This window comes from Pinus tabuliformis, chromosome J (genome assembly GCF_031772625.1).
Source record: "Pinus tabuliformis cultivar Carrire ecotype Pingquan chromosome J, CPIR1, whole genome shotgun sequence".
In the NCBI taxonomy this organism is placed as follows: domain Eukaryota; kingdom Viridiplantae; phylum Streptophyta; class Pinopsida; order Pinales; family Pinaceae; genus Pinus; species Pinus tabuliformis.
In genome coordinates, this window is record NC_142295.1 from 1,078,792,107 (window position 1) to 1,078,864,195 (window position 72,089).

At 34.0% G+C, this 72,089-nt stretch overlaps 2 protein-coding genes and 4 pseudogenes across 2 annotated transcripts; 4 read left to right on the top strand and 2 right to left on the bottom strand.

Moving 5' to 3' along the window:
* The first annotated feature begins 3,638 nt into the window (after window positions 1–3,638).
* On the top strand, window positions 3,639–4,290 carry LOC149230698 (xanthohumol 4-O-methyltransferase pseudogene; annotated as a pseudogene).
* A 7,713-nt stretch (window positions 4,291–12,003) lies between these two features.
* Window positions 12,004–14,740, top strand: LOC149230699 (subtilisin-like protease SBT1.7 pseudogene; annotated as a pseudogene).
* A 16,164-nt stretch (window positions 14,741–30,904) lies between these two features.
* LOC149230700 (uncharacterized) lies at window positions 30,905–31,933 on the bottom strand. The gene is made up of 2 exons (XM_089381393.1): window positions 31,496–31,933; window positions 30,905–31,192 (listed from the first exon to the last, which is right to left on the bottom strand). Exons 1-2 carry the CDS (start codon window positions 31,931–31,933, stop codon window positions 30,905–30,907), a joined length of 726 nt encoding a protein of 241 aa, XP_089237519.1.
* Window positions 31,934–41,635: 9,702 nt separating this feature from the next.
* LOC149230701 (xanthohumol 4-O-methyltransferase pseudogene) lies at window positions 41,636–42,287 on the top strand (annotated as a pseudogene).
* Window positions 42,288–50,079: 7,792 nt separating this feature from the next.
* Window positions 50,080–52,784, top strand: LOC149230702 (subtilisin-like protease SBT1.7 pseudogene; annotated as a pseudogene).
* Window positions 52,785–54,397: 1,613 nt separating this feature from the next.
* On the bottom strand, window positions 54,398–55,952 carry LOC149230703 (uncharacterized). The gene is made up of 2 exons (XM_089381394.1): window positions 54,619–55,952; window positions 54,398–54,485 (listed from the first exon to the last, which is right to left on the bottom strand). Exons 1-2 carry the CDS (start codon window positions 55,950–55,952, stop codon window positions 54,398–54,400), a joined length of 1,422 nt encoding a protein of 473 aa, XP_089237520.1.
* Window positions 55,953–72,089: the final 16,137 nt, after the last annotated feature.

A 72,089-nucleotide genomic window follows, 5' to 3' on the forward strand; every position in this document is an offset into this window, starting at 1 on the left:
TCCACTGATTGAAAGCCACCGCCGTTAGAATAAAAGCAAGCATGAGAGTTTCTGGAATTGTAAGAGAAAATGGCTATAACGATGATGGCTCCAGTAATCTTATATCGGATGAAGCCTTCAGATTATGCAATGTTAAAGAAACTCGGAAATCTTCATGGCGCCACCTACTTGTGAACGATTCAATCGGAGACGAAGAATCCGAGCTTATTGCTTTGGTATTGGCTGATAATCCCGTCGAAACGTCACCCACAAATCCTCTCTCTCCTATGTCGAGTTTAGCTAACCAGCAGTCTCCTCATTACGATCAGTTTGGGGAAGATGCAGCTACTTTAGCCGAGAGTCAATTGTATTTGAACGAGAAGTCGTCTCAAGACTATAATCTTCTCCCTTCTCTGTCCGACTGTTCAACAGGTTTTACATCAGAAGAAGTGTACAGAGAAATGGTAGAACTCTACAATAACGTAGAACCCGAAGATTGGATTCATGAATTCGGTTATTTAGAGAAGTGAAACCTGTTACGATCAAATGACGCATGGGTGGAGGGAGATTTACACTAAGTTGAGTTGCAACATCGTGCGGAAGGAATGAGCTGTAGACAAATTCTTGCTGGAACACAGTGAATAAATCCGGTGATAGGGAATGCAGTCAATAAAATTTTACAAAGGTTTTCTAAATTGTTCACACATTGTAGGTCTATTGCAATCATATTAAATCCCGTGATAGGGAATGCAGCATATAAATTTTAGGAATGTTGTCTAAATCGTGCACACCTTGTAATTCTTTCGTATTAATGAAAGTTTTCATCAAAGTGGTATTCAAGCGCTTTGTTTATTATTAGTAGAATCATATTAGTATACGTGGGTGACAAAAATAAATTAGTTTCATTTTTCTTTTTTGAAATTAATACAAAAGAGCCCGTAAAATTATTCTAATATAGAGAAAATCTATCAACGTAATTACTCTTAATACCATTTCATAATCATTCCATTAGCTTGAATCGTTCTGCCCTGCTATCCCCATTAATTTTATACGGTCTTTGCTGATGAGTTGATGACGGCCATGTGATCGACCGAGTGGAGAATCATATAATTAAATATTTTAGAAACGTCATATACTCTAGCCGAAGTTTCTAAAATCCTTGTTCATATTACTTTATTACAGTTTGGTAGGGAAAGTGGGAATTGAAGTGACATTGGGAGGCATTTTTAGGCCTATAGGCCTTCCTATGCATCAACAATCGTCAACACTTTTATTCTGATCTGTTGGATTAGGTAAGACACTTTCAACCCGTTGATTTGAAGTGTGACTGCTTTTTTCAAATATTGGTTGAATGGCTTTATTGATTTTTCCAATTCTTTTATGTAACTCTTGAAAATATTTTTAGTGCATTTTTCCTGCCAATTGTTGTTGTTGTTCTTCTTCTTCCCTGGCTTTTGGCATTTATGGCTTTTAGCATTTATGAAAGGCGAAGAAACCGATAATAGCCGCTGCAATATTCGCAGACATTGTATTTAGACATTGTATTTTAATTTGCAAAGGCTCGAAACGTGCACGAACGGCAAGGGATTTCTTAGGTTTGAGCTAATTTGCCAGATGTATGACCTGATCCAAACACATTTCGAATAACCACGGATACCCTGCAAATTTCAGATATTTTCAGAAAAGAAGAGGTGAAAGAAAATAGTATTTTCCTTAAAAGGACTGAATTGTGTAATTTTGCTGGTTCCCTGGTACGAAGAACGTAAATGTTCCTTCGGTTTCACAATTTTCATGGTATTGCAGAAATTTTAACCGGCTTTACACAAAGGAAATTTGCAAATGACGAGATTGGTAGAAGGTGAAATCGTTAGTCTGTCAACTAAAGGTTAATTGCATTGTTTTGATTTGGGAGATTTTTTTGAATACTTTAATTTCAATTCATTATTACCTTCTTCTTTTAGCTTTTTAATTCAAGCAAGTACGATATTTGACTTTGGACGGATCTATATTGAGTTTGTTGCATTAAAGTTAAATTTCTTAGCTTAGAAGTAGTCTTTAACATTGCATTTTGTTATTATTTTTGTTATTTTATTTTCTGGAAAGGCATTCGTTATGGTTAATTAAATATTCTCTTCATCATTTTCTTTAATACTCGGCATTGCATTGGTTTGCTTTGTTTTTTGTTTAAGTTTATTTTTTTGTTGCATGGCCATGCATTTTGGATTTTACAGTGTTTTATTTTCGTTGTGTTTTTCTCTGTTTTAAATTTAATTTATGTTTTTTTTTAAAGAGTGTTTGCATGGTTTATCTTGGCTATTCTATTTTGTTGCTGTTATGTTGAGCAGAAGAATCGATAGAGATGCAATTTTTGATCCATTGGAATGAAATTCTCGAAATTTTTTATGGATAGAAGCACGTATGCTTTTGGTTTTCAATATCTATGGGTTTTATTAATAAATTTGTACAGGGAAAAGTAGAGTGGTAGATAATGGCTATGCATGGAAGCCAATTTTTTCAACAATTTCAATCCATTATTTCTTTATAATGGTGAAGCTGTGGAAAAATCGCAAGGGCTTTAAGAGTAGAGGTAGTGCTTTTATTTTATTTGGCAGTTTTTGCTGAATGGTTTTGCCCTACCTATTAATTTTGCAACAAGGGAAGAGAAGAGTTCGCCATGGAGGGATAATATAAGACGAGAAGCTTCTATTTCTGAATCTGTTTTCTTTTCTCTCGCTTGTTTCTTATTTCTTTATCCATCAAAATCTGCCATAGATGCGGATTTTGTCTCTCAAGTCTTTCTAACACGGTATTTGAATGGCCTACCGTGAATCTGGACAGGTGAAGCAATACGCAAGCCAATAATACGTGTGCAAAAGGATGTTTGTACACCACTTTGCGGCATTCATTTTATTAGGTAAGGTGAGTAGCAATTCTTCTTTTCTCAAAGAGAGAAATCATTCGGTCATTTTCGGTTCGCTCTCTGCAAATTCTATCAACTCAATCATTTCTTGTTTAATTACTTGTTATTTTGCTCAATACCATCAGTTGAATGTCCAAAACCTATATTTATGGAGATGACCCATGTAAATAGGTAGATGAGAATGCCGAAGTAAACAGTTAAGCCGGTAAAGATAAGGGTTAACATTAATTGATTAATTTGGTCAGTATTGTCCTGTATATATGCACCATGGCATTTTTACCTTATTTTGTTGCAGGGAGCTGTAGCTGTTTTGCCTTATTCTTGATATAGCAGGGAAGGTTAAACCGTTTTTGTTTATTATTTCACATAGTTTTAAGTTTTTTGCATAGGGCAGCGATAATTGTCCAATGGGTGATATCGACAAATCACATGGAAGGCACAAGTGTCAAAAGGAAATATGAATTATTAATTTGCAATTTAAAAGCATGGTGAAAAACAAATATGCCAGGGATCTTAGGGTTATGTTGGTAGTCAATCTTCAACCAAACTTGAAAAAAAATGTCATATTTAAAATCACAAGGTTGTGTGGCCTTGTTTAACATTTCAAACATCAAATCATCATGCTAATTTCTTGTTTTTTTTTATGCTAATTTAATAATCCTATCGGCTTTTCGAAATTTGACTTCCATTCTCTGATTTGCCTCGAGAGGCTGGGCTTGCAGAGGAGACAATCGAGGCAATGCTACAGCATTATCCTTCCATCAGAGGCATCAACTACGACCTCCCTCATGTCGTGGCCACTTCTCCCCATCTCCCAGGTTACTAACAACACCTTTGCTTCATCAATGGTATATATGCATAACAATCTTATACCTATAAATGTATGTAAATAGGTGTGGAGCACATGGGCAGAGACATGTTTGAAACCGTGCCCTCTCCGGACGCCATATTCATGAAGGTAAGTCTTGAACTTGCTGAGCTATCATGTAATTCAATTAGAATGAGTTGAGAGCACGTTTTGACTATACAATTTGTTTGTGCGATGTTATCAGTGGATCATGCATGACTGGGGCGATGAGGACTATATCAAGATACTAAAGAGCTGCAGAAAGGTGATCCCAGAGACGAGGAAGCTCATTATTGTTGACGTAGTGGTGCTGGACTCTAATCACAAAGGCGATGATAATAATAATGGTGGCCAGAAAGAGAAGCCGATTCTGGATCCTAATTTACTTCTAGTATTTGATCTGGTAATGGTGGCGCACTACTCTGGTGGGAAGGAAAGAACAAAGAAAGAATGGAAGAAGATTTTATTAGAAGGTGGATTTGGTCGTTATAAAATAATCACCATTCCTGATTTCCAGTCTGTGATTGAACTGTTTCCTTCTTGATTATCTGCTCTTTATGGGCTCATTTTTAGTATTTACAATGTTAAAATGCAATCAAATTATTGTATTTACAAAATAAACGAAGATTTATCAAGATCTTATGGAGACATGAAACATCGGTAGCTAGTGATTTTCTTTAGTCTTACCTTGCACTCTTGAGAAGACAATGCGTCAATGGGTCACGGGACACTCCTCATCTCCTTCGAAGACATGGAGGATCCGTAGATAGTGCTGTCCTTTCGTCTTACCTTTCTCTGAGTAGATAATGTATTAACGGGTCAGGGGTTTTTGTTTTTTGTGGTTCTGTTATGGCTCATGAATGGATGTGTTTATGGATTGAAATTTAAGGAAAATATGGGTTTACTATAGCATATGAATGGGATGTATCTAAGCATTGAAATTTCAGAAGTTGGGTTTATTGTGCATATGAAATGGCATGTGTTCATGCTTTTGAAATTTTACTCAGAGAAAAGAAAAGATGGATTTGGTATTGCATATGAATGCAATGTATTCTTCGTATATGCTTGGCCATCTATAGAGGTTTCTTGATTTTGGGTAATTAACTTAACCTCTTGATTTTGGGTAATTAACTTACTCTAAAATGAAATAAGACATTCAATGTGTTCCTTGTAATATAGATATAAACAAAACATCTAAAGAAAAGTAATTGCACAATGATCCAGTCCAAAAAAACAAGGTTTTCCACAAACCAATTAACTCTTCTAGAAAAATTCAACAATTTCAATTTAATAATCCTATCGGCCTCTCTTTGTACCTTTTGGGACAATTGCTAGTAATAAAACCTATAAATATTATTATAACATAAAATTTTCCCGAATTAGAACCGGCATTTAGAACCCTGTCCCCTCGCACGCGAAAAGATTGTAATCATTCATAACGTGAAATTTTACCAGCAAAAAGATCGCAATCATTCATTCAATTCAATTTAATCTTTTAGGCAGCCCACTATGGAGCTAAATATTCCACACCCTCTCTTTCTGTAAACGCTGGACTGAAATAACCATATCGTGTTTAAGACCGTGTGAACATAAAATTTAAAAATAATAAAATTGATCAAATTTAATTAATTTTTTATTACATTGCAATATTAGACACTCACTTTCTCATTCTCGATGGTGATTAAGCCACGTAGTTTGGTTCGTTGACGAGGAGAACCGTGACGAATGTTGGAGGAACACCGTGTGTATATGAAAGGGCGGTTGAGAACGTAAATATAACCATGGAGGTGAGTAGTGTTCAAATTCGAACACATCACAGCTCTTCGGAAGCGCTCTAGCACGTCACATAAGTGTTCAACAAAATTTACTAGTTAAAAGAAATTTAAATTTTGATTTTTACAAGTTCAAAAAAAATTAAAATAATATTATAAAATGCTCAATGAAGCCTTGCCTGTCTGTAGGACATTTCAAAAAATTCCAGTTCTCTGACTAATGTAACACTCTAAACTCTGCAAGAGGTTCTGACAACACTCAAGAAAGTGCAATGGGACGTAATGGAGGTTGTTCATCCATTCTCAGGGCATCACTCATAATGGAAGCACTGATAGAGTTAGCAGTGATGATATGAGGCTTATGTTCACATTCGTTAATAACAGAAGTTTCTTTTCGCAGATAGCATATGAGAAGTAGCTATGTATTGATATCCGTGAACATGCATATTTGATAGCATATGAGAAGTAGCTATGTATTGATATCCGTGAACATGCATATTTTGAAGGTATCGGAGATTTAAAAGAAACAAATGACAAAAGACAGAATTAAGGATGATTCTGAGCTTGTGAATCTTGCCTGCATTGATTTTTCCAATCCCAACCTTACTGTGAGTGCAGCACAAGTTCGCAAGGTATTTTAACTCTCAATTATAATTTTCAACTTTCAGTTCATTGATTTAGGAAAAACCCATTAAAATTATTATGTATGGAATGGTTGATTGATTTTTATATAGTCATGTGTAGAACAAGTTTGCAATGTATTTTAACTCTCAGTTTTAATTTTCAACTTTCAGTTCATTGATTTAGGAAAAACCCATTAAAATTATTATGTATGGAATGGTTGATTGATTTTTATATAGTCTATGTAGACTCTGTATTTTTTTATATCATTATTATGTATGGAATGGTTGATTGATCTTTATATAGTCTGTGTAGAATCTGTATTTTTTTATATCGTCCATCATGTCATCAATGAAGATTTTTTTGGTCTAAGTCTTTGAGCAAAGTCGAGGGCTTTTTGCCCTTCCTAAGGAGGAAATGATAAAATTGTTGCGGAATGAGAACCATCAAGGTTATACTCCGTATCAAGCAGAGTCTCTTAATCTTTCCGTTCAACTGGAAGGTTTGATGTGGATTTTTGTCTCCTTATATTTACTTCTGCTTGTAATTACATATTGCTCTACTCAACTCTGAAAAATCAATCCATTGAAGTATTTCAGTTCATATTTTTTCATATATTGAAGGGGAGTTATGAAGCTTCTGAAGCGTGGACGAAGGAAAGCGATTTCACGGTCCCAATCAATGGCCTTCAACAGGTATGCAGTTCAAATTTTGAAACGATATTTTTTATACTTGTCCAGTGCTTAAAAATAGATTAAAGTGACATTATTGACATTTTTACATCATAACCACAAACTATGTGGTATCTCCATTTTCTTTAATTTGTAAAATTTTATTCTTTCTTGTCAACTCATCATTAACACAAGATTGTTCAATTATGAGATTACCTCATTAGACTTATTGATTCACAATTATTTTTTTCATCTTGTAAATAACTATTACCATCTACTACATCTTTGAGGATGTCGAATATATTCGAGTACTACTGATCATCCTACCGCTATGAAAAAAACTTCCATCCTACCTTGATGAGCACATATTCATAACATTACTTTGATGTTCCACGTAGATATCTTGACATAGTATAATAAGGGCGATAGGGTTCCTTACATTTTCCATGAAGACATCATTACTTTGAAATTCTGATGTTCAACATGGAAATCTTGAGATAGCATAATAAGACTGATAGGGTTCTTTATTTAGGGTTTCTTTTTAGCGAAATTCAGTATATAGACAAAGTAATCTATTTATTAATTTGAATTCTTAATTTATAGTAATAAATGAATACATTCTCATTTTATAGTAATAAATGAATAATTTTTCATTTTATAGTAATAAATTAGTTAAAGATGTAATTTTATCGTGTTTAAAAATAGATTAAAGTGATAATATTGACACTTTTACATCATAACCACATTTTTTGTTATATGTTCATTTTCTTTCCTAATTTGCAACAATTTCTTTCTTTCCTGTCAACCAACCATTAAGACAAGATTATTCAATTTTGACAACCATTCAGACAAGATTGTTCAATTATGAAATTACCCCATTAGATGGTGGTAACTACACTTAGTTATTCAAACGTTTTTTTATATTCTTGTAAATAACTACTACCATCTCTTTTCTATTTTTAGATGATTCCGTGACTGACAACCATAATTCTTACAAAAGCCTAGCATTTCTTCCGTTTGAACTTATTGTAATCAAGCTTACTATTAAGCCTAGCATTTGCAAAATCAAACTTCATTTAAAACTGTGTATTTCTTCTCTTATCTTAAAAATCTTTTTTCTTTACTAACTCTCTAGCTTTTGAAAACATAGAAAGTAATGCTATAAAAAAAAATTGAGAAATAATAAGTGTGCTTCCCATAAAATTATGTAGAGCTTTGAACTGGGCAAAAGTGTTAGAATGAAACTCCAGGGCTATTTAATAACCACACAACATAAGATTGGTGTGCCTACACCGCGAGAACTTAATTTTCTTTTTCTGGTTGGTCTTCTCCGGCTTCATTTTCTCAATTTGACATCTAGGAAATTAGTTGTGTGTGTGGGTGTCCATGTAACTACAGCTATGAAGGGTTTTTAAGTTGATGTTGAAATCATAGAAAAATTAAAGGACATTGTTAATGAAAAGAAACCATATTATTAGAAAAAGAAACCGCATTATTAGATAAAGATATCAACAAAACTTGAATTCATTGTAAGGACCAAATTTGAAAACCATTCTTAAACAACAACAAAAACAACCAACCAAACCATACAACAACAACACTGTAGATGTGTATTACATATTACAATATTTCCTCATTAGATGTGAAAAACTTTCCTTTTAATTACATAATTTTTTGAATTTATCTATAGTGGGACGCCCAATCTATGCTCTTGGGCTGCAGCTCAAATATGGCTAGCTATTGAACTAGCGGTGCTGAGATGACTAATCCAGGCCGGTGCTGCTATTGATTGCTTCAACGGGCATACCTTGCTAGATGGGTGCTTCTCCAATATAAGACGGAGAAATAGTTCTCGTGATGGAACGGGCAATCAATGAACCCTTGTTTGTTGGGGCGTTTCCGAGGAACAAAATTGGGTCGTTTGTTCTAGGTTGGTACTATCATCTAAGCTTTTTTTTGTGAGTTAAGAGGTTTAATGGAGATGAAAGCTTATTGATAGTGTTCTTTGATTGAGCAATGTTAAGAGAAAAGTTCAATTCCCTTGGTTGTTGAAGGTATATATTTATTTTTTTGGTTTGCTTTAGATTGTTTCAAGCTTAACAAAAAAGATAGTATAAATTAGAAACAAATGAAATTAAAAAACTTTTTCCATTATGCAAATAGAAATATATTTTCAATGATGTAAACTCAAATATTTTTGAAGATTATCTAATGATTAAAATAAACATATGGTCATTTTTTTCAATAGAAATTGAGAAAATGTTTGCCTATTTACTAAATTCTATTAAAATTTTATAGTGTTTTAATGTAACCACTTTTTAAATTTTAAAGATTCAGGTCACCATTTCATTTTGACATTTTACCATTTCATTTTGACGTTTTTTATAAAGAGTTTATTTAATATACACGTGTTAATAAAAGTATAATTTTTTTTTAATAACTTTTCATCTTTAAAAGATGAGATAAATTTATACCTTTCCAAAACCCTTCAAATTTGATCACTGGAAACCAGATTCACCATCCAAAAGCAAAATGAGAAAGTGACAAGTGACATTTGAAGCAAAATTGCAGCTGACGAAAAACTTAAAGGACGTCAAGCCTTCGGTCAAGTATTGTGGAAATGCGTGAAGGGTGGAACGCAAGTTGTTTGCAGTCCGGTGGCCCATCACGATAATTATCGTGTAGGAGGACTGGCCCGGTCGTTCGTATAGGATGACTACGCCTGTGGCCCTCTAGCTTGAATAAAAGTTGAAGGCATCCATTAAGATGTTGCGCACTTTCTTTGAATAAAAGTGGAATCCATCCATGAAAATGTGAAGACATACATCAGTCGCTTCTGTGGTTCTTCCAACTTCCCATTATTGTGGTCGTTCGTATAGGATGACTACGCCTGTGGCCCTCTAGCTTGAATAAAAGTTGAAGGCATCCATTAAGATGTTGCGCATCCATGAAAATGTGAAGACATACATCAGTCGCTTCTGTGGCTCTTCCAACTTCCCATTATTGTAGACTTAATTCAATTACTAATAGTCCGTCCATGCCGTGACGGCTGGGACTGATAATAAAACATATAGATATTGGTTTAGTGTGAATAGGTGGTGGAATTTTCTCGAACAAAACTGGCCTGTCCCCTCACAACTTCCAATTACTGTAGACTTAATTCCAACTTCCAACTCCCAATTATTGTAGAGTTATTTCAATTATTAATGGTCCGTCCATGCCGTGACGGCTGGGACTAATAATAAAACATATAGATTTTGGTTTGGTGTAAAAAGGTGGTGGAATTTTCTCGGACAAAACTGGCCTGTCCCCTCACACACAAAAGATCGCATTCATTCAAACTCAATTTAATTGTTTTGCGGCCCTCTCTTTGTGTTGACTGCTGGAGCGAAATATTCGAGAACGTTATTGAATATTGGACATGTTATTCCGGATAAAGCGAAATATGCCACACGGTATTTCACTCAAACTCGGGGAGCATAATTCAGCAATTAGGTGGAATATGTTATTTTCTACACAAAATTATACGATTTTTTAGACTTGAATTACTATTATCATATTGATTTAAAGTAAGTCAACAATTAAGAGGCTAAAATTATTATTATGATAGTGATTTAAAGTAAGTCAACAATTACTTGGAATATGTAAGTAGGATTTTTAGATTTGAGTTATTATTAGAATATTAATCTAAAGTAATTGGTTTACAACGGGTTTAATTTAAATTAACTTATGGAATTTCAAATAGTTTTAAGATAAGAATTATATTATAGAAAATAAAAATAATTTAAAATAGTTATTTATATGAGGTTTAGTTTTTATTATATTATTCGTTAAAATTTAATAAAAAATATTTGAGAGTAAAAATCACACATGAAAAATAAAAATTATTTTATGAAGTATCTAAATAATGACACTATTCACTATTTTATAAATGGATGGATTATTTTCCCATTCATATTGAAATCTATTTTAATTTTTTATTTAAAAAAGTCTCATTATATAATAATATTTTCACCATGCATATTAATTTATGGAATATGTTGTTCATCAAATTTAATGAAAAACATTTTTTATAAAATTATTTTTCATTAAATTTTTTATACATAACCAATTTAAAATTATTTTTCGTTAAATTTTTTATACATAACCATATTAAATTTGATTATATAAAATTTGTTATTTATCAAGTTTTATATATTTAAAATAATAAAAATGATATAATAATATTGTTATTAAATTTTTATTGTTAAAAAATATTAGTTTAAATGATTTAGTGAATAATTTATTTTCCTAATTATATACATTCAAGTCTTTAATTCATTTCCCTTTTATATAAACTCAAATCTCTAAACATATTATAGTAAACATAACTACACTAATAATATATGTATAAAAAAAAAAAAAAACTTCATTTAAAATTTAATATTTTATTGTCTCTAAATAAAACATCTCATATAAAAAAATCTAATTAAAAACTCTAAAATTATATTAAATTTAATTTTCACCATCAATTTTAGAAATGATTTTCCAAAAATTACTCCATTTTACTATTTACTTAAATTTACTATCTATTTAAATTACATTAAGCTAGAAATATATTTATATAAATAAAATTTTATATTTTATTAATTTAAAAATAGATTAGTTACGGAAGAAAATACCTATAAGCGAGACATTTCGTATAAATACCGCCACAAATTAAAAAGTCTAAATTGAATTAATAAAATAAATATCTAAAAATTCAAAAATAATAATATCAATAAAAAATTATAATAAAATAAAATAATCCTAAATATTTTGAACTTTTCCCACCTTATCCTTTGCTAAAACATGATCCGAACGCGAGCCCAATTTAATGTCCCACGGCTCTTCCCCTCTTAAGGTCGTGGAAATTTTATTGACTAAAAATGGCATCTAAAACCCCAGTATCCTCGAAGACGACATATTGACTAAAAATGGCATCTAAAACCCTGTATCCATTAAAAACCAATGTAGTTGTTCTTCGACCAAATATTCCACATCATGTTTCTCTCAGTCGAATGCAACTGACAGCGAGATATTCCATCATCTCTTTATGTAAACGCGTTCTCATTTTCTTTTGTCAAGCAGGAAGCATGATTCAACAGCATTTCTCAATTACATGGAATTTACATGGAATATTATACACGCTCTTTCCTATAAATTTTGGACATGCATCGCATGAATTCTCGGCAAGGAATGAGCTCCAGGGATTGAGTCCCTCTTTGTGCGTAATTTCATTGCTGTCATTTTGTATCATATGGAGATTATTAAGGCTTGTAACTGCGCAATTGTTTTGGTGATCATTAGTTTAGTGTTGCCTTCACAGGCGTTGGCTACGTCTAGTGAGGATGAGGAGATCAAATCGTATATTGTTTACATGGATAAATCCATGAAACCCCATCATTTCAGCCTCCACCAACACTGGTACGCTTCAATGATAGACCGGGTTTCAGGATCCAAATCGGATCCCACTGCTATGCTATACATGTACGATACGGTGATGCATGGCTTTTCTGCCAAGCTGACCAGCACAGGCGCTCAAGCTATGCTGAATATGGATGGATGCTTGGCTGTATTGCCGGACTCTGTCGGTAGGCTTCATACTACTCGGACCCCGGACTTTCTGGGGTTGAGCTCTACTGATGGTCTATGGCCATTGTCGCATTACGGTGATGATGTCATCGTGGGCGTGGTGGATACAGGAATATGGCCCGAGAGCAAGAGCTTCAGCGATCATGGCCTAAGTACTCCCGCGCCCGCGAAATGGAAGGGAGAGTGTGAAGTGGGTTCCGACTTCAATGCGTCCCACTGTAATAAAAAACTCATTGGAGCCCGTTACTTTGTCAAAGGATATGAAGCCCAGTACGGTCGTGTCCACGGAAAAGACGATTACAGATCTCCTCGGGATGCCGAAGGACATGGTACGCACACTTCCTCTACTGCGGCCGGATCGGAGGTGCCTGCTTCCAGCTTTCTTGGTTTCGCCCCAGGGACGGCTAGAGGTATGGCTACCAAAGCTCGATTGGCCGTCTATAAAGTCTGTTGGGCGTTTGACTGCGTAACTTCAGATGTGCTTGCGGGAATGGAGGCGGCTGTTTCGGACGGCGTCGACATGCTATCCATATCGCTCGGCATCGTTAGTGATGCCGCTTATTATGATGATATTATAGCAATTGGAGCTCTGGGAGCGACTGAGAAGGGTGTTTTTGTCTCGTGTTCGGCCGGTAATTCAGGGCCTTATGAGATTTTCAACACGGCGCCATGGATAACCACCGTAGGCGCCAGCACCATCGACAGAGAGTTCCCGGCTCCCGTCGTGCTTGGCAACGGCAAAAGCTACATGGGCTTCGCCCTCAACAAAGACTTGTCTCTGGCCAACGAGCAATTGCCTTTGGTATACGGGAAAACAGCGTCGAGTAAGAAGTATGCAAACTTCTGCATTGATGGAAGCCTTCATCCCGATATGATCCGTGGAAAAATTGTACTCTGTGATCTTGGACAAGTCGATATTATAGAAAAGGGACTGGTCGTGCGACGAGCCGGCGGTGCGGGGATGATTCTGGTTAATCAGGATGAAGATGGAGACTATTCGCCGACCAGTCATAATCTGTTCCCGGCGACCATGGTGGGTCCCAAGGCCGGGGAATACATAAAAGCTTATATAAACACGAGCACAAATCCTATGGCAACTATTAAATTGGAGGGGCTGACTGTAATTGGTAAAGCACGAGCTCCGGTCGTAACAGCATTTTCGTCCAGAGGGCCGAATACCGTCGTTCCGGAGATCCTTAAACCGGACCTGATTGCTCCGGGAGTCAACATATTGGCGGCGTGGACAGGGCACGTGGGGCCAACGTACACCGACAAGGAAAGAGTAGATTTCAACATAATCTCTGGCACTTCGATGTCTTGCCCTCATGTGACCGGCATCGCGGCGCTTATACGCGCTGCTCATCCGGCATGGACACCCGCCGCAATAAAATCGGCTCTCATGACATCTTCCGTGCTATTCGACAACCGCAAAAGCCCTATAAGCGACTCATTCACCGCTTTACCTGCAAATGCCTTTGCAATGGGCGCGGGTCATGTGAATCCCAACGCTGCCTTGGATCCCGGTCTCCTCTATGATCTTGGAATGGACGACTACGTTAGCTTTCTGTGTACCCTAAATTACACAGCAAAGCAAATTCATATTCTGACAAGGCAGGCAACATCCTGCCCCAAATTACTCTCCGCGCCAGGAGATCTGAACTACCCATCATTCTCCGTGGTGTTTAAGCCGCGTAGTTTGGTTCGTGTTACGAGGAGAACCGTGACGAACGTTGGAGGAGCACCGTCTGTATATGAAATGGCAGTCGAGAGCCCTGAAAACGTAAATATAACCGTGCAGCCAACGACGCTCGCCTTCGAAAAGCAAAACCAGAAGGCGACTTATACAGTGACATTTGAAAGCAAAATTGCAGCTGACCACAAACCTAAAGGACGCCAAGCCTTCGGTCAAATATTGTGGAAATGCGTGAAGGGCGGAACGCAAGTTGTTCGCAGTCCTGTGGCCATAGCCTGGACAGTGGAGTGATGAAGAATGAGTGGACTGGCCCAGTTGTTCGTCTGTGGGCCTCTAGTTTGAATAAAAGTAGAAGCCATCCATCCATGAAGATGTAACGCATTTTGTTTTGTTTTTACGTCGGTACAACGACACGACACCACGGGGTCTTGCAACTTCCAGTCATTGTAGGCTTACCTTACTCCATTATCTTCTGCATGCTTACTTGTCAATTCCTATTACCTGTAAAATGAAAATATCCTGTTGCCAGTAAAATAAAAATGTGATACAGGAAATGTTGTGAAAGTTGTTAGACTATGCATTTCACTTTATGCGAAACCAATTAATTAGCTTATGCAAATACTTTTTCCAGCTTGAAAAAAAACTTCTGTTTTATATTATGATTAAAACCGTACATATTTATATTTATGATGGACAGATCGCCTTCATAAATCTTCTAACATCTACAATTTGATTACATAGAGAAGTAAATTACATAGAGAAGTAAGCATATCATATAGACATTTGAAACTGTATACTAATATATTAGTAGTAATTATGAATCTATATATTCTTTCCTTCATTAATAATATATCACAAAATTACACTAAGAGAGTCTATAAAACTAGAATGTATTTCGGATCTATCTCGGATCATTTACCTGTCCTGTATATAACTACATTAAAATAAACATTCCTCTTATTTTTTCTATGCCAATATTACAAACACAAATGTGACCAAGCAATTCACTTATTACAAATGTAAAGATGTGAGTTTGACAACTTTCTATATAGGTGGTTTTTATCTTCAATCTCTCTTTCATGAAACTGCAAACTAATTATAAATAAATGCAAACTAATTATAAATTAATCTAATTTTATGAAAATTATAGTTCAATTTCAACTGCTCTTTTAGGTCTAGGTCTCAATCTCGTGAGGTTGTTGAATTCCAACAAAGAGGTAATATACGAAGTCTATCGTATAAGGCACTTGAAAGCCATTATTAACCCATAATATATCATGAGCAAATATTAGTAATAAAAAAACCTCTGTAACACCATGTTCTTGTTTTAATTAATTAATTAATTTTTATTTATTTATTTATTTATTTTCCAAGAGAGAAAAAGCATCATTGTATTATATTGAGACAGTATAAAAACTTCAAAATATACAAAAGGGTGGCTCATGGAGCAGCCACGATAAAAGCATCGAGGACAGATACAACATCATAGGTCCATAAAGAGACAGACCTCTTAACATCACAAGCCAGATCATGACATATTGAACTGAGAAACTTTATAGGCTAACCAAAAGGCATGTCAAATGCATCAGCAAAGGTTTAAACCAAAAACCATTTCAGAAGAAAAACAAAGAAGCATCAGAATTTAATAACCAGGGATAAAGAAATCCTGGACAAAACAGGAAATCTCTTCCTCTTTTACTTCCATAGACCATGACCCAGAGTCTAAGAGCAGACCTTCCTTGGATAGGCAATCAGCTTGGAGATTCTGTTCATGACCAATGAGTTGAATGGAGCAATCTCTCGTGAGTCCCCATAAGAACATTATCTTGTCCATCCATCCTGCCATGTGAGGGCTCCTTATGTGGCAAACACCATTTACATGATCGATCACTGGCCTGGAAACACCATAGATTGAAATAGCCTGAACATCAAAGAAAACACAGAAGGCAAGAAAGCCCGCTAGAGCTCTAGCCTCAGCCATCCTATTAGAGCCTCTTCCTCTGTTCCAAGAAATTAGAAATTGAAGCTTCTCGTCCATGCAAATGAGAACTCCGCAACCGCATATATTTTGTTGTTCAGCTCCGGCAAAGAATGCACTAGGGAACCTGTTGAGGAGACATTCTTTTTCTTTCGTGATTGAATTCTTCATTTTGGGCTGTCTTTTTGGCACTGAATCATAGATGGCGATGATGTGTTTCAGAATAGAATTAAGGGGTTCATTTGAGTCTTTGAAGATTTTACAATTCCTTCACTTCCATGCGCACCATAGCACAATAATAATGAGAAATCGCCATGGCTCTCTTTGCCCGCTCCACCATTCGAAAGCTGCATGGGTAGAAACAAAGCAACGTGAGGAAAACCATAAAGGATAGCTAGATCATACCAGATTTGCAGAGAGGATTTGCATTGGAAGAACATGTGGTAATTGGACTCCTCAGCTGATTCGCACATCGAACACCTGCTTGGACCGTGCCAGCTTCTTTTTCTTAAATTATCCCACGTCAAATTCTTGTTGTTGAACACCAACCACGCGAAGCAGATTATTTTGAGGGGGCATCCCGACTTCCAGAGGGCCACAGGAAATTTTGAGCTTGAGTGAGAGACCTTTGAATTGATCATATCAGAGTAAATATCTTTTACCCGGACCGACAGTTGAGCATTTGGCACAGTCCAGATTAAGTGATCAGCCGACCCAAAGCATTGAAACCCACGACCACCGAGAGCATCTTTGACAGAATTCCATGACAAAACCAGACTCTCTAGCAAACAAAGATCGTTTGCATCCTTCCATAAAGGGGCAGGGCCGTGCCAGGCGGATATGAGCTTGTCCCATGTAAAGATACCATTCCTGTGAAAGAAGGATAAAAGACTCTCGGGAATGGATATGTCTTCGTGACCACACAAAATGGGATCGATACCAATTAATATTCTGCTACCAGAATGGATCCTCCACTTCAGATTCTTTAAAAAGTATTGCTCGATATTCCGAAGACTAAGCCAAATAGCAGATCCATGCTTGGTTCCAATCGATCCTGTTCTGAACCAGTATTCCAGATTTTTACCTTTCATGTATTTCAATTTAACAGTGATACTCCATGGCCCTTCCCCGAAGATACCTCTCCACAGCGATTTACATAGGAGCGCTTTGCCGAAAGCCCTTAAATCCATTAATCCCCAGCCACCAAGGTGCTTGGGTAAAGAGATTCTTTCCATTTTGGCGAGATGGAATTTCTGCTGTTCAGACTTACCACCCCAGATAAAATTAGCCGAAACCTTGTTCATCTTGTGAATGATGCTTGCAGGAAGGTAGAATAAATGAGCCCAATAAACAACCAACTGCGATAATACTGCTTGAGATAATATAATTCTGCCTGCCAAAGAAAGACTCCTATATTCCCATGCCGAAATCTTTTTATAATATCTCTCTATTAACCATTGCCAATTAGTCGTGGAGTATCCCTTAGCTTTGAGCTGAAAACCTAGATATTTAAGGCCATCCTTGAGCGATCTTGTCTCTATAGCAAACAATTCAGAGATCCATTTCACCAATTCCATGTTGATATCATTGTGAAAGAGGGTGGATTTCGCCTTGTTAATTAGAAGCTCAGTGGCTCTTTGGAATCTATCAATAATATCATTTAAACATATCCACGAAACCCTGCAAAGCATTGCAAATATGAGCACATCATCAACAAAGAGGTTGTGCGATATGGAGTTATTTCTGCATATCTTGACAGGGCTGCATCTATTTTCGGAGACCGCTTTGTTTATGTGGACGCTGAGAGAGTTCATTGCTAGGATAAATAAGAGAGGCGAAAGGGGGCATCCTTGACGAAGCCCTCTTTTAGCTAGAAAATAAGAGGAAGGTATTCCATTGATGATGACTATGTAGTTCACATTTTTTACGCATGCCATGATCCACCTGATGGAATTAGGTCTCATTCCAATCTTAGCCAATAAACATCTAATAAACCCCCAGTCTAAATAATCATAGGCCTTTTGCAAGTCAATTTTCAAGATGGCCACATCTAAATTTTTTGATATCATAGAAAACAGACACTCCTGAGTATTAGCCACGGCATCCAAAATATTCCGCCCTTTTAGAAAATCATGTTGATCCTTAGTGAGGAAGGAGGCCAGAGTTTCTTTTATTCTTTCAACAATAATTTTTGTGATGATTTTAAAGGTAATATTGCATAATGAGATCGGTCTGAAATCATGAAAGGATTCCGCATCCACCTTTTTAGGAATTAGAGCAATCAGAGTGGATGTTGTGATGTGGTGAATACTGCCAGACATTCTAGATGCTTCAACTATCCTCAGTAAATCTTGCTTAATGATATCAAAAAAATGAGTAAAAAATTCTATTGTCCAGCCGTCCGGGCCTGGGCATTTGTCCTTTTTAAAGGCCTTCATCACTTCAAGAAGTTCATTCTCTGTAACTGGATGAAACAGGGACTCATTTTTTCCATCATCAAACATTTGAGGAACCAAGTCGATTCCCCATAGAATGTCCTGAAAAGCACTGCCATCCCTTCTTCTGTATTGACTCTTAAAATGTCTTACTGATGTCTTGTTGAGAGACGAAGAATCCCCCCTTTCCATCACTTATCTTCCATATGGTGTTTTTCTCGCGTCTGGCGTTTGCATATTTATGAAAGAACTTTGTGTTCCTGTCCCCTTCTTTGAGCCATATTGACCTGCTTTTGAGCCTCCATGAAGATTCTTCCTGCTTCAGCAAAATATGTTTTTTTCTTTCGAGCTCTCTTATGCGGCATTTCATGCTAAAAGGACAGGAGTTTGCATCCATAGATTTTAAAATGCTGTCCAGCTCCCGTTGTGTTTCATGAATCGCTTGCCTGTCCTTTTTCCTTTTTTCAATTTGCCATTCTTTTGCCACCTTTCTCACAGCAACCATCTTGTCTCTAAAAGTAAAAAACGGGGAAAACATAGCTCTAGCAGATAAATCCTTCCATGCTTTGGTGATGATATCATTAAAAGCTGGGTCTTCTAAACATGTTCTATTGAATTTTAATGGGTACCCCTTTCTGAATCCTTTTTCCCGCCAGCTGAGAAGAATTGGCCTATGGTGAGATACAAAAGCATTCCCAACTAATGAGAATGGCATGCCCAATTTATCTATAATGCTTACATTCACTATAAACCGGTCAATCCTTTTGGAAATATACGCCTTTTCTGCTCTACCATTATCCCACGTTGGCTTCATTTCCGATGGGACGATATCCACAAGGTTCTTGTTCAGAAGTTCAAACTTATGCGGTCTGCAAGCGGATCCCTTTTTCTGCAACATCCCCAGCATTCATCAGAGCTTAATGTTACGTTTAAGTCGCCTCTTTCCGGACGCATGTCGAGGGGAAAGCGTGAAGAAGAATGCCAGCATAAGCGTGAAAAACAAGTGGGATTGGAGCCAGAACGGGAACCTCAGGGAAAAGTGAAAGCTTCAGCTCTGCATATGGCCAACCAAGAAACTTAGAACAGAGCCATGAGGCTGGTTAAATGGTGCAAAGAAGGGTGTTGCGAGTCTCTGTTGATAGAAGAGGTAGTATACAGGTGCCGACAAGTGCCTGCACGTCAATAGGGAGTAATGCATGGGGAAGTAACAGCTAGCTGCCTGGCGGAAGAGATCGTGAAGACATGCATTGGCGCATTTGCAAACCTCTTGTCTGTGATTGGTCGAAGCTATGGCAAAAGAGCTGAGGCGTTGGCTACTAGATTACTTCGGCTCGCTTCCCCGTTCCAGCACGCGCCCCAATTTCCACTTATAACTTGGTTATATTATAATGAATGTTATAATAACCTAAAAAATTAAACAATCTACCCATACACATGGAAAAGTTTTGACCTAATCTCCTACCATCATTCCATAACAATTTAATCCCGCGTATATTTAATCCAGAGTATTTAATTATTATGATTATAATTCTTTTATATAGTTTCTAATTTATTTAATCATATTTTATTTAATATAACAATTTTTTAATTTTTTTTTTATATAGTTGTTTGGGGTATATGTATTAATTTTAGTGAAAATGTTGATTTTTACACATGACAATTTAATCCAGAGTATTTAATCATTATGATTATAATTCTTGTATATGGTTTCTAATTTATTTAATCATATTTTGTTAAATATTATAATTCTTTATGAGAAATTTTTTGGCGTAAATCACATGATATTTCATTTGTCTTGACGATGAACTACACTAGTTGGTTCGAAACACGTAACAAATGAAATATCATGTGATTTACGCGGAAAAATCTCTCATAAAAACTTAATATGGATCACACAATTCAACAATTATAATTCTTGTATATAATTGTTTGGGGTAGACGCATTAATTTTAGTGAAGATGTTGATTTTTAATTATATTTGATTTTTTGCATTAGATATATTGATTTGGGTGTAGATGTTGGCTTCTAATCTTATTTGATTGCTTGCATTATATGCATTGATAATCTCCCTTCTTTGTCGCCAACTAATTACTAATAGACAGTTACATATATTCAAAATTACTAATAGAGTAATTCCATACAACATTATATTCAAAATATTTATAACAGGAAAATGTATATTTATAAACATCAAAACAAATCAAAATATTCTTGAAGGAGATGTGATAATTGTTTGGAGAAACAAATAATGTAAATATTTTATAAATCTGGCCACTCATTAAAAAAATTCAAAATACATTATTTCTTGACTTTGCAAAATAGATAATAAATAAATAAATAAATCATCAAAATATTTTTGAAGGAAAAAAATTATTTCAAACAAAAACAAAGAAACAAAATTATTTCAAGAGTAACTTTTACGTAATAAATTACTAAAACTATATATTTTGTAATATTTGGAGGAACACTATTTAGAATAACCAGTTGTCAAAAGTTATGATACCTAAAATTAAATTAAATGAAATAGATGTGCAATATCAATCCTTCTGCAAACTATTGACAAGATTGTCTCCCTTCTTCATCACCAACTAATCACTGATAAAAGATTACATATACATATAAAAATTTAACATAACCACTGTAACATTCACAAACATTAACATCCAAATCCAAACACATAAACACACAAATCATTCAAAGTATCTAAACAAGGATTTACAAACCATTCAAGGAAAGCAACATATACCAAAATAAAGAAGAGAATAATATGGCCATGCCAAGCAAAGAAAACATAATATGAATTTTGAATTTTATCTCAAACACATAGATAATAATGATAATCTAAACCTGTGACATTGTTACCCTCCACTGGGACCAACATAGATCCATCTAACACCAAATCTATCATGAGGATCCCTCGAGGTGTAAATCTTTCCTCAAATTTAACACCAATAAAAATTAATCTCTAAAAACATAATAAATCCAATATTAAACAAAATAAAATTAATATAATAATAAAACCTATGAATATTATTATAACATAATATGCGGTATAAATATTATTATAACATAATATGCGGTGGAATCTTCCCGAATTGGAACTGGCATGTAGAACCCTGTCCCCTCGCACGCGGAGAGATCGCAATCATTCATTCAACTCAATTTAGTCGTTTAGGCGGCCCACTATGGAGCTAAATATTCCACAGCCTCTCTTTCTATAAATGCCGGAGTGAAATATCCATATCGTGTTTTATGCTCTTAGTAACATTAGACATGTTATTTCCTATAAAGCGAAATATGCCACACGGTATTTCAGAGTTTTTTCAGTCACTCTTGGGAAGCATTCTCCTGTTATAAAGTCATTGGTTTCTGTAGGTCAAATTGGTTTCTATATGTATAATTTGACGATGGAAATCATATATAATATGAGTGGGAATCATATATGGTAAATAAAATCTCTTATAGAATATCTAAATAATGATAGTATTCCATTATGTTATGGGTTGAATCACATAAGGAAAATGATAAATTATAGAAATCATATATAATAAAAAAATGGAGTTATATATAAAAATAAAATTTATTTTATAAAGTATTTAAATAAAACTATTCTATTATGTTATTGGTTAAAGTATCATAATTAAAAGTTTGAGAGGAAAATCACACATGAAAATAAAAGCTATTTTTTATTTTTTAGAATATTTAAATGATGGCACTATCTTATTATGTTATTGGTTGAAATTTCATAAAAATAGTTTAAGTTATTTTATAAAATATCAAATCATCGCAATATTTTATAAGTAAATGGATAAATTTTTCATTCATATAATTTTTTATTTTAAAACATTTTAATATATAATAAACTTTTTACTATTTGTCGAGTTTTATTAATAGATTAGTTTTTATAAAGTTATATATATATATATATATATATATATATATATATATATCAATATTAAATTTGATTATACAGTGAATTTATGTTATTTATTATTTATCAATTTTTTGATAAGCTTGGTAGGGCTACATTTTCAACATGTCCAATATATCAACCTAATGGGTATGGGGAATTGAACAAATGACTTCACATCAAAGAGTGCCTTAAGACCTCATGGACATTATTTATCAAATTTGAAAATAATTAAATTAAATTAATTTATCAAATTTAATTAAATTGTTATTAAATATTGTACTTTATAAAATTTAATATATTGATATTAATAAAATTTTAATTATTTAACACTTTTTATCTAGTAAATTTTTTTATTATGACTTAGTTGTCAAATTAGCAGTTGACTCATTATTGTTATTCAAAGAAAAACCACACCACTTAGAATGACTAGTTGGTGGTCCATAAGAGAAAGGCTCTCACTGGGTGCCACATACCTCTAGATCTTGGATTGTTAACATAAAACTATTAAGAAAATAAAATTAATTTTAAAATATCCTCCAAAATCATAATTGACATTTAATGTTTTATTAATTAAATTACATTTACATAACTACGCTATATATTTAAATTACATTACATAACTACGGCTAGTATTTATGTAAATCTTATGTTAGTAATTACATAATTTATTGCTTCAGAATTGGTTAGCCAATTTTTTTTTATTTTTATTTTTTTTATATAATTTTTATCAAAATTTTTTACTTAATTCATTATGGATCATACAAGTTTAAATAAGCTTTAAAAACTATTCTAAATAATACAAATCAAAATTTCACCTCAAAATTTTCCACCAGATTCTAACACCAAAAAATCTAAACATCACACTGAAAACAAATCCGAACACAAATTCATATTCTGACCAGGCCAGCAACATGCTGCACCAAATTACTCTCCGCGCCGGGAGATCTGAACTACCCATCATTCTCGGTGGTGTTTAAGCCGCGTAGTTTGGTTCGTGTTACGAGGAGAACCGTGACGAACGTTGGAGGAGCACCGTGTGTATATGAAATGGTAGTCGAGAGCCCTGAAAACGTAAATATAACCGTGCAGCCGACGACGCTCGCCTTCGAAAAGCAAAACCAGAAGGCGACTTATACAGTGACATTTGAAAGCAAAATTGCAGATGACCACAAACCTAAAGGACGCCAAGTGTTCGGTCAAATATTGTGGAAATGCGTGAAGGGCGGAACGCAAGTTGTTCGCAGTCCTGTGGCCGTAGCCTGGACAGTGGAGTGATGAAGAATGACTGGACTGGCCCAGTTGTTCGTCTGTGGCCCTCTAGTTTGAATAAAAGTAGAAGCGATCCATGAAGATGTAACGCATTTTGTTTTGTTTTTACGTCGGTACAACGACACGATATCGCGGGGTGTTCAACTTCCAATTATGATAGGCTTACCTCACTCCATTATCTTCTGCATGCTTATTTGTCAATTCCTATTCCCTGTAAAATGAAAATATCCTATTGCCAGTAAAATAAAAATTGATACAGGAAATGTTTTCAAAGTTGTTAGACTATGCATTTCACTTCATGCAAATATTACAAATGTAAAGATGAGTCTGACAACTTTTTATACAGTTATATATGTGGGGTTTCTATTTTCAATTTCTCTCATAAAACTGAAACTACCTGAAATGAACTTTTTTATGTTATTTTCACTTTTAATTTTTTTTAACATAAATTTTAATGATAATTAAATTTCACACCCGTCATTATTTATATTTTTTAAATAATATGAAAATATAATGTATTATTTTTTTGGTAGGTAAGCACCCACTGGCACCATCAATCCAAAGCCTCTTTGGCGAAAATATAATCTATTATTATTTATATATAATTTGAGAATTAATTGTATATTATATATAAGTAATATATATATGTTTTGGTCATCAAAACATTTTTGGACAACAAGGTTTGAAGTAATGAAATACTTACTATGAGCTCCATGTCATATCTTAAAATTGAATTAGGCTAGAAAAGATAATAACATTTATGTCAATTACTCAAAATATTATACCATAAATAAAATATTTCAAACTGAGAGAAAAATAATATTTCAATAACCACTTTAAATAAAATATCAAAGAGAAAGAAATTAATGTGGACCACAACTAAAATATTTCAATATCTACAACTATGTTATATATGGAGAGAGGGGGGATTATTGACATACTATATATATGTGCATAGAGAGAGATTTTTTTTAGAATATGAGAGATATGTATTTGTTAGAACATTTTATATGAAACAATCACTCACAAAACCACAATAACACAAGATATGACCTGGTAAGCCCTATTGAGAGAAAATCCAAGGGGAAGGTGGTGTTGCTCTCTCTTTCTCTCTCTTTCTTTGAATGGAATTGGTGCAAATACAAGGGAGTCAAACTTGCGGCCAACTACTACATAACACAAACCCTCTCTATTTTTTCTTACTCACCTACTCTACTCAACTATGGAACACAATGCACTGGACTAAGATATCTCTTTAGCCAACTAAGGGTTAAATTTCATTGATTCACCTTCAATATGAATTACAACTCAACCGTTCTAGAGCCTTCATAGTTCTGACATGGCCAACCCATTTTCCATGAGGAACCATGGTTCAAGTGGCATCCTCTCAAATATGGCGGTCAATCATGATAGTTCAACCTCCTACAACCTCATATGTGATCTGATTGAGGTGATTCTTGTACAGTTATAAAGATATCTATTATGGAATGTATTTCAATAAAAGGTGATTGAAAAAAAGTAGTCATTTAAGGCTTCAAAAAAGCTCCTAAAGTTTTTCACCCCAAATTTTAAAACTAGAACAATAAGTAAAAATTACCCTATAAGTTGATTTCTCTAATTTGTCCACTCTAAAAGAATCAATTCCTTTATAGAGTTAATACATGGTGTGTGTGTTTGTATGTGTGTATATAGAACCAGCATAGATGTATAGGGTTAATGCATGGTATGTGTGTATATAGAACCAACATAGATACATATTAACCTAGGACATATACTGGATGAAGCATAGAGAAAGATTAAATTTCTTAAGATATAAACATTTTTTTTAAATGCAAAATTTCAAAAAAAAATTACATCCATAAAAATTTGATCCCTCTTGATACTCGATTAATCTTGAATTAAAATATATATAAACTCTCTTAACACATATAACTCCATAAAAAAATTATATTTTATATTTCACATTTTTATATATAAAATAATTTTATAACTATATATAAATACTTATCACATTAGTTAATTATTTTTTTTAATGATTATTAAAAGTTTTGAAATATCATGCTTATTGCATTCATTATTGTTATTTAAATTTCAATTGCTGCTTTTAGGTCTCAATCTGGCGATGATGTTGACTTCCAAGGAGGTAATATACAAAATATATCTTTTAAGGCACTTGGAAAAGAGTATTAACCCAAAATATATCATGAGGAAATATTAGTAATAAATAACTAATAAATATATATCAAATAATTTAATTTAATTTAATTTAAATTAAATTATTATTATTATTATTATTATTATTATTAAAATTAAAAAATTATATTTTTAAATAGTAGTTATTATTATTATTAAAAAGTATTTATAAAAAATATAATTTGTGAATTTAAAGTAAAAAAAATTCTTAATATATAATTTTTTATAGACATATATAAAAAAGCTCCATATTTGATAAGTATCCAAGTTTAAGATAGATTAAGATCTGCTACATTTATTTGTGAGGTTACAGTAAATGTAAATTTATGTCATATATTAGTATATAAGTGATTATATATAATAATGAAAACATTTTTTAATAAAAGATTTTGTAAATGTTTTAGTAATATAAAATTAGGAAAAAGTTTATGTAATTTCAATTTTGAAGTTAGAAATTAGGTGAATCTAAAAAAATTTGAAGTTTGGTGAATTTTATGGTTATTGGGCACGCCGAGGTCCATAATTCAAGCTCATAACTTCATGTTATAACTCAAACTTATAATCTATCTTTGTAATTTCCAAATCCATGATAACTTTTTTTTACATTTATTGATGTTGATTTCCTGCTATTTTATAATTTACTTCATTTTAAAATTTATATATAACTATAGAAAATGCATATAGACAAACTTAACGAGGAACCTCATAAAAAAAATGTACTAAAATGGAACTAAATAATTACAAAGAAAAATTTGAATTTGAACCATGTGTCTTAAGTAATAGAGGTTTAAAGTAGAAGTTGAAGTTTTCTAGAGATTTTTTTTAAGTGAGTTTATATTGCTAATGAACGTTAATGTGTTAATATTTTTTTTTGCCTCTGTAAATGCTAATTCTATTAAGAAAGTGAAAAAATATGTACAGTAAGGTTAAGTCCTCAGAGGGGGCCTAAGCCAGTCCTCAGCCAAAAAAACAGGGATTTTACAATTTAGCCCTTCAGTCAAAATTACAATGTAGTCCTGCTGACTAGATTTAGCATACTTGCAATTTTCTTGGCCTGCATTGACGACCAGTACAAAAAAACCTCCGGCATAATCATATGAGAGAGTAGACCAGTCATCAACCACTAACTTCCGACTCAAAACCATAAGAACAAAAAAACAAAACGTTTGAGCAAGAGAGCTTCCCGGCAAGAAGTTACTGTGCTCAACCGACATGTCCTGGCAAAGGTGGCATGTCCTCCTTTTCCTGGCTGGTGGAGGCAAGCCAGGTAACGAAACCATCTTCATCCAGAACTGGTTCGCCATCCGGATGAGTAACCAGGTGCAGAACTCCGGAATTTCGTTGAGAGGGTCCGCAAATTAAAACGTCTTCCTGAGCTGGAGTCGGTTGCTGAGTCTGTTCCGGAGCTGGGGCGACTTCCTGCCTATGGTCCACATGATAAACTCGTCCTGATAGGTCCCCGAGCAAGATGCTGTCATCTTGTGAAGGAGCGTAATCAGAAGGAGCCGAGCTAGAAGAATTACCCTCCTCTTCAGAGACAAAAACTGTGAAATTGATTGTCACAATGGGTCTATTGAGCTGACTCTGGAAGGAGAAGCTGGAGGTCTGAAATGAGTTGTTCGGACGAGACCTATCCGGTTCCGACGTCGGAGATGAGGGCGGAGCAGATGTAATAGGATCAACAATCTGAGGCACGGGACGAGCACGGCCTCCTCTATTTCCTGAATTACTTCCCCTACGAGGGATGCCTCTTCTACGCAGCATGGTTGCGAGGGCAGAGAACCAATGAAGACAAATGAAATGAAGTTGACCAGGAGCAGAGAGAGCTCTGAAAATCTCAGGGCGTCTCCAGTGCCGATCAAGCAGCCAAACCCAAATGACAATGCGCCAGAACTGAGGCGACATAGCCCTATAAAACCCTGAAGCATTAATGGCATTGCGCTGATCCAAAGCCCGGAACCAGAGAGCTATCATAGTCGCCATGCTCGAAATGAATTCGAGCCAACTCCGAGGCTGCAACAGAGTTAATTCGCTCACCTTGAACCTGTTAAATCTACCTACGGCCTGTACCATGCAGTCCGCCGGCCTGCCATCCATGGGGCCAGCTGTCTGTCCGTTGTGGTTTTTCATTGATAGCTGGAGGAATCACCCGCATCTGGGTGGGTTCTCTTGATCTGAGCTTTGTCCCTAGTGACAATCTCCTGGATTTTGGCAATCTGGTCCTCTGAATCTAGGCTGGAAATAGAACCTTCAAAGTAACCGCTCTTAGCTTCCACTCCAAGGTTGGCAAGAAAGTCAGCAAGCTTATTGCCTTCCCTTCTGATGTGTTTGCAAGAAATTGCTTGATGCTGAGACAGCCAGTTGTTGATCAACTCCAACCTCTGGGCCATTCTCCAACTATTGCTTACTTTGTGTATGGGAGAACCGTGCAACAGTTTGATGATCATTCTGATTATGATTTGCGAATCCCCTTCAACAATGAGAGGAAAGAAACCTTTTCTTTGGGCTAATTTAAGACCTCTCCATAATCCCTCCAATTCTGCTGAGTTATTAGTGTCCCAGCCTATCGATCCCATGAAGATACAATGAGGATTGCCATTATGATCCCTGAAGACTCCTCCATATCCTGACTTCCCTAGATTTTCTTTAGAGGCGCCATCAAAATTAAGCTGGAACATGTTGATGGGTGGCGGAATCCAGGTGTTTAATTCCCGCCCCTGCATTATGTGGTTCTTTATCCCAGTGAACATTTGATTTAACGGAATCCCCCAGTTGTCCCATATTATTTTTTCTTGAGGTGAAGTGGGAAGGTCTTCTGAGTGCCAATCTCTAATTGAGAGAGTCTCCATGATATTCTGATGAAATTTATTCCAGAGTTGCTCTAGAGACATAGATTGATTTTTGAAAATTCTTCTATTACGCTCTTTCCATATGTTCCACATTAATAGTCCATGTATAAGATGCCATAGAGTATTAAGGAAGTTGCTTTGAAAAGGCTGTTGACCCCATTTGAACATAGTCGCTTTGAGATCTCCCTGTACTCTGCCCTCTTTTTGACAGCGAAAAGCTACCTTCTCCCAGAGTTTTCTTCCAATTTGGCATGTCTGCATAAGATGTATGGCTGTTTCCTCCTCCTTTCTACACATTAGGCAAATATATGGTCTTGAGAAACCTCTTCTTCTAAGATTATCCCAAGTTAGAATTCGATTATGACAAAGAAGCCATAAGAATGTGGAGACTTTCGGCCAGTTGGATGAACGCCAAATTTCCTCCCAAAGTTTATCTTTGTTGAGCCGATCTTGGATAATGATTTTGTATGCTTCCTTTGTGGTAAAGATTCCTTTCTCTTCATAACCCCACCTGAGGGTGTCCATACCTTCTGAGATAGTGATTTGCCTCTTTTGAAGTTCTGTATTAAGGTATTGCTTCGTTTGCTCAGAGCAGTTTGATAGAAATTGATTTGCATTTTTCCATTGCCTATGCTCTTGAGTGGTACCTGTTCTCCAGAATTGGCTGACTGTGGCGTATTGATTCATTTCCCATTCTGGAATTTGATGATCTTGTAGAATGTCTCTTAATCTTGGTAATTGTTGCCATGAGTCTTCCCAGAATCGCGCAGTGGTTCCATTTTTAATTTCCCAAAAGCTGTGTCCTTGTATGAGGCTCCTGTGTCGTATGGCTGAATTCCAAAATACCGAACCCATACTTAGCTCTGTCATTCGTATTCGTTCTTCCATAGGACAGTTGCTTGTATATTTGGCTGTCCAGAGAGAGGCCCATGGAGTGCTGGGATGGGCAAGCCATCTCCACCAGATTTTTGCTCCCATTGCTTTGTTACTGTGCTCAGGGTCCCTTAACCCAATACCTCCTGCTATTTTAGGAAGACAAACTTTATCCCATTTCACCAAAGCCCATTTTCGATTTTGCCCTGAGCTTCCCCATAGAAAATTGCGTTGAAGAGTCTTGATTTCTTTGAGAACCCATTTTGGGGCAGCTAGTATGGAGAATAGATAGAGGGGCATGGATTGAACGACCGCTTTGATGAGAACAATTCTGCTAGCCATATTCAGAGCTCGATTAGTCCAGAGGGTGAGTCGAGACTCAAGTTTTTCCAGCAGTTGCTTCCAGGAAGAGTGCTTAAGAGCTGAGGCCATTAAAGGGGCACCTAGATATTTGGAGGGCAGAGAGGCAATAGTGAATCCCAAAATTCGTCCAATAGATCTTTGTGTAGGCACAGGGGTATTGAAGAAAAAGATTTGGGATTTAACTCGATTTATGAGGGCTCCTGAAGCATCAGAAAAGGTTGACAGGATAGATTTGAGGATACGAGCTTCTTGCACTGAGGGATGGCTAAAAAGCATATTATCATCTACAAATTGCTGATGGGAGTAGGCGGGGGAATGATTGAAAGAAAGGCCTCGTAATTACTGGGCAAGCCTGGCCGAGGTGATATTTCTGCCTAGTCCCTCTGCCATAATTACAAAGAGGAAGGGAGATAAGGGGTCGCCTTGTCTTATACCTCTGGAGGGACGGTAAGTTGCTGAGGGAATACCATTAATTAAGATAGAGAAAAAAACTGAAGATAGAAGGTTGAAGATCCATCTGACCCATGAGTGTGCAAAACCAAAAGCTAAAAGGATTTTTTGAATATAAGCCCAACTAAGACTGTCAAAAGCTTTGGATAAGTCTAGCTTGAGCAACATACCTGGTTTCTTGGTTTGCTTTAAGGAGTGAATTATTTCATGCGTTAGAATAATCCCGTTCGTTATTTGACGCCCTTCGACATAACCCGATTGCTCGGGCGATATAATCAGAGGGAGCAGCGGCTTTAGTCTTGTTGCTATTACTTTAGAAGTAATTTTGTAGATGATATTACACAACGCAATTGGTCTATATTTGTCTGGAGTGTTGGAGTCTTCCCCTTTTGGAATTAAGGCTATGAAGGTAGCATTTAATCCAGGATACATCCATCTGAGTGCTCTAGATTCCTCTACTACCTGCTAGACTTCATCCTTTATCAAGTCCCAGAACTTATGAAAGAAATTTGATGTAAAACCATCCGGTCCTGGCGCCTTGCCTTCCTTCAGATTCCGCACAGCTTCTTCAACTTCTTCTAAGTTAATGGGCTTGAGGAGAAGACTGTTATGTTCCTCTGTTATTATCCTTGGTATGTTCTTAATTAGCTTGTTGATGGCCGACATTGTATTAAAATCGGGCTCCTGATGCGCCTTCTTGAAGTAACTCAGGAATTCCTCTTCAATGCCTTCATGAGTTTCAATTTTATCCCCCTGTTCATTTTTAATGTGAGAAATGTAATTTACCATTCTACGCAGCACCGTTGTTTTATGAAAAAATTTAGTGTTCTTTTCTCCATTTTTTAGCCATCTGATCCTTGATTTCTGTCTCCATAATATTTCCTCCTGTTTAGCCCTTTCTATGATTCTAGATTCTAAGACTTGCTCCTGCTTGGTTAATTCCTCCGTGCGCCCTTCAGTGATGATGGTTTGTTGGATTTTCTTCATTTCTGTGTTGAGGGAGGCTTGTGCTGTGAAGATGTTGCCAAATGTATTGTGGTTCCATCTTTTGATTACCCCTTTAAGATGCTTAAGCTTTTGCTGAAACCTGGCCATTCTGGTGCCTTTAGAGGGATTGAAGTGGAGCCAAGTGGATCTTACTAGCCTCTCAAAGTCCGGGTGAGTTAACCATAATTCTTCAAAACGAAAGGGATGTTTGAGATTGTTACCTGGCCTATTCCATTGCAGTTCGATAGGCCAATGATCTGAACCTGAGAAAGGAAGTATGGATGCCGTAAATTCCCCTCCTAAGTGAACTGCATTATCTGAGATGAGGAACCTGTCAAGACGCGACGCAATATGCTGCTCTCCCTCTCTTTTATTACTCCATGTGAAGAGACCATTGCCTGTAGGGACATCCACCAGCCAGTTATTTTGAATAAAAGTTTTTAGTAGATTGCCATCATTATTTGTTCTGCTTCTGCCTCCACGTTTTTCTTCTATGCTCGCTGTCATGTTGTAGTCACCTCCCGAAATCCAAAGTGGATGAGGCCTGTCTGAGCTGAGATCTGATAGTGTATTCAGGATCTGAGCTTTTTGAGCTATGTCCTGAGGAAAATATACATTTGTTATTAGCCCATGGATATTAGAACCTAAGAGATGAAAGGTTGCCTGGATGAAGCTTTTGTTGGCTTGAATATTATTTAACTGTATGACTCGCGCATCCCAGAGGTTTGCAAGTCCTCCCGAAGCTCCCTGAGCATCAACAGCTACTACATGCCCCCCTGGCCATGCTTTCACTGCTATTTTTTCCAAAAAAATTGAACTACATTTCGTTTCCTGTAAGAAAAGAATGCTTCGTTTCCGTATATATTTTTTTGGTGTTAATTTGTTAATATTTGATTCAAAGTATAATTCATATTTTAGATATTGAAAGAACTAGTATGTTTATATTGATAATAAGTATTAAAGTGCCAATATTTACAAGCACTAAAGTTTTACATGCATTTAAAGGGATTACATCATTTTAAAGTGAAAGTTCTTCAATCATTTAAATACACTTTATGTACTAATTCCTTTATACTAATTAATAAAAGAAAATTGCAACTTATTGATTCCCCTATGTGCTTTATACATTTAGAGTTAATATATGTTGGTTTAATTTCATTTTAAATGTTGTCATATACATATACATAATGTGTTTTTAAAAAAAATTAAAATATTTTAATTATGTTAATCATTTTAGTATTTTTAATTATCAATATTTCTTTTTTATAATCACATGTCTAGCATAGAAAAAATTAGACATCTCCCTCATATTAAACGCCACAAAAAATATATATTTTAACGTTCTTACTGAAAACTTTTATAACCCTTTCTCAATCTTAAAAAATGTTTTCACTTTCCTCTTTATATATATATATATATAATCCCAATCACAACTAGCTGGTGGTAACTGTAAAACAAAAAGGTAATCCAGTATGTAACATAAATGCTGAAAGTGCCTACCACCGATCTCCTAAGTTCTGGCTGTAGTTCCTACGCAATGGAGAGTGAGCTGTCTATCCAACATAAAGTCCTTAAAGTAGGCGGGTAAATAGTGAAGTTGAAAGTGCCAAAGGCTAAACGAGTAGCCAGAACAGGTCCTTGAATTGGACCAAAAGCACTTGAGCTAACAAAAGGTACACATCTCCTTACGGGTGCGGCTACGACTTTAACGGAATTGAAATCGAAAAACAACAGTCGGAGAAGGGACAATGAAAGGTGGCTTTCACGTACATGCACCATAATTTGTTTTTCGGTGAATTAAAATTTTATTTCTATGCTTACCATTTTAAAAGAAGTGCTCTTGTTACCATAATTTTTTTTGGTTCGTTTTTTAATTATTTTATAAATATAATAATTATCGTTCTCTAAGATTGAATTTGATACCTGGCGAGTCAAGAAAATTAAGGAATTATTTAATTTATTTTAGTTTTTTTTATAGTTAATTTTTTTTTTTTTAAATTCTTAAATCACTATAATTTTATGAATTAAATTATTAAGAAAGTTGGTATTATAATAAATATTCTAAAACTATAATTTAATATGGATCAACACATTTTTATTATTAATATATTTTTAGATGTAAGAAGAAATTATAAATCTCTTTTAGAGAGATTGAAAAAACACTTATCAATAGATTTTTTTTGTTAATTTTTCATATATATATATAGAAAGTTGATATAAAATAAATTCAATTAAAATGGGCATTGTTTTATATATATATAGTTTATGTTGAGTATAGAATGATTTACATGTCTCTTATGCCTTTCAATGTAATTGTGCGGACATTTTCTTAATTCATAATTGCCAAAGTCTCATCTACAACTCACTCTAATGATGATGTTTAATTCCTTACTTTGGAGTTAAGAAGTGTCCCTTTAAAAATAAAAATAAAATAATTAATAAATAACAAAAACGATGCAGTAAATAATATAAATAAATATACATATATGATTAGCTTTAATTAATTGATTATTGATATCACACTAAATGAGACGTGTAATATATTGAATTTTTAATAGAAATTTGACATGTGATATATATATCAAAAATAATATTTCACATAATTTTATGTTAACATTTTATAGAGAGAGAAAGTAATTAAAAGTAATATATATTGTTGATAGCTGTTGTTAATCACAGGTTCAACTCTCTTGGATTTCCTTGGAGTTAGGGCCAAAAGGTTTACCATCCATGAAATGTGGGGAAGTACTCTGGGGTTTCTTATGCTTTCAATCCATGTAAAAAAAAACTAAAAAAAGCCTTATGATTAAAATATTTTACTAGTGTGTTATTCAAAATGAAATAGATGCATAATGGCTAGTGTTTATGCACACACACACACAACCAATGTAGATCATCCATATTAACCTTGTATCTATATAAGCACACAGAGGGATCAAATCTCTAGAAGTGCAAATGTTTCTTCTAGTTTTGATCCCTCTTCAATATTGATAGATCCAAGGTTAAGAAGCATATACAACGGTCTTAAGATTGGGAACTCATTAATGGCAAAGATTCTTAGATAGAACCATAGTTCCTTTCATTCATTTCTATAAAATGAGAGTGATCATGCCTACCATTAATTACACATACACATCAATTTTTTCTTTTTCTTACAAAGGACTGGACTTTATAGAAGATTACAATCTTCTTGGTCCAATAGCTGGGTTGTTTCTAATTATAGTATCAATAATTCTCATACCTTTTGCATAGATTTTGGTGAACACTAACATTAAAAAAAATCAACATATCTACATTTTACTCCTACCTAAACTTATGCAAAAAATTACATAAATTATGGAGAACATAAATTCTTAATAAATATGTTTATTTAACTCAATATTATTGAATTAAATTCTATTTCACAATTTTAACATTGTTTAATATAAAATTGATTATATAATACTCAAAATATAAATTGTATTTTTATTTTTATAGAAAAAAATCATTAACACTTGCAAATTATGCTCTTGTTTTAATTAACTAATTTTTCACTTATAACTCAGGTGTATTATAATAACCTAAAAAATTAAATAATTCTACCCATACACATGACAAAGTTTGACCTAACCTCATACCAATCATATAATATGTATACATTATTCCATAGCAATACACATGACACTTTAATTTAGTCTATATTTAATTTAGAGTATTTAATTATTATGATTATAATGACAAAGTTTGACCTAACCTCCTACCCATCATACAATCTTTATACATTATTCCATAGCAATACACATGACAATTTAATCCATTATATATTTAATCCAAAGTATTTAATTATTATGATTATAATTTTTGTATGTAGTTTCTAATTTATTTAACAATATTTTGTTAAATATAATTTCTGTATATAGTCGTTTGGGTTAGTGTATTAATTTTAGTGAAGATGTTGATTTTTAATTCTATTTGATCTTTTGCACTAGAGGTATTGATTTTGGTGTAGATATTAGTTTCTACTCTTATTTGATTGCTTGCAATAGATGGATTAGAAGTTGTTAATCTTGGGATTGTAAATTATTAAAAATATTTTTCAAGATTAGATGGATGGGCGACAAATAGAAGAAGATTTCTTACACTAGATGCTTTGATTTAAGTGTATATGATGATTTATAACCATATCTGGTTGCTTGCACTAGATGCATTGAGTTTAGTATAGATGCTGGTTTCTAATTATATTTGGTTTCTTGCACTAGATGCAATGATTTTAGTGTAGATGTGAATTTCTTCTAATCCTATCTCATTGCTTGCAATAGATGCATTGATTTTAGTGTAGATGTTGGTTTCTAAGTATGTTTGATTGCTTGCACCAATGCATTCATTTTAGTGTAGATGTGGATTTCATTTAAACCTGTCTGATTGCTTGCACTAGATGCATTGATTTTAGTGTAGATGTTAGTTTCTAATTATATCTGATTGCTTGCACTAGATGGATTGATTTTAGTGTAGATGTGGATTTCTAATCATATTTCATTGCTTGCACTAGATGCATGGATTTCGGTTTAGATGTGGATTTCCAATCTTATTTGATTGATTGCACTAGATGCATTGATTTCAGTGTAGATGTTGATTTCTAATCGCATTTGATTGCTTGCATTAGATGCATTGATTTCATTGTAGATGTTGTTTTTTAGTCCTATTTGATTGTTTGCATTAGATGCATTAGATGCTATTAATTTTGAGAATGTATATTATTAGAAAAATAAAATCAAGATATGTTTAGTAATACATACACACTATTAACAAATAATTAGCTATCAAAATTGTTATACCTAGAATTAAAATGAAAGAGATGTGCATAATCAATCCTCCTGCAAAGTGTAAATTAATTAATCCTTGACAAGATGGTCTCCCTTCTTCATCACCAACTAATTACTCATTGACAATTACACATATTCAAAATCACATATATTCAAAATTACTAATAGAGTAATTCCATACAACAATATATTAAAAATATGTATAAGCAGAAAATGTATATTTATAAACATCAAAACAAATCAAAATATTCTTGAAGGAGATGTGATAATTGTTTGGAGAAACAAATAATGTAAAGATTTTTTCAAGAGTAAGCTTTACCTAGTAAATTATTAAAACTATATATTTTCTAATATTTGAAAGAACAATATTTAGAATTAATTAGTTGTCAAAAGTTGTGATACCTAAAATTAAATTAAATGAAATATATGTGCAATATCAATCCTCTTACAAACGACAAACTATTGACAAGATTGTCTCCCTTCTTCATCACCAACTAATTGCTAATAAACAATTACATATACATATAAAAATATAACACAACAATTGTAACATTCATAAACATTTCCATCCTAATCCAAACACATAAACACACAAACCACTCAAAGTATCCAAATATAGACGTACAAACCATTCAAGGAAAGCAAGACATGCCAAAATAGAGAAAAAAATAATATGGTCATGCCAAGCAAAGAAAATATAATGCGAATTTTGAATTTTATCTCAAGCATATACATAATAATGATAATCTAAACATGTGACATTGTTACCCTGAAGTGGAATCAGCTTAGATCCATCTAACATCTGAAGTGGAATCAACTTAGATCCATCTATCATGAAAATCCCTTAAAGTGTAAATCTTTCCTCAAGTTTTACACCAAAAAATTTACACCTCAAAAAATTTGATTTTTTTAAAACATCATAAATCCAATATTAAATAAATCTAAATTAATATAATTAGGCCGATAGGCCTTTCCTATGCATCAACAATTGTCAACACTTTTATCCTCCTCCGTTGGATCAAGTGAGACACTTTCAACCGTTGATTTGAAGGGCGACTGCTTTTTCCAAATATCAGTTGAGTTCCCTTGTTGACATGGCAAGATATTTTTACTGCTTTTTCCAAATATCAGTTAAATTGCCTTCTTGACATGGCAAGATATTTTCATTGCTTTTTCTATTTCCGCTAGCTTTTGGCAAGCACTGGTATGCTGCTTTTTCTATCTCCGCTAGCTTTTGGCAAGCACTGGTATGCTGCGATTCCGTTTCTTGGGCTTGTGAACGCAGCAGTGCCATTGATTTATTGGGAGATCAATTCGCACAGAGATTCTGTGCTTCACTTTTCCCAAAGCCTCTGCTTCGTCTAAACACACTCTCCTCGATTGGTCCGTCTGCTAATCCACTGATTGAAAGCCACCACCGTTAGAATAAAAGCAGGCATGAGAGTTTCTGGAATTGTAAGAGAAAATGGCTATAACGATGATGGCTCCAGTAATCTTATATCGGATGAAGCCTTCAGATTATGCAATGTTAAAGAAACTCGGAAATCTTCATGGCGCCACCTACTTGTGAACGATTCAAATGCTGCTTTTTCTATCTCCGCTAGCTTTTGGCAAGCACTGGTATGCTGCGATTCCGTTTCTTGGGCTTGTGAACGCAGCAGTGCCATTGATTTATTGGGAGATCAATTCGCACAGAGATTCTGTGCTTCACTTTTCCCAAAGCCTCTGCTTCGTCTAAACACACTCTCCTCGATTGGTCCGTCTGCTAATCCACTGATTGAAAGCCACCGCCGTTAGAATAAAAGCAAGCATGAGAGTTTCTGGAATTGTAAGAGAAAATGGCTATAACGATGATGGCTCCAGTAATCTTATATCGGATGAAGCCTTCAGATTATGCAATGTTAAAGAAACTCGGAAATCTTCATGGCGCCACCTACTTGTGAACGATTCAATCGGAGACGAAGAATCCGAGCTTATTGCTTTGGTATTGGCTGATAATCCCGTCGAAACGTCACCCACAAATCCTCTCTCTCCTATGTCGAGTTTAGCTAACCAGCAGTCTCCTCATTACGATCAGTTTGGGGAAGATGCAGCTACTTTAGCCGAGAGTCAATTGTATTTGAACGAGAAGTCGTCTCAAGACTATAATCTTCTCCCTTCTCTGTCCGACTGTTCAACAGGTTTTACATCAGAAGAAGTGTACAGAGAAATGGTAGAACTCTACAATAACGTAGAACCCGAAGATTGGATTCATGAATTCGGTTATTTAGAGAAGTGAAACCTGTTACGATCAAATGACGCATGGGTGGAGGGAGATTTACACTAAGTTGAGTTGCAACATCGTGCGGAAGGAATGAGCTGTAGACAAATTCTTGCTGGAACACAGTGAATAAATCCGGTGATAGGGAATGCAGTCAATAAAATTTTACAAAGGTTTTCTAAATTGTTCACACATTGTAGGTCTATTGCAATCATATTAAATCCCGTGATAGGGAATGCAGCATATAAATTTTAGGAATGTTGTCTAAATCGTGCACACCTTGTAATTCTTTCGTATTAATGAAAGTTTTCATCAAAGTGGTATTCAAGCGCTTTGTTTATTATTAGTAGAATCATATTAGTATACGTGGGTGACAAAAATAAATTAGTTTCATTTTTCTTTTTTGAAATTAATACAAAAGAGCCCGTAAAATTATTCTAATATAGAGAAAATCTATCAACGTAATTACTCTTAATACCATTTCATAATCATTCCATTAGCTTGAATCGTTCTGCCCTGCTATCCCCATTAATTTTATACGGTCTTTGCTGATGAGTTGATGACGGCCATGTGATCGACCGAGTGGAGAATCATATAATTAAATATTTTAGAAACGTCATATACTCTAGCCGAAGTTTCTAAAATCCTTGTTCATATTACTTTATTACAGTTTGGTAGGGAAAGTGGGAATTGAAGTGACATTGGGAGGCATTTTTAGGCCTATAGGCCTTCCTATGCATCAACAATCGTCAACACTTTTATTCTGATCTGTTGGATTAGGTAAGACACTTTCAACCCGTTGATTTGAAGTGTGACTGCTTTTTTCAAATATTGGTTGAATGGCTTTATTGATTTTTCCAATTCTTTTATGTAACTCTTGAAAATATTTTTAGTGCATTTTTCCTGCCAATTGTTGTTGTTGTTCTTCTTCTTCCCTGGCTTTTGGCATTTATGGCTTTTAGCATTTATGAAAGGCGAAGAAACCGATAATAGCCGCTGCAATATTCGCAGACATTGTATTTAGACATTGTATTTTAATTTGCAAAGGCTCGAAACGTGCACGAACGGCAAGGGATTTCTTAGGTTTGAGCTAATTTGCCAGATGTATGACCTGATCCAAACACATTTCGAATAACCACGGATACCCTGCAAATTTCAGATATTTTCAGAAAAGAAGAGGTGAAAGAAAATAGTATTTTCCTTAAAAGGACTGAATTGTGTAATTTTGCTGGTTCCCTGGTACGAAGAACGTAAATGTTCCTTCGGTTTCACAATTTTCATGGTATTGCAGAAATGTTAACCGGCTTTACACAAAGGAAATTTGCAAATGACGAGATTGGTAGAAGGTGAAATCGTTAGTCTGTCAACTAAAGGTTAATTGCATTGTTTTGATTTGGGAGATTTTTTTGAATACTTTAATTTCAATTCATTATTACCTTCTTCTTTTAGCTTTTTAATTCAAGCAAGTACGATATTTGACTTTGGACGGATCTATATTGAGTTTGTTGCATTAAAGTTAAATTTCTTAGCTTAGAAGTAGTCTTTAACATTGCATTTTGTTATTATTTTTGTTATTTTATTTTCTGGAAAGGCATTCGTTATGGTTAATTAAATATTCTCTTCATCATTTTCTTTAATACTCGGCATTGCATTGGTTTGCTTTGTTTTTTGTTTAAGTTTATTTTTTTGTTGCATGGCCATGCATTTTGGATTTTACAGTGTTTTATTTTCGTTGTGTTTTTCTCTGTTTTAAATTTAATTTATGTTTTTTTTAAAAGAGTGTTTGCATGGTTTATCTTGGCTATTCTATTTTGTTGCTGTTATGTTGAGCAGAAGAATCGATAGAGATGCAATTTTTGATCCATTGGAATGAAATTCTCGAAATTTTTTATGGATAGAAGCACGTATGCTTTTGGTTTTCAATATCTATGGGTTTTATTAATAAATTTGTACAGGGAAAAGTAGAGTGGTAGATAATGGCTATGCATGGAAGCCAATTTTTTCAACAATTTCAATCCATTATTTCTTTATAATGGTGAAGCTGTGGAAAAATCGCAAGGGCTTTAAGAGTAGAGGTAGTGCTTTTATTTTATTTGGCAGTTTTTGCTGAATGGTTTTGCCCTACCTATTAATTTTGCAACAAGGGAAGAGAAGAGTTCGCCATGGAGGGATAATATAAGACGAGAAGCTTCTATTTCTGAATCTGTTTTCTTTTCTCTCGCTTGTTTCTTATTTCTTTATCCATCAAAATCTGCCATAGATGCGGATTTTGTCTCTCAAGTCTTTCTAACACGGTATTTGAATGGCCTACCGTGAATCTGGACAGGTGAAGCAATACGCAAGCCAATAATACGTGTGCAAAAGGATGTTTGTACACCACTTTGCGGCATTCATTTTATTAGGTAAGGTGAGTAGCAATTCTTCTTTTCTCAAAGAGAGAAATCATTCGGTCATTTTCGGTTCGCTCTCTGCAAATTCTATCAACTCAATCATTTCTTGTTTAATTACTTGTTATTTTGCTCAATACCATCAGTTGAATGTCCAAAACCTATATTTATGGAGATGACCCATGTAAATAGGTAGATGAGAATGCCGAAGTAAACAGTTAAGCCGGTAAAGATAAGGGTTAACATTAATTGATTAATTTGGTCAGTATTGTCCTGTATATATGCACCATGGCATTTTTACCTTATTTTGTTGCAGGGAGCTGTAGCTGTTTTGCCTTATTCTTGATATAGCAGGGAAGGTTAAACCGTTTTTGTTTATTATTTCACATAGTTTTAAGTTTTTTGCATAGGGCAGCGATAATTGTCCAATGGGTGATATCGACAAATCACATGGAAGGCACAAGTGTCAAAAGGAAATATGAATTATTAATTTGCAATTTAAAAGCATGGTGAAAAACAAATATGCCAGGGATATTAGGGTTATGTTGGTAGTCAATCTTCAACCAAACTTGAAAAAAAATGTCATATTTAAAATCACAAGGTTGTGTGGCCTTGTTTAACATTTCAAACATCAAATCATCATGCTAATTTCTTGTTTTTTTTTATGCTAATTTAATAATCCTATCGGCTTTTCGAAATTTGACTTCCATTCTCTGATTTGCCTCGAGAGGCTGGGCTTGCAGAGGAGACAATCGAGGCAATGCTACAGCATTATCCTTCCATCAGAGGCATCAACTACGACCTCCCTCATGTCGTGGCCACTTCTCCCCATCTCCCAGGTTACTAACAACACCTTTGCTTCATCAATGGTATATATGCATAACAATCTTATACCTATAAATGTATGTAAATAGGTGTGGAGCACATGGGCAGAGACATGTTTGAAACCGTGCCCTCTCCGGACGCCATATTCATGAAGGTAAGTCTTGAACTTGCTGAGCTATCATGTAATTCAATTAGAATGAGTTGAGAGCACGTTTTGACTATACAATTTGTTTGTGCGATGTTATCAGTGGATCATGCATGACTGGGGCGATGAGGACTATATCAAGATACTAAAGAGCTGCAGAAAGGTGATCCCAGAGACGAGGAAGCTCATTATTGTTGACGTAGTGGTGCTGGACTCTAATCACAAAGGCGATGATAATAATAATGGTGGCCAGAAAGAGAAGCCGATTCTGGATCCTAATTTACTTCTAGTATTTGATCTGGTAATGGTGGCGCACTACTCTGGTGGGAAGGAAAGAACAAAGAAAGAATGGAAGAAGATTTTATTAGAAGGTGGATTTGGTCGTTATAAAATAATCACCATTCCTGATTTCCAGTCTGTGATTGAACTGTTTCCTTCTTGATTATCTGCTCTTTATGGGCTCATTTTTAGTATTTACAATGTTAAAATGCAATCAAATTATTGTATTTACAAAATAAACGAAGATTTATCAAGATCTTATGGAGACATGAAACATCGGTAGCTAGTGATTTTCTTTAGTCTTACCTTGCACTCTTGAGAAGACAATGCGTCAATGGGTCACGGGACACTCCTCATCTCCTTCGAAGACATGGAGGATCCGTAGATAGTGCTGTCCTTTCGTCTTACCTTTCTCTGAGTAGATAATGTATTAACGGGTCAGGGGTTTTTGTTTTTTGTGGTTCTGTTATGGCTCATGAATGGATGTGTTTATGGATTGAAATTTAAGGAAAATATGGGTTTACTATAGCATATGAATGGGATGTATCTAAGCATTGAAATTTCAGAAGTTGGGTTTATTGTGCATATGAAATGGCATGTGTTCATGCTTTTGAAATTTTACTCAGAGAAAAGAAAAGATGGATTTGGTATTGCATATGAATGCAATGTATTCTTCGTATATGCTTGGCCATCTATAGAGGTTTCTTGATTTTGGGTAATTAACTTAACCTCTTGATTTTGGGTAATTAACTTACTCTAAAATGAAATAAGACATTCAATGTGTTCCTTGTAATATAGATATAAACAAAACATCTAAAGAAAAGTAATTGCACAATGATCCAGTCCAAAAAAACAAGGTTTTCCACAAACCAATTAACTCTTCTAGAAAAATTCAACAATTTCAATTTAATAATCCTATCGGCCTCTCTTTGTACCTTTTGGGACAATTGCTAGTAATAAAACCTATAAATATTATTATAACATAAAATTTTCCCGAATTGGAACCGGCATTTAGAACCCTGTCCCCTCGCACGCGAAAAGATCGTAATCATTCATAACGTGAAATTTTACAAGCAAAAATATCGCAATCATTCATTCAATTCAATTTAATCTTTTAGGCAGCCCACTATGGAGCTAAATATTCCACACCCTCTCTTTCTGTAAACGCTGGACTGAAATAACCATATCGCGTTTAAGACCTTGTGAACATCAAATTTAAAAATAATAAAATTGATCAAATTTAATTAATTTTTTATTACATTGCAATATTAGACACTCACTTTCTCATTCTCGATGGTGATTAAGCCACGCAGTTTGGTTCGTTGACGAGGAGAACCGTGACGAATGTTGGAGGAACACCGTGTGTATATGAAATGGCGGTTGAGAGCCCTAAAAACGTAAATATAACCATGGAGGTGAGTAGTGTTCACATTCGAACACATCACAGCTCTTCGGAAGCCCTCTAGCACGTCACATAAGTGTTCAACAAAATTTACCAGTTAAAAGAAATTTAAATTTTGATTTTTACAAGTTCAAAAAAAATTAAAATAATATTATAAAATGCTCAATGAAGCCTTGCCTGTCTGTAGGACATTTCAAAAAATTCCAGTTCTCTGACTAATGTAACACTCTAAACTCTGCAAGAGGTTCTGACAACACTCAAGAAAGTGCAATGGGACGTAATGGAGGTTGTTCATCCATTCCCAGGGCATCACTCATAATGGAAGCACTGATAGAGTTAGCAGTGATGATATGAGGCTTATGTTCACATTCGTTAATAACAGAAGTTTCTTTTCGCATTAATTGATAGCATATGAGAAGTAGCTATGTATTGATATCCGTGAACATGCATATTTGATAGCATATGAGAAGTAGCTATGTATTGATATCCGTGAACATGCATATTTTGAAGGTATCGGAGATTTAAAAGAAACAAATGACAAAAGACAGAATTAAGGATCACTGAGGTAGATTATTCTTAGCTTGTGAATCTTGCCTGCATTGATTTTTCCAATCCCAACCTTACGGTGAGTGCAGCACAAGTTCGCAAGGTATTTTAACTCTCAATTATAATTTTCAACTTTCATTTCCCTGGCTTTTCATTCAGTTCATTGATTTAGGAAAAACCGACTAAAATTATTATGTATGGAATGGTTGATTGATATTTATATAGTCATGTGTAGAACAAGTTTGCAATGTATTTTAACTCTCAGTTTTAATTTTCAACTTTCATTCACTTCATTGATTTAGGCGGAACCAATTAAAATTATTATGTATGGAATGGTTGATTGATCTTTATATAGTCTGTGTAGACTCTGTATTTTTTTATATCATTATTATGTATGGAATGGTTGATTGATCTTTATATAGTCTGTGTAGACTCTGTATTTTTTTTATATCGTCCATCATGTCATCGATGAAGATTTTTTTGGTCTAAGTCTTTGAGCAAAGTCGAGGGCTTTTTGCCCTTCCTAAGGAGGAAATGATAAAATTGTTGCGGAATGAGAACCATCAAGGTTATACTCCGTATCAAGCAGAGTCTCTTAATCTTTCCGTTCAACTGGAAGGTTTGATGTGGATTTTTGTCTCCTTATATTTACTTCTGCTTGTAATTACATATTGCTCTACTCAACTCTGAAAAATCAATCCATTGAAGTATTTCAGTTCATATTTTTTCATATATTGAAGGGGAGTTATGAAGCTTCTGAAGCGTGGACGAAGGAAAGCGATTTCATGGTCCCAATCAATGGCCTTCAACAGGTATGCAGTTCAAATTTTGAAACGATATTTTTTATACTTGTCCAGTGCTTAAAAATAGATTAAAGTGACATTATTGACATTTTTACATCATAACCACAAACTATGTGGTATCTCCATTTTCTTTAATTTGTAAAATTTTATTCTTTCTTGTCAACTCATCATTAACACAAGATTGTTCAATTATGAGATTACCTCATTAGACTTATTGATTCACAATTATTTTTTTCATCTTGTAAATAACTATTACCATCTACTACATCTTTGAGGATGTCGAATATATTCGAGTACTACTGATCATCCTACCGCTATGAAAAAAACTTCCATCCTACCTTGATGAGCACATATTCATAACATTACTTTGATGTTCCACGTAGATATCTTGACATAGTATAATAAGGGCGATAGGGTTCCTTACATTTTCCATGAAGACATCATTACTTTGAAATTCTGATGTTCAACATGGAAATCTTGAGATAGCATAATAAGACTGATAGGGTTCTTTATTTAGGGTTTCTTTTTAGCGAAATTCAGTATATAGACAAAGTAATCTATTTATTAATTTGAATTCTTAATTTATAGTAATAAATGAATACATTCTCATTTTATAGTAATAAATGAATAATTTTTCATTTTATAGTAATAAATTAGTTAAAGATGTAATTTTATCGTGTTTAAAAATAGATTAAAGTGATAATATTGACACTTTTACATCATAACCACATTTTTTGTTATATGTTCATTTTCTTTCCTAATTTGCAACAATTTCTTTCTTTCCTGTCAACCAACCATTAAGACAAGATTATTCAATTTTGACAACCATTCAGACAAGATTGTTCAATTATGAAATTACCCCATTAGATGGTGGTAACTACACTTAGTTATTCAAACGTTTTTTTATATTCTTGTAAATAACTACTACCATCTCTTTTCTATTTTTAGATGATTCCGTGACTGACAACCATAATTCTTACAAAAGCCTAGCATTTCTTCCGTTTGAACTTATTGTAATCAAGCTTACTATTAAGCCTAGCATTTGCAAAATCAAACTTCATTTAAAACTGTGTATTTCTTCTCTTATCTTAAAAATCTTTTTTCTTTACTAACTCTCTAGCTTTTGAAAACATAGAAAGTAATGCTATAAAAAAAAATTGAGAAATAATAAGTGTGCTTCCCATAAAATTATGTAGAGCTTTGAACTGGGCAAAAGTGTTAGAATGAAACTCCAGGGCTATTTAATAACCACACAACATAAGATTGGTGTGCCTACACCGCGAGAACTTAATTTTCTTTTTCTGGTTGGTCTTCTCCGGCTTCATTTTCTCAATTTGACATCTAGGAAATTAGTTGTGTGTGTGGGTGTCCATGTAACTACAGCTATGAAGGGTTTTTAAGTTGATGTTGAAATCATAGAAAAATTAAAGGACATTGTTAATGAAAAGAAACCATATTATTAGAAAAAGAAACCGCATTATTAGATAAAGATATCAACAAAACTTGAATTCATTGTAAGGACCAAATTTGAAAACCATTCTTAAACAACAACAAAAACAACCAACCAAACCATACAACAACAACACTGTAGATGTGTATTACATATTACAATATTTCCTCATTAGATGTGAAAAACTTTCCTTTTAATTACATAATTTTTTGAATTTATCTATAGTGGGACGCCCAATCTATGCTCTTGGGCTGCAGCTCAAATATGGCTAGCTATTGAACTAGCGGTGCTGAGATGACTAATCCAGGCCGGTGCTGCTATTGATTGCTTCAACGGGCATACCTTGCTAGATGGGTGCTTCTCCAATATAAGACGGAGAAATAGTTCTCGTGATGGAACGGGCAATCAATGAACCCTTGTTTGTTGGGGCGTTTCCGAGGAACAAAATTGGGTCGTTTGTTCTAGGTTGGTACTATCATCTAAGCTTTTTTTTGTGAGTTAAGAGGTTTAATGGAGATGAAAGCTTATTGATAGTGTTCTTTGATTGAGCAATGTTAAGAGAAAAGTTCAATTCCCTTGGTTGTTGAAGGTATATATTTATTTTTTTGGTTTGCTTTAGATTGTTTCAAGCTTAACAAAAAAGATAGTATAAATTAGAAACAAATGAAATTAAAAAACTTTTTCCATTATGCAAATAGAAATATATTTTCAATGATGTAAACTCAAATATTTTTGAAGATTATCTAATGATTAAAATAAACATATGGTCATTTTTTTCAATAGAAATTGAGAAAATGTTTGCCTATTTACTAAATTCTATTAAAATTTTATAGTGTTTTAATGTAGCCATTTTTTAAATTTTAAAAATTCAGGTCACCATTTCATTTTGACATTTTACCATTTCATTTTGACCTTTTTTTTATAAAAAGTTTATTTAATATACACTTGTTAATAAAAGTATAATTTTTTTTAAATAACTTTTCATCTTTGAAAAATGAGATAAATTTATACCTTTCCAAATAAAATTAAGAATAACCCTTCAAATTTGATCACTGGAAACCAGATTCACCATCCAAAAGCAAAATGAGAAAGTGACTTACGCAAGTGACATTTGAAGCAAAATTGCAGCTGACGAAAAACCTAAAGGACGTCAAGCCTTCGGTCAGTATTGTGGAAATGCGTGAAGGGTGGAACGCAAGTTGTTTGCAGTCCGGTGGCCCATCACGATAATTATTGTGTAGGAGGACTGGCCCGGTCGTTCGTATAGGATGACTACGCCTGTGGCCCTCTAGCTTGAATAAAAGTCGAAGGCATCCATTAAGATGTGGCGCACTTTCTTTGAATAAAAGTGGAATCCATCCATGAAAATGTGAAGACATACATCAGTCGCTTCTGTGGTTCTTCCAACTTCCCATTATTGTGGTCGTTCGTATAGGATGACTACGCCTGTGGCCCTCTAGCTTGAATAAAAGTCGAAGGCATCCATTAAGATGTTGCGCATCCATGAAAATGTGAAGACATACATCAGTCGCTTCTGTGGCTCTTCCAACTTCCCATTATTGTAGACTTAATTCAATTACTAATAGTCCGTCCATGCCGTGACGGCTGGGACTGATAATAAAACATATAGATATTGGTTTAGTGTAAATAGGTGGTGGAATTTTCTCGAACAAAACTGGCCTGTCCCCTCGCAACTTCCAACTTCCAATTACTGTAGACTTAATTCCAACTTCCAATTCCCAATTATTGTAGAGTTATTTCAATTATTAATGGTCCGTCCATGCCGTGACGGCTGGGACTAATAATAAAACATATAGATTTTGGTTTGGTGTAAAAAGGTGGTGGAATTTTCTCGGACAAAACTGGCCTGTCCCCTCACACACAAAAGATCGCATTCATTCAAACTCAATTTAATTGTTTTGCGGCCCTCTCTTTGTGTTGACTGCTGGAGCGAAATATTCGAGAACGTTATTGAATATTGGACATGTTATTCCGGATAAAGCGAAATATGCCACACGGTATTTCACTCAAACTCGGGGAGCATAATTCAGCAATTAGGTGGAATATGTTATTTTCTACACAAAATTATACGATTTTTTAGACTTGAATTACTATTATCATATTGATTTAAAGTAAGTCAACAATTAAGAGGCTAAAATTATTATTATGATAGTGATTTAAAGTAAGTCAACAATTACTTGGAATATGTAAGTAGGATTTTTAGATTTGAGTTATTATTAGAATATTAATCTAAAGTAATTGGTTTACAACGGGTTTAATTTAAATTAACTTATGGAATTTCAAATAGTTTTAAGATAAGAATTATATTATAGAAAATAAAAATAATTTAAAATAGTTATTTATATGAGGTTTAGTTTTTATTATATTATTCGTTAAAATTTAATAAAAAATATTTGAGAGTAAAAATCACACATGAAAAATAAAAATTATTTTATGAAGTATCTAAATAATGACACTATTCACTATTTTATAAATGGATGGATTATTTTCCCATTCATATTGAAATCTATTTTAATTTTTTATTTAAAAAAGTCTCATTATATAATAATATTTTCACCATGCATATTAATTTATGGAATATGTTGTTCATCAAATTTAATGAAAAACATTTTTTATAAAATTATTTTTCATTAAATTTTTTATACATAACCAATTTAAAATTATTTTTCGTTAAATTTTTTATACATAACCATATTAAATTTGATTATATAAAATTTGTTATTTATCAAGTTTTATATATTTAAAATAATAAAAATGATATAATAATATTGTTATTAAATTTTTATTGTTAAAAAATATTAGTTTAAATGATTTAGTGAATAATTTATTTTCCTAATTATATACATTCAAGTCTTTAATTCATTTCCCTTTTATATAAACTCAAATCTCTAAACATATTATAGTAAACATAACTACACTAATAATATATGTATAAAAAAAAAAAAAACTTCATTTAAAATTTAATATTTTATTGTCTCTAAATAAAACATCTCATATAAAAAAATCTAATTAAAAACTCTAAAATTATATTAAATTTAATTTTCACCATCAATTTTAGAAATGATTTTCCAAAAATTACTCCATTTTACTATTTACTTAAATTTACTATCTATTTAAATTACATTAAGCTAGAAATATATTTATATAAATAAAATTTTATATTTTATTAATTTAAAAATAGATTAGTTACGGAAGAAAATACCTATAAGCGAGACATTTCGTATAAATACCGCCACAAATTAAAAAGTCTAAATTGAATTAATAAAATAAATATCTAAAAATTCAAAAATAATAATATCAATAAAAAATTATAATAAAATAAAATAATCCTAAATATTTTGAACTTTTCCCACCTTATCCTTTGCTAAAACATGATCCGAACGCGAGCCCAATTTAATGTCCCACGGCTCTTCCCCTCTTAAGGTCGTGGAAATTTTATTGACTAAAAATGGCATCTAAAACCCCAGTATCCTCGAAGACGACATATTGACTAAAAATGGCATCTAAAACCCTGTATCCATTAAAAACCAATGTAGTTGTTCTTCGACCAAATATTCCACATCATGTTTCTCTCAGTCGAATGCAACTGACAGCGAGATATTCCATCATCTCTTTATGTAAACGCGTTCTCATTTTCTTTTGTCAAGCAGGAAGCATGATTCAACAGCATTTCTCAATTACATGGAATTTACATGGAATATTATACACGCTCTTTCCTATAAATTTTGGACATGCATCGCATGAATTCTCGGCAAGGAATGAGCTCCAGGGATTGAGTCCCTCTTTGTGCGTAATTTCATTGCTGTCATTTTGTATCATATGGAGATTATTAAGGCTTGTAACTGCGCAATTGTTTTGGTGATCATTAGTTTAGTGTTGCCTTCACAGGCGTTGGCTACGTCTAGTGAGGATGAGGAGATCAAATCGTATATTGTTTACATGGATAAATCCATGAAACCCCATCATTTCAGCCTCCACCAACACTGGTACGCTTCAATGATAGACCGGGTTTCAGGATCCAAATCGGATCCCACTGCTATGCTATACATGTACGATACGGTGATGCATGGCTTTTCTGCCAAGCTGACCAGCACAGGCGCTCAAGCTATGCTGAATATGGATGGATGCTTGGCTGTATTGCCGGACTCTGTCGGTAGGCTTCATACTACTCGGACCCCGGACTTTCTGGGGTTGAGCTCTACTGATGGTCTATGGCCATTGTCGCATTACGGTGATGATGTCATCGTGGGCGTGGTGGATACAGGAATATGGCCCGAGAGCAAGAGCTTCAGCGATCATGGCCTAAGTACTCCCGCGCCCGCGAAATGGAAGGGAGAGTGTGAAGTGGGTTCCGACTTCAATGCGTCCCACTGTAATAAAAAACTCATTGGAGCCCGTTACTTTGTCAAAGGATATGAAGCCCAGTACGGTCGTGTCCACGGAAAAGACGATTACAGATCTCCTCGGGATGCCGAAGGACATGGTACGCACACTTCCTCTACTGCGGCCGGATCGGAGGTGCCTGCTTCCAGCTTTCTTGGTTTCGCCCCAGGGACGGCTAGAGGTATGGCTACCAAAGCTCGATTGGCCGTCTATAAAGTCTGTTGGGCGTTTGACTGCGTAACTTCAGATGTGCTTGCGGGAATGGAGGCGGCTGTTTCGGACGGCGTCGACATGCTATCCATATCGCTCGGCATCGTTAGTGATGCCGCTTATTATGATGATATTATAGCAATTGGAGCTCTGGGAGCGACTGAGAAGGGTGTTTTTGTCTCGTGTTCGGCCGGTAATTCAGGGCCTTATGAGATTTTCAACACGGCGCCATGGATAACCACCGTAGGCGCCAGCACCATCGACAGAGAGTTCCCGGCTCCCGTCGTGCTTGGCAACGGCAAAAGCTACATGGGCTTCGCCCTCAACAAAGACTTGTCTCTGGCCAACGAGCAATTGCCTTTGGTATACGGGAAAACAGCGTCGAGTAAGAAGTATGCAAACTTCTGCATTGATGGAAGCCTTCATCCCGATATGATCCGTGGAAAAATTGTACTCTGTGATCTTGGACAAGTCGATATTATAGAAAAGGGACTGGTCGTGCGACGAGCCGGCGGTGCGGGGATGATTCTGGTTAATCAGGATGAAGATGGAGACTATTCGCCGACCAGTCATAATCTGTTCCCGGCGACCATGGTGGGTCCCAAGGCCGGGGAATACATAAAAGCTTATATAAACACGAGCACAAATCCTATGGCAACTATTAAATTGGAGGGGCTGACTGTAATTGGTAAAGCACGAGCTCCGGTCGTAACAGCATTTTCGTCCAGAGGGCCGAATACCGTCGTTCCGGAGATCCTTAAACCGGACCTGATTGCTCCGGGAGTCAACATATTGGCGGCGTGGACAGGGCACGTGGGGCCAACGTACACCGACAAGGAAAGAGTAGATTTCAACATAATCTCTGGCACTTCGATGTCTTGCCCTCATGTGACCGGCATCGCGGCGCTTATACGCGCTGCTCATCCGGCATGGACACCCGCCGCAATAAAATCGGCTCTCATGACATCTTCCGTGCTATTCGACAACCGCAAAAGCCCTATAAGCGACTCATTCACCGCTTTACCTGCAAATGCCTTTGCAATGGGCGCGGGTCATGTGAATCCCAACGCTGCCTTGGATCCCGGTCTCCTCTATGATCTTGGAATGGACGACTACGTTAGCTTTCTGTGTACCCTAAATTACACAGCAAAGCAAATTCATATTCTGACAAGGCAGGCAACATCCTGCCCCAAATTACTCTCCGCGCCAGGAGATCTGAACTACCCATCATTCTCCGTGGTGTTTAAGCCGCGTAGTTTGGTTCGTGTTACGAGGAGAACCGTGACGAACGTTGGAGGAGCACCGTCTGTATATGAAATGGCAGTCGAGAGCCCTGAAAACGTAAATATAACCGTGCAGCCAACGACGCTCGCCTTCGAAAAGCAAAACCAGAAGGCGACTTATACAGTGACATTTGAAAGCAAAATTGCAGCTGACCACAAACCTAAAGGACGCCAAGCCTTCGGTCAAATATTGTGGAAATGCGTGAAGGGCGGAACGCAAGTTGTTCGCAGTCCTGTGGCCATAGCCTGGACAGTGGAGTGATGAAGAATGAGTGGACTGGCCCAGTTGTTCGTCTGTGGGCCTCTAGTTTGAATAAAAGTAGAAGCCATCCATCCATGAAGATGTAACGCATTTTGTTTTGTTTTTTCCAACTTCCAGTCATTGTAGGCTTACCTTACTCCATTATCTTCTGCATGCTTACTTGTCAATTCCTATTACCTGTAAAATGAAAATATCCTGTTGCCAGTAAAATAAAAATGTGATACAGGAAATGTTGTGAAAGTTGTTAGACTATGCATTTCACTTTATGCGAAACCAATTAATTAGCTTATGCAAATACTTTTTCCAGCTTGAAAAAAAACTTCTGTTTTATATTATGATTAAAACCGTACATATTTATATTTATGATGGACAGATCGCCTTCATAAATCTTCTAACATCTACAATTTGATTACATAGAGAAGTAAATTACATAGAGAAGTAAGCATATCATATAGACATTTGAAACTGTATACTAATATATTAGTAGTAATTATGAATCTATATATTCTTTCCTTCATTAATAATATATCACAAAATTACACTAAGAGAGTCTATAAAACTAGAATGTATTTCGGATCTATCTCGGATCATTTACCTGTCCTGTATATAACTACATTAAAATAAACATTCCTCTTATTTTTTCTATGCCAATATTACAAACACAAATGTGACCAAGCAATTCACTTATTACAAATGTAAAGATGTGAGTTTGACAACTTTCTATATAGGTGGTTTTTATCTTCAATCTCTCTTTCATGAAACTGCAAACTAATTATAAATAAATGCAAACTAATTATAAATTAATCTAATTTTATGAAAATTATAGTTCAATTTCAACTGCTCTTTTAGGTCTAGGTCTCAATCTCGTGAGGTTGTTGAATTCCAACAAAGAGGTAATATACGAAGTCTATCGTATAAGGCACTTGAAAGCCATTATTAACCCATAATATATCATGAGCAAATATTAGTAATAAAAAAACCTCTGTAACACCATGTTCTTGTTTTAATTAATTAATTAATTTTTATTTATTTATTTATTTATTTTCCAAGAGAGAAAAAGCATCATTGTATTATATTGAGACAGTATAAAAACTTCAAAATATACAAAAGGGTGGCTCATGGAGCAGCCACGATAAAAGCATCGAGGACAGATACAACATCATAGGTCCATAAAGAGACAGACCTCTTAACATCACAAGCCAGATCATGACATATTGAACTGAGAAACTTTATAGGCTAACCAAAAGGCATGTCAAATGCATCAGCAAAGGTTTAAACCAAAAACCATTTCAGAAGAAAAACAAAGAAGCATCAGAATTTAATAACCAGGGATAAAGAAATCCTGGACAAAACAGGAAATCTCTTCCTCTTTTACTTCCATAGACCATGACCCAGAGTCTAAGAGCAGACCTTCCTTGGATAGGCAATCAGCTTGGAGATTCTGTTCATGACCAATGAGTTGAATGGAGCAATCTCTCGTGAGTCCCCATAAGAACATTATCTTGTCCATCCATCCTGCCATGTGAGGGCTCCTTATGTGGCAAACACCATTTACATGATCGATCACTGGCCTGGAAACACCATAGATTGAAATAGCCTGAACATCAAAGAAAACACAGAAGGCAAGAAAGCCCGCTAGAGCTCTAGCCTCAGCCATCCTATTAGAGCCTCTTCCTCTGTTCCAAGAAATTAGAAATTGAAGCTTCTCGTCCATGCAAATGAGAACTCCGCAACCGCATATATTTTGTTGTTCAGCTCCGGCAAAGAATGCACTAGGGAACCTGTTGAGGAGACATTCTTTTTCTTTCGTGATTGAATTCTTCATTTTGGGCTGTCTTTTTGGCACTGAATCATAGATGGCGATGATGTGTTTCAGAATAGAATTAAGGGGTTCATTTGAGTCTTTGAAGATTTTACAATTCCTTCACTTCCATGCGCACCATAGCACAATAATAATGAGAAATCGCCATGGCTCTCTTTGCCCGCTCCACCATTCGAAAGCTGCATGGGTAGAAACAAAGCAACGTGAGGAAAACCATAAAGGATAGCTAGATCATACCAGATTTGCAGGGAGGATTTGCATTGGAAGAACATGTGGTAATTGGACGACTCAGCTGATTCGCACATCGAACACCTGCTTGGACCGTGCCAGCTTCTTTTTCTTAAATTATCCCACGTCAAATTCTTGTTGTTGAACAACAACCACGCGAAGCAGATTATTTTGAGGGGGCATCCCGACTTCGAGAGGGCCACAGGAAATTTTAAGCTTGAGTGAGAGACCTTTGAATTGATCATATCAGAGTAAATATCTTTTACCCGGACCGACAGTTGAGCATTTGGCACAATCCAGATTAAGTGATCAGCCGACCCAAAGCATTGAAACCCACGACGACCGAGAGCATCTTTGACAGAATTCCATGACAACACCAGACTCTCTAGCAAACAAAGATCGTTTGCATCCTTCCATAAAGGGGCGGGGCCGTGCCAGGCGAATATGAGCTTGTCCCATGTAAAGATACCATTCCTGTGAAAGAAGGATAGAAGACTCTCGGGAATGGATATGTCTTCGTGACCACACAAAATGGGATCGATACCAATTAATATTCTTCTACCAGAATGGATCCTCCACTTCAGATTCTTTAAAAAGTATTGCTCGATATTCCGAAGACTAAGCCAAATAGCAGATCCATGCTTGGTTCCAATCGATCTTGTTCTGAACCAGTATTCCAGATTTTTACCTTTCATGTATTTCAATTTAACAGTGATACTCCATGGCCCTTCCCCGAAGATACCTCTCCACAGCGATTTACATAGGAGCGCTTTGCCGAAAGCCCTTAAATCCATTAATCCCCAGCCACCAAGGTGCTTGGGTAAAGAGATTCTTTCCATTTTGGCGAGATGGAATTTCTGCTGTTCAGACTTACCACCCCAGATAAAATTAGCCGAAACCTTGTTCATCTTGTGAATGATGCTTGCAGGAAGGTAGAATAAATGAGCCCAATAAACAACCAACTGCGATAATACTGCTTGAGATAATATAATTCTGCCTGCCAAAGAAAGACTCCTATATTCCCATGCCGAAATCTTTTTATAATATCTCTCTATTAACCATTGCCAATTAGTCGTGGAGTATCCCTTAGCTTTGAGCTGAAAACCTAGATATTTAAGGCCATCCTTGAGCGATCTTGTCTCTATAGCAAACAATTCAGAGATCCATTTCACCAATTCCATGTTGATATCATTGTGAAAGAGGGTGGATTTCGCCTTGTTAATTAGAAGCTCAGTGGCTCTTTGGAATCTATCAATAATATCATTTAAACATATCCACGAAACCCTGCAAAGCATTGCAAATATGAGCACATCATCAACAAAGAGGTTGTGCGATATGGAGTTATTTCTGCATATCTTGACAGGGCTGCATCTATTTTCGGAGACCGCTTTGTTTATGTGGACGCTGAGAGAGTTCATTGCTAGGATAAATAAGAGAGGCGAAAGGGGGCATCCTTGACGAAGCCCTCTTTTAGCTAGAAAATAAGAGGAAGGTATTCCATTGATGATGACTATGTAGTTCACATTTTTTACGCATGCCATGATCCACCTGATGGAATTAGGTCTCATTCCAATCTTAGCCAATAAACATCTAATAAACCCCCAGTCTAAATAATCATAGGCCTTTTGCAAGTCAATTTTCAAGATGGCCACATCTAAATTTTTTGATATCATAGAAAACAGACACTCCTGAGTATTAGCCACGGCATCCAAAATATTCCGCCCTTTTAGAAAATCATGTTGATCCTTAGTGAGGAAGGAGGCCAGAGTTTCTTTTATTCTTTCAACAATAATTTTTGTGATGATTTTAAAGGTAATATTGCATAATGAGATCGGTCTGAAATCATGAAAGGATTCCGCATCCACCTTTTTAGGAATTAGAGCAATCAGAGTGGATGTTGTGATGTGGTGAATACTGCCAGACATTCTAGATGCTTCAACTATCCTCAGTAAATCTTGCTTAATGATATCAAAAAAATGAGTAAAAAATTCTATTGTCCAGCCGTCCGGGCCTGGGCATTTGTCCTTTTTAAAGGCCTTCATCACTTCAAGAAGTTCATTCTCTGTAACTGGATGAAACAGGGACTCATTTTTTCCATCATCAAACATTTGAGGAACCAAGTCGATTCCCCATAGAATGTCCTGAAAAGCACTGCCATCCCTTCTTCTGTATTGACTCTTAAAATGTCTTACTGATGTCTTGTTGAGAGACGAAGAATCCCCCCTTTCCATCACTTATCTTCCATATGGTGTTTTTCTCGCGTCTGGCGTTTGCATATTTATGAAAGAACTTTGTGTTCCTGTCCCCTTCTTTGAGCCATATTGACCTGCTTTTGAGCCTCCATGAAGATTCTTCCTGCTTCAGCAAAATATGTTTTTTTCTTTCGAGCTCTCTTATGCGGCATTTCATGCTAAAAGGACAGGAGTTTGCATCCATAGATTTTAAAATGCTGTCCAGCTCCCGTTGTGTTTCATGAATCGCTTGCCTGTCCTTTTTCCTTTTTTCAATTTGCCATTCTTTTGCCACCTTTCTCACAGCAACCATCTTGTCTCTAAAAGTAAAAAACGGGGAAAACATAGCTCTAGCAGATAAATCCTTCCATGCTTTGGTGATGATATCATTAAAAGCTGGGTCTTCTAAACATGTTCTATTGAATTTTAATGGGTACCCCTTTCTGAATCCTTTTTCCCGCCAGCTGAGAAGAATTGGCCTATGGTGAGATACAAAAGCATTCCCAACTAATGAGAATGGCATGCCCAATTTATCTATAATGCTTACATTCACTATAAACCGGTCAATCCTTTTGGAAATATACGCCTTTTCTGCTCTACCATTATCCCACGTTGGCTTCATTTCCGATGGGACGATATCCACAAGGTTCTTGTTCAGAAGTTCAAACTTATGCGGTCTGCAAGCGGATCCCTTTTTCTGCAACATCCCCAGCATTCATCAGAGCTTAATGTTACGTTTAAGTCGCCTCTTTCCGGACGCATGTCGAGGGGAAAGCGTGAAGAAGAATGCCAGCATAAGCGTGAAAAACAAGTGGGATTGGAGCCAGAACGGGAACCTCAGGGAAAAGTGAAAGCTTCAGCTCTGCATATGGCCAACCAAGAAACTTAGAACAGAGCCATGAGGCTGGTTAAATGGTGCAAAGAAGGGTGTTGCGAGTCTCTGTTGATAGAAGAGGTAGTATACAGGTGCCGACAAGTGCCTGCACGTCAATAGGGAGTAATGCATGGGGAAGTAACAGCTAGCTGCCTGGCGGAAGAGATCGTGAAGACATGCATTGGCGCATTTGCAAACCTCTTGTCTGTGATTGGTCGAAGCTATGGCAAAAGAGCTGAGGCGTTGGCTACTAGATTACTTCGGCTCGCTTCCCCGTTCCAGCACGCGCCCCAATTTCCACTTATAACTTGGTTATATTATAATGAATGTTATAATAACCTAAAAAATTAAACAATCTACCCATACACATGGAAAAGTTTTGACCTAATCTCCTACCATCATTCCATAACAATTTAATCCCGCGTATATTTAATCCAGAGTATTTAATTATTATGATTATAATTCTTTTATATAGTTTCTAATTTATTTAATCATATTTTATTTAATATAACAATTTTTTAATTTTTTTTTTATATAGTTGTTTGGGGTATATGTATTAATTTTAGTGAAAATGTTGATTTTTACACATGACAATTTAATCCAGAGTATTTAATCATTATGATTATAATTCTTGTATATGGTTTCTAATTTATTTAATCATATTTTGTTAAATATTATAATTCTTTATGAGAAATTTTTTGGCGTAAATCACATGATATTTCATTTGTCTTGACGATGAACTACACTAGTTGGTTCGAAACACGTAACAAATGAAATATCATGTGATTTACGCGGAAAAATCTCTCATAAAAACTTAATATGGATCACACAATTCAACAATTATAATTCTTGTATATAATTGTTTGGGGTAGACGCATTAATTTTAGTGAAGATGTTGATTTTTAATTATATTTGATTTTTTGCATTAGATATATTGATTTGGGTGTAGATGTTGGCTTCTAATCTTATTTGATTGCTTGCATTATATGCATTGATAATCTCCCTTCTTTGTCGCCAACTAATTACTAATAGACAGTTACATATATTCAAAATTACTAATAGAGTAATTCCATACAACATTATATTCAAAATATTTATAACAGGAAAATGTATATTTATAAACATCAAAACAAATCAAAATATTCTTGAAGGAGATGTGATAATTGTTTGGAGAAACAAATAATGTAAATATTTTATAAATCTGGCCACTCATTAAAAAAATTCAAAATACATTATTTCTTGACTTTGCAAAATAGATAATAAATAAATAAATAAATCATCAAAATATTTTTGAAGGAAAAAAATTATTTCAAACAAAAACAAAGAAACAAAATTATTTCAAGAGTAACTTTTACGTAATAAATTACTAAAACTATATATTTTGTAATATTTGGAGGAACACTATTTAGAATAACCAGTTGTCAAAAGTTATGATACCTAAAATTAAATTAAATGAAATAGATGTGCAATATCAATCCTTCTGCAAACTATTGACAAGATTGTCTCCCTTCTTCATCACCAACTAATCACTGATAAAAGATTACATATACATATAAAAATTTAACATAACCACTGTAACATTCACAAACATTAACATCCAAATCCAAACACATAAACACACAAATCATTCAAAGTATCTAAACAAGGATTTACAAACCATTCAAGGAAAGCAACATATACCAAAATAAAGAAGAGAATAATATGGCCATGCCAAGCAAAGAAAACATAATATGAATTTTGAATTTTATCTCAAACACATAGATAATAATGATAATCTAAACCTGTGACATTGTTACCCTCCACTGGGACCAACATAGATCCATCTAACACCAAATCTATCATGAGGATCCCTCGAGGTGTAAATCTTTCCTCAAATTTAACACCAATAAAAATTAATCTCTAAAAACATAATAAATCCAATATTAAACAAAATAAAATTAATATAATAATAAAACCTATGAATATTATTATAACATAATATGCGGTATAAATATTATTATAACATAATATGCGGTGGAATCTTCCCGAATTGGAACTGGCATGTAGAACCCTGTCCCCTCGCACGCGGAGAGATCGCAATCATTCATTCAACTCAATTTAGTCGTTTAGGCGGCCCACTATGGAGCTAAATATTCCACAGCCTCTCTTTCTATAAATGCCGGAGTGAAATATCCATATCGTGTTTTATGCTCTTAGTAACATTAGACATGTTATTTCCTATAAAGCGAAATATGCCACACGGTATTTCAGAGTTTTTTCAGTCACTCTTGGGAAGCATTCTCCTGTTATAAAGTCATTGGTTTCTGTAGGTCAAATTGGTTTCTATATGTATAATTTGACGATGGAAATCATATATAATATGAGTGGGAATCATATATGGTAAATAAAATCTCTTATAGAATATCTAAATAATGATAGTATTCCATTATGTTATGGGTTGAATCACATAAGGAAAATGATAAATTATAGAAATCATATATAATAAAAAAATGGAGTTATATATAAAAATAAAATTTATTTTATAAAGTATTTAAATAAAACTATTCTATTATGTTATTGGTTAAAGTATCATAATTAAAAGTTTGAGAGGAAAATCACACATGAAAATAAAAGCTATTTTTTATTTTTTAGAATATTTAAATGATGGCACTATCTTATTATGTTATTGGTTGAAATTTCATAAAAATAGTTTAAGTTATTTTATAAAATATCAAATCATCGCAATATTTTATAAGTAAATGGATAAATTTTTCATTCATATAATTTTTTATTTTAAAACATTTTAATATATAATAAACTTTTTACTATTTGTCGAGTTTTATTAATAGATTAGTTTTTATAAAGTTATATATATATATATATATATATATATATATATATATATATATATCAATATTAAATTTGATTATACAGTGAATTTATGTTATTTATTATTTATCAATTTTTTGATAAGCTTGGTAGGGCTACATTTTCAACATGTCCAATATATCAACCTAATGGGTATGGGGAATTGAACAAATGACTTCACATCAAAGAGTGCCTTAAGACCTCATGGACATTATTTATCAAATTTGAAAATAATTAAATTAAATTAATTTATCAAATTTAATTAAATTGTTATTAAATATTGTACTTTATAAAATTTAATATATTGATATTAATAAAATTTTAATTATTTAACACTTTTTATCTAGTAAATTTTTTTATTATGACTTAGTTGTCAAATTAGCAGTTGACTCATTATTGTTATTCAAAGAAAAACCACACCACTTAGAATGACTAGTTGGTGGTCCATAAGAGAAAGGCTCTCACTGGGTGCCACATACCTCTAGATCTTGGATTGTTAACATAAAACTATTAAGAAAATAAAATTAATTTTAAAATATCCTCCAAAATCATAATTGACATTTAATGTTTTATTAATTAAATTACATTTACATAACTACGCTATATATTTAAATTACATTACATAACTACGGCTAGTATTTATGTAAATCTTATGTTAGTAATTACATAATTTATTGCTTCAGAATTGGTTAGCCAATTTTTTTTTATTTTTATTTTTTTTATATAATTTTTATCAAAATTTTTTACTTAATTCATTATGGATCATACAAGTTTAAATAAGCTTTAAAAACTATTCTAAATAATACAAATCAAAATTTCACCTCAAAATTTTCCACCAGATTCTAACACCAAAAAATCTAAACATCACACTGAAAACAAATCCGAACACAAATTCATATTCTGACCAGGCCAGCAACATGCTGCACCAAATTACTCTCCGCGCCGGGAGATCTGAACTACCCATCATTCTCGGTGGTGTTTAAGCCGCGTAGTTTGGTTCGTGTTACGAGGAGAACCGTGACGAACGTTGGAGGAGCACCGTGTGTATATGAAATGGTAGTCGAGAGCCCTGAAAACGTAAATATAACCGTGCAGCCGACGACGCTCGCCTTCGAAAAGCAAAACCAGAAGGCGACTTATACAGTGACATTTGAAAGCAAAATTGCAGATGACCACAAACCTAAAGGACGCCAAGTGTTCGGTCAAATATTGTGGAAATGCGTGAAGGGCGGAACGCAAGTTGTTCGCAGTCCTGTGGCCGTAGCCTGGACAGTGGAGTGATGAAGAATGACTGGACTGGCCCAGTTGTTCGTCTGTGGCCCTCTAGTTTGAATAAAAGTAGAAGCGATCCATGAAGATGTAACGCATTTTGTTTTGTTTTTACGTCGGTACAACGACACGATATCGCGGGGTGTTCAACTTCCAATTATGATAGGCTTACCTCACTCCATTATCTTCTGCATGCTTATTTGTCAATTCCTATTCCCTGTAAAATGAAAATATCCTATTGCCAGTAAAATAAAAATTGATACAGGAAATGTTTTCAAAGTTGTTAGACTATGCATTTCACTTCATGCAAATATTACAAATGTAAAGATGAGTCTGACAACTTTTTATACAGTTATATATGTGGGGTTTCTATTTTCAATTTCTCTCATAAAACTGAAACTACCTGAAATGAACTTTTTTATGTTATTTTCACTTTTAATTTTTTTTAACATAAATTTTAATGATAATTAAATTTCACACCCGTCATTATTTATATTTTTTAAATAATATGAAAATATAATGTATTATTTTTTTGGTAGGTAAGCACCCACTGGCACCATCAATCCAAAGCCTCTTTGGCGAAAATATAATCTATTATTATTTATATATAATTTGAGAATTAATTGTATATTATATATAAGTAATATATATATGTTTTGGTCATCAAAACATTTTTGGACAACAAGGTTTGAAGTAATGAAATACTTACTATGAGCTCCATGTCATATCTTAAAATTGAATTAGGCTAGAAAAGATAATAACATTTATGTCAATTACTCAAAATATTATACCATAAATAAAATATTTCAAACTGAGAGAAAAATAATATTTCAATAACCACTTTAAATAAAATATCAAAGAGAAAGAAATTAATGTGGACCACAACTAAAATATTTCAATATCTACAACTATGTTATATATGGAGAGAGGGGGGATTATTGACATACTATATATATGTGCATAGAGAGAGATTTTTTTTAGAATATGAGAGATATGTATTTGTTAGAACATTTTATATGAAACAATCACTCACAAAACCACAATAACACAAGATATGACCTGGTAAGCCCTATTGAGAGAAAATCCAAGGGGAAGGTGTTGTTGCTCTCTCTTTCTCTCTCTTTCTTTGAATGGAATTGGTGCAAATACAAGGGAGTCAAACTTGCGGCCAACTACTACATAACACAAACCCTCTCTATTTTTTCTTACTCGCCTACTCTACTCAACTATGGAACACAATGCACTGGACTAAGATATCTCTTTAGCCAACTAAGGGTTAAATTTCATTGATTCACCTTCAATATGAGTTACAACTCAACCATTCTAGAGCCTTCATAGTTCTGACATGGCCAACCCATTTTCCATGAGGAACCATGGTTCAAGTGGCATCCTCTCAAATATGGTGGTCAATCATGATAGTTCAACCTCCTACAACCTCATATGTGATCTGATTGAGGTGATTCTTGTACAGTTGTAAAGATATCTATTATGGAATGTATTTCAATAAAAGGTGAGTGAAAAAAAGTAGTCATTTAAGGCTTCAAAAAAGCTCCTAAAGTTTTTCATCCCAAATTTTAAAACTGGAACAATAAGTAAAAATTACCTTATAAGTTGATTTCTCTAATTTGTCCACTCTAAAAGAATCAATTCCTTTATAGAGTTAATACATGGTGTGTGTGTTTGTATGTGTGTATATAGAACCAACATAGATGTATAGAGTTAATGCATGGTATGTGTGTATATAGAACCAACATAGATACATATTAACCTAGGACATATACTGGATGAAGCATAGAGAAAGATTAAATTTCTTAAGATATAAACATTTTTTTTAAATGCAAAATTTCAAAAAAAAATTACATCCCTAAAAATTTGATCCCTCTTGATACTCGATTAATCTTGAATTAAAATATATATAAACTCTCTTAACACATATAACTCCATAAAAAAATTATATTTTATATTTCACATTTTTATATATAAAATAATTTTATAACTATATATAAATACTTATCACATTAGTTAATTATTTTTTTTAATGATTATTAAAAGTTTTGAAATATCATGCTTATTGCATTCATTATTGTTATTTAAATTTCAATCGCTGCTTTTAGGTCTCAATCTGGCGATGATGTTGACTTCCAAGGAGGTAATATACAAAATCTATCTTTTAAGGCACTTGGAAAAGAGTATTAACCCAAAATATATCATGAGGAAATATTAGTAATAAATAACTAATAAATATATATCAAATAATTTAATTTAATTTAATTTAAATTAAATTATTATTATTATTATTAAAGTTAAAAAATTATATTTTTAAATAGTAGTTATTATTATTATTAAAAAGTATCTATAAAGAATATAATTTGTGAATTTAAAGTAAAAAAAATTCTTAATATATAATTTTTTTATAGACATATATAAAAAAGCTCCATATTTGATAAGTATCCAAGTTTAAGATAGATTAAGATCCGCTACATTTATTTGTGAGGTTACAGTAAATGTAAATTTATGTCATATATTAGTATATAAGTGATTATATATAATAATGAAAACATTTTTTAATAAAAGATTTTGTAAATGTTTTAGTAATATAAAATTAGGAAAAAGTTTATGTAATTTCAATTTTGAAGTTAGAAATTAGGTGAATCTAAAAAAATTTGAAGTTTGGTGAATTTTATGGTTATTGGGCATGCCCAGGTCCATAATTCAAGCTCATAACTTCATGTTATAACTCAAACTTATAATCTATCTTTGTAATTTCCAAATCCATGATAACTTTTTTTACATTTATTGATGTTGATTTCCTGCTATTTTATAATTTACTTCATTTTAAAATTTATATATAACTATAGAAAATGTATATAGACAAACTTAACGAGGAACCTCATAAAAAAAAATGTACTAAAATGGAACTAAATAATTACAAAGAAAAATTTGAATTTGAACCATGTGTCTTAAGTAATAGGGGTTTAAAGTAGAAAGTTGAAGTTTTCTAGAGATTTTTTTTAAGTGAGTTTATATTGCTAATGAACGTTAATGTGTTAATATTTGATTCAAAGTATAATTCATATTTTAGATATTGAAAGAACTAGTATGTTTATATTGATAATAAGTATTAAAGTGCCAATATTTACAAGCACTAAAGTTTTACATGCATTTAAAGGGATTACATCTTTTTAAAGTGAAAGTTTTTCAATCATTTAAATATACCTTATGTACTAATTCCTTTATACTAATTAATAAAAGAAAATTGCAACTTATTGATTCCCCTATGTGCTTCATACATTTAGAGTTAATATAGGTTGGTTTAATTTCTTTTTAGATGTTGTCATATACATATACATAATGTGTTTTTAAAAAAAATTAAAATATTTTAATTATGTTAGTCATTTTAGTATTTTTAATTATCAATATTTCTTTTTTATAATCACATGTCTAGCATAGAAAAAGTTAGACATCTCCCTCATATTAAACACCACAAAAAATATATATTTTAACGTTCTTACTGAAAACTTTTATAACCCTTTCTCAATCTAAAAAAATGTTTTCACTTTTCTTTTATATATATATATATATATAATCCCAATCACAACTAGCTGGTGGTAACTGTAAAACAAAAAGGTAATCCAGTATGTAACATAAATGATGAAAGTGCCTACCACCGATCTCCTAAGTTCTGGCTGTAGTTCCTACGCAATGGAGAGTGAGCTGTCTATCCAACATAAAGTCCTTAAAGTAGGCGGGTAAATAGTGAAGTTGAAAGTGCCAAAGGCTAAACGAGTAGCCAGAACAGGTCCTTGAATTGGACCAAAAGCACTTGAGCTAACAAAAGGTACACATCTCCTTACGGGTGCGGCTACGACTTTAACGGAATTGAAATCGAAAAACAATAGTCGGAGAAGGGACAATGAAAGGTGGCTTTCACGTACATGCACCATAATTTGTTTTTCGGTGAATTAAAATTTTATTTCTATGCTTACCATTTTAATAGAAGTGCTCTTGTTACCATAATTTTTTTTGTGTTTGTTTTTTTAATTATTTTATAAATATAATAATTATCGTTCTCTAAGATTGAATTTGATACCTGGCCAGTCAAGAAAATTAAGGAATTATTTAATTTATTTTAGATTTTTATTTTTATAGTTAAATTTTTTTGAAAAAAGTTTTAAATCACTATAATTTTATGAATTAAATTATTAAGAAAGTTGATATTATAATAAATATTCTAAAACTATAATTTAATATGGATTAACACATTTTTATTATTAATATATTTTTAGATGTAAGAAAAAATTATAAATCTCTTTAGAGAGGGATTGAAAAAATATTTATCAATAGATTTTTTTGTTAATTTTTCATATATATATATATAGAGAGAGAGAAAGTTGATATAAAATAAATTCAATTAACATGGGCATTGTTTTATATATATATATATATAGTATATGTTGAGTATAGAATGATTTACATGTCTTTTATGCCTTTCAATGAAATTGTGTGGACATTTTCTTAATTCATAATTGCCAAAGTCTCATCTACAACTCACTCTAATGATGATGTTTAATTCCTTACTTTGGAGTTAAGAAGTGTCCCTTTAAAAATAAAAATAAAATCTCTAGAAGTGCAAATGTTTCTTCTAGTTTTGATCCCTCTTCAATATTGATAGATCCAGGGTTAAGAAGCATATACACCGGTCTTAAGATTGGGAATTCATTAATGGAAAAGATTCTTAGATAGAACCATAGTTCCTTTCATTCATTTCTATAAAATGAAAGTGATCATGCCTACCATTAATTACACATACATAACAATTTGTTTTTCTTACAAAGGACTGAACTTTATAGAAGATTACAATCTTCTTGGTCCAATAGTTGGGTTGTTTCTAATTACAATATCAATAATTCTCATACCTTTTGCATAGATTTTGGTGGACACTAACATTAAAAAAGTCAACATATCTACATTTTACTTCTACCTAAACTTATGCAAAAAATTACATAAATTATGGAGAACATAAATTCTTAATAAATATGTTTATTTAACTCAATATTATTAAATTAAATTCTATTTCACAATTTTAACATTATTCAATATAAAATCGATTATATAATACTCAAAATATTATTTTTTTTCTTCTACATATGATTCATTTTAATTAACTCACACATAGATAATAAATTGTATTTTTATTTTTTTAGAAAAAAAAACATCATTAACACTTGCAAACTATACTCCTGTTTTAATTAACTAATTTTTCACTTATAACTGAGATATATTATAATAACCTAAAAAATTAAATAATTCTACCAATACACATGACAAAGTTTAACCTAACATCCTACAAATCATATAATCTTTATACATTATTCCATTCTTTATACATTATTCCATAGCAATACACATGACAATTTAATCCATTATATATTTAATCCATAGTATTTAATTATTATGATTATAATTTTTGTATGTAGTTTCTAATTTATTTAACAATATTTTGTTAAATATAATTTTTTTTATAGTTGTTTGGGTTAGTGTATTAATTTTAGTGAAGATGTTGATTTTTAATTCTATTTGATTTTTTGCACTAGATGTATTGATTTTGGTATAGATATTAGTTTCTACTGTTATTTGATTGCTTGCATAGATGGATTATAAGTTGTTAATCTTGAGACTGTAAATTATTAAAAATATCTTTCAAGATTAAATGGATGGGCGACAAAGAGAAGAAGATTTCTTACACTAGATGCTTTGATTTAAGTGTAGGTGTTGATTTATAACCATATTTGATTACTTGCACTAGATGCATTGAGTTTAATGTAGATGTTGGTTTCTAATTATATTTGATTGCTTGCACCAGATGCAATTATTTTACTGTAGATGTGGATTTCTTCTAATCCTATCTCATTGCTTGTAGTAGATGCATTTATTTTAGTGTAGATGTTGGTTTCTAATTATATTTGATTGCTTGCACTAATGCATTCATTTTAGTGTAGATGTGGATTTCATTTAATCCTATCTGATTGCTTGCACTAGATGCATTGATTTTAGTGTAGATGTTAATTTCTAAATATATTTGATTGCTTGCACTAGATGCATTGATTTTAGTGTAGATGTGGATTTCTAATCCTATTTTATTGCTTGCACTGGATGCATGGATTTCGGTTTAGATATGGATTTCCAATTTTATTTGATTGATTGCACTAGATGCATTGATTTCAGTGTAGATGTTGATTTCTAATCGCATTTGATTGCTTGCATTAGATGCATTGATTTCATTGTAGATGTTGTTTTTTAATCCTATTTGATTGTTTGCATTAGATGCATTAGATGCTATTAATTTTGAGAATGTAGATTATTAAAAAAATAAAATCAAGTTATATTTAGTAATACATAGACACTATTAACAAATAATTAGCTATCAAAATTGCTATACCTAAAATTAAAATGAAAAAGATGTGCAAAATCAATCCTCCTGCAAAGTGTAAATTAATTAATCCTTGACAAGATGGTCTCCCTTCTTCATCACCAACTAATTACTAATTGACAACTACATATATTCAAAATCACATATATTCAAAATTACTAATAGAGTAATTCCATACAACAATATATTCAAAATATTTATAAGAGGAAAATGTATATTTATAAACATCAAAACAAATCAAAATACTCTTGAAGGAGATGTGATTATTGTTTGGAGAAACAAATAATGTAAAGATTTTTTCAAGAGTAAGCTTTACTTAGTAAATTATTAAAACTATATATTTTGTAATATTTGAAGGAACACTATTTAGAATTAATTAGTTGTCAAAAGTTGTGATACCTAAAATTAAATTAAATTAAATATATGTGCAATATCAATCCTCTTACAAACTATTGACAAGATTGTCTCCCTTCTTCTTCACCAACTGATTGCTAATAAACAATTACATACACATATAAAAATATAAGGCAACAATTGTAACATTCATAAACATTACCATCCAAATCCAAACACATAAATACACAAACCACTCAAAGTATCCAAACATAGACGTACAAACCATTCAATAAAAGCAATACATACCAAAATAGAGAAGAAAATAATATGGTCATGCCAAGCAAAGAAAATATAATGTGAATTTTGAATTTTATCTCAAGCATATACATAATAATGATAATCTAAACATGTGACATTGTTACCCTGAAGTGGAATCAGCTTAGATCCATCTAACATCTGAAGTGGAACCAACTTAGATCCATCCAACACCAAATCTATCATGAAGATCCATCGAGGTGTAAATCTTTCCTCAAGTTCTAGACCAAAAAAAATTTACACCTCAAAAAATTTGATTTTTTAAAACATGTTAAATCCAATGTTAAATAAATCTAAATTAATATAATAATAAAACCTATAAATATTATTATAACGCCAAATTTTCCCGAATTGGAACTGGCATGTAGAATCCTGTCCCCTCGCACGCGAAAAGATCGTAATCATTCATAACGTGAAATTTTACCGAATTGGAACTGGCATGTAGAACCTTGTCCCCTCGCAAGCAAAAATATCGCAATCATTCATTCAACTCAATTTAATCGTTTAGACAGCCCACTATGGAGCTAAATATTCCACACCCTCTCTTTCTGTAAATGCTGGACTGAAATAACCATATCGCGTTTTATTCTCTTAGGAACATTACTGAATATTAGACATGTTATTAGTCCCTGCCTGGGACTATAGCGATCGATAGATCGTTGATCCCGCATTAATTCATTCGTTGACAATGTTTTTTTTGCGTTATCATCGTTTAACCAATGTTTTAGAATGACAATTTTCGTCTATCAAAATTTTAACAAAGGTTTTTGGCTGGGCAAGAAAGGACCTCTTATTGCAGGCTTCGCTTATACCAATGTAAAAATGTGGTGACAAGTTATATTTTATCCAAAGTCTGGAAAATTGTGGTGACAAACATGAAACTTAGGCGCTGGGAACATCTCTGTTGGCGTTTTATGCAAAGTTTATTATATAGCTGCCACCTCTCACCTCTCAGGCAGCTGGCTACCACCGTCTGCCACCTCTCAGGTAGCTGGCTACCACCGCCTCTCAACTTCTTGCCACCAAACACAATATGAAATGGAAAACACAATATGAAATTAGTCTTTACCATCTGCGGAGGAAGGTTTCCGGTGAGACTGTTGTTGGATAGGCTTCAGAGCCAGTAAATGTTTTCGTTGTCAGCCGAAGTCTGTAATGGCAGGAGTGGCAGCAATGGAGGAGTGGCAGAAATGGAGACTCCTTTCATCTGCGCCTGCACCACAGAAGACAAGGCAAGCACTGAGAGCAGAAAAGACATGCGTGAGAATCGCTGCAAAAAACACATGATTGACTGTGAGAATCGCTCCAAGTGAGGTAAGTTTAATGGTTAATGCTCATAGTCCAATATGTTACCATGTTCTTCATCTGATTCGCAAGCATACATCAACAATGTTGTTCAAACAACTGCTTTAGACATTCGCTGTGCAGAGATTTCAAATAACTTGGCCATGGATTTTGATAGGTCTTTGTACAACGAAGGATTTTTACAGTTTACTCTCAACACAATGATGCAGCCAGTGGACGAAGTAATCGAGACGCTGAACAAACAGGAGGACAATCAAATTTCCCGCATCATTGCAGATTCGTTTCTGCCATGGATGGTGCTCATTGCCAAGAAATTCAACGTTCCTCTCATCTCGTTGTGGACTCAGTCCGCTGCATCGTATATAATATATTATCACTCAGATATGCTCATTTCCAAAGGCCATTTCCCCTGTAAAACCCACGGTAAGACTCAATCCTAAATACTTTCAGTAGACTGCCATTAAACCCCGTTTCTTTGGTTTATATTTAATTTTTTAAATATGGTTTACCCTGATAGTATGGTATAACAATATCTACCTGTTATTTCAAGGAATCAAGATAATTTCTACTTGCTATTTCAAGATAGATAATCCGCCATTTACTTGTTATTTTAAGAAATTAAGATAAATTATCACTTTATAGACAAACCAACCGAACCAGACAACCTACACTCCATTAAATTCTGTTTCTATATTTTAGTTTCATTCTCTGTTCACATATAAATCATTTTTTTTAATGTTGGTTTTCTATTAACAAACTTTCACTGAAATCTAAGCTTTCAGCTAGTTAGAAACCGAATTATCAACAACAACATGAGACAACGAATACTAATTTTTTTCAACAAAAAATGAAAACTATTTTATTTAAGTTCGAAAATCCAAACTCCTAGTTACTCCATTCCTGTTCAATTTCTTTTATATTATAATTCCTCAAGCAAAGACGACCTGAAACGCTAAACGCTAAACGGCAATATTACCTGAAACGCTAAACTCCAATATTACCTGAAACGCTAAGCTGTTTTAGCACAACTCTAATGGTTTTGAACAGTGCCCACACAGCGATCCATGAAAAATAAGTCATATTTTGCCAATTACCTGAAACGCCAACAGACTCGCCGTTATTGCCAGTATTTCCGTCAATATAACGGTCGCACTCTCAGATGCTTCTCGGTCTTCTCTTTAACGGACGGACAACAGCAGCTCTGTTCTCGGAAGAATGTAATTAGGATTCGACGGACAATTCAAGATTCAACGAACATTAACAGAGTTTATTGATTAGCAAGGAGATGAAAATCGGGCGTGCCGGTTCTCGCTGAAACTTATCCCAAATAAAACATTAATGGAAAACTTCCACACGTAGTCCGATGAACGGGCCCCATTTGACCAACTTGGTTCATGCAGTTGATAACGTGTCTCTGGTAAGAACCACGTGTCAAACTTTTTCATCAAACTTTTTGTGATCTGAAAAGGTGTCATGTAACTCGCTGTCCGCATGGGTATTGGCATGGTAGCCATATGGCAGTCTCACATCTGCTAAAAAAACACGAAAACACCTTCACCTGCTACTAAAAATGCAAAACAATACAAAAACAATTCCTCATGCTAAGATATTAACTCTCTGCCTGGATCAACTCATTCTCCTCAGTGCAGCGCACCAGAATACATTCAGCTCATTTTCCTGAGCACACAAGAATACCTTAGGCTGAGCACACCAGAATACCTTCAACATTCAGCTCATTCTCCATAGCGTAGGCTTCACATGCGATTATGATCATATAACGGAAACAAATAAATTATGTGTTTTGGAGACACGCAAAAGATTGATGTTTTCCATATCTATATGCCTCTTTGAAATCTGGAGATGCATGAAATGTTCCATATCTGTGATTCTTCCATATCTGCATGCCTCTTGGAAATTTGGAGAAGCTTGAGGTCTGGCATATTTGTAT

Bases quoted from the DNA above. Each gene is read 5' to 3' on its own strand.
- LOC149230700 (XM_089381393.1), bottom strand. From the start codon at position 31,933: ATGACAGCGAGCATAGAAGAAAAACGTGGAGGCAGAAGCAGAACAAAT. The intron at 31,193-31,495 runs GTAATCAAAAGA...AAAAATGAACAG, and splicing joins AGCTTAAGCATCTTAAAGGG to GGGGATAAAATTGAAACTCA.
- LOC149230703 (XM_089381394.1), bottom strand. From the start codon at position 55,952: ATGAACTCTCTCAGCGTCCACATAAACAAAGCGGTCTCCGAAAATAGA. The intron at 54,486-54,618 runs GTGTTCGATGTG...CTACCCATGCAG, and splicing joins AGCTGGCACGGTCCAAGCAG to CTTTCGAATGGTGGAGCGGG.